The sequence below is a fragment of the Mesoplodon mirus genome (assembly GCF_964341445.2).
Source record: "Mesoplodon mirus genome assembly, chromosome: 7".
Classification (NCBI taxonomy): Eukaryota; Metazoa; Chordata; class Mammalia; order Artiodactyla; family Ziphiidae; genus Mesoplodon; species Mesoplodon mirus.
Genome location: NC_138983.1, coordinates 67,094,572 through 67,166,660, shown reverse-complemented (window position 1 = coordinate 67,166,660; position 72,089 = coordinate 67,094,572). Strand labels below are relative to the sequence as shown.

At 38.1% G+C, this 72,089-nt stretch overlaps 2 protein-coding genes across 3 annotated transcripts in view; both read left to right on the top strand.

The window, feature by feature from the left end:
• The window catches only part of PSMA1 (proteasome 20S subunit alpha 1), a 12,643-nt gene extending 230 nt beyond the window's left edge, over positions 1–12,413 (top strand). Inside the window, exons 2-10 of the mRNA XM_082628687.1 lie at positions 1,191–1,235; positions 1,660–1,761; positions 1,882–1,985; positions 3,857–3,945; positions 4,800–4,870; positions 4,989–5,118; positions 6,977–7,056; positions 10,636–10,746; positions 12,047–12,413. Coding sequence (XP_082484813.1) covers positions 1,191–1,235; positions 1,660–1,761; positions 1,882–1,985; positions 3,857–3,945; positions 4,800–4,870; positions 4,989–5,118; positions 6,977–7,056; positions 10,636–10,746; positions 12,047–12,103 — 789 coding nt within the window. The 3' untranslated portion in view covers positions 12,104–12,413. The remainder of the gene's footprint in view (positions 1–1,190; positions 1,236–1,659; positions 1,762–1,881; positions 1,986–3,856; positions 3,946–4,799; positions 4,871–4,988; positions 5,119–6,976; positions 7,057–10,635; positions 10,747–12,046) is intronic.
• Positions 12,414–16,404: 3,991 nt separating this feature from the next.
• On the top strand, positions 16,405–49,028 carry COPB1 (COPI coat complex subunit beta 1). Of its 2 annotated transcripts, none has more exons than XM_082626818.1 (22): positions 16,405–16,655; positions 17,212–17,364; positions 20,627–20,856; positions 21,279–21,448; positions 22,987–23,101; positions 24,388–24,480; positions 26,479–26,616; positions 28,734–28,853; positions 30,262–30,369; positions 30,453–30,599; positions 31,323–31,468; positions 32,877–32,973; positions 34,086–34,246; positions 35,128–35,248; positions 39,020–39,247; positions 39,409–39,588; positions 42,204–42,348; positions 43,582–43,701; positions 46,259–46,404; positions 47,005–47,094; positions 48,053–48,208; positions 48,682–49,028. In XM_082626818.1, exons 2-22 carry the CDS (start codon positions 17,274–17,276, stop codon positions 48,739–48,741), a joined length of 2,862 nt encoding a protein of 953 aa, XP_082482944.1. In that variant the 5' UTR covers positions 16,405–16,655; positions 17,212–17,273; the 3' UTR covers positions 48,742–49,028. The 2 variants fall into 2 exon arrangements, with proteins under 2 accessions (XP_082482944.1, XP_082482943.1); XM_082626817.1 differs by having other exon boundaries at positions 16,418–16,521.
• The last annotated feature ends 23,061 nt before the right edge of the window (positions 49,029–72,089 follow it).

The window sequence follows — 72,089 nt, the reverse complement described above, 5'->3', positions numbered from 1 at the left end:
GGGAAGGGTTCAGGCAGTGATTCAGCATCTCCGGCCTGGCCGGGAGAGGGGAGGTCGGTAGTCGGTGCGGCCTTACCCGGGGTTTGTTTCGCTTTCCACCGGGCCTTGAACAGTACCTCCTCGGACTACTAGCCGAGTTCGCCCTTCAGTTTCCTTCAGTCGAGTAGATTCCGAGCGGTCCAGAGAGGCCCCTAGTGCTCTGTGTGGGAGAAAGGGAAAATGGGGACTTGAGATCTCCCTTTACTGCCAAGTGCGGACTTGACCCCAGGGTTTGGGTTCCTGGACCGCGTTCATTTTCCAGGTGGGTCCCCCTGTAATCTCTCCCTCAGAGCTCGATCAGAAAAGGCCCTTTTCAATCACTTTGTCCAGTCACCTAGTTTTACAAATGAGTGAACCGAAGCTGATAGAAGTGATGGAATCAGGGTTACAATATAGGGCTCAGGGCTTGCAGACCTATGTCTGCCATTCCAGCCTTCAGCCTGCTCACCCCCATGATTAGTTTCCCAAGTACTGTGCTGGTGGACTTGTTTTAATACCGTCCTTAAAGCAGTAATGGGTCTGTCGCTGTGGCTATTTGTGTCCACTTCTAACTTCCTGGGGACATTCTTGTGTTCATTCATTCAGTGTGAATGTTTCAAAGGCACTGTTTTAAGCACAGTGAAGGTTCAAAGATAAATCAGACATGTCCCTAATCGTAATATAAAGTAGAAAGGGACGTGTAGATAAAGAACTGGTGGGAGTATGTTTTGGGATTTGGGGAGAAAAGATGGAGAAGACTTTAGGAGGTAGACATTTGAGCTAGTTTAGGGAAAAGTAATGCTTTTGACCATTTATTAAGGTCTGGTATAAGGGAAGAGCATAAGCAAAGATAGGAAGGAAAGTGGACACATAGGAACTTTAGTAATTGACTGAACCTAAAGCGGGTGCTATAGACAGTGTTAGAATTGGAAGATAGGTTGGGAGGATAAGAACCATCTAGATTTTTTCTCCCCTACCCAACTAGCTCCTTGTAAATGTAAAACTGGTTTGCAGCTGAGTACAGTAGTAATCTTCCAATGAGGTTGCAATAACAGTCTTTTGTTAATGTTAGATGAAAACAGATGGAAGAACATTTTTTAATGGTAGAGCTTGTTAAGATTTGGGATTTGTAATGTTCTCGTATTAATAAGTCTTTTTTCATTTACTTTCAGTTTCGCAACCAATATGACAATGATGTCACTGTTTGGAGCCCTCAGGTAAAATGTTTTATACTATTTCTATGAAGTGGTTTTTGGTGGCTGCAAAGTGTTTAGAAACTTACGGGATTGTGGGCAGTGAGAAAATGGAATATAATCACTTTAGACTTTTCTGAAACCTAAATGTATCATTAAAGTAAGTTTCCTAGTTTTTTGTTTGTTTGTTTATTTATTTATTTATTTTGGCTGAGCTGGGTCCTAGTCACGGCATGCGGACTCTTAGTTGCAGCACGCATGAAGGATCTAGTTCCCCGACCAGGGATCGAACCCAGGCCCCCTGCATTGGAGTTTTACCCACTGGACCATCAGGGAAGTTTCCTAGTTTAACTATGTTCACCTGATTTTTGGGATCTCTAATTTTAAATATATAAGAGGGTCTTGTAAGATGACTCTAAGGTATGTTGGGGTTTTCTTGTTGTTTTAGGGCAGGATTCATCAAATTGAATATGCAATGGAAGCTGTCAAACAAGGTTCAGCCACAGTTGGTCTTAAATCGAAAACCCATGCAGTGTTGGTTGCGTTGAAGGTAAGTAAAGCAGTAAATATATCTTCTTCCTTTAGAAAACAACTGTCAAATATAAGTTTCACTATATAGATAATAAAATTGTAAACTTGTTTTTCTGTCTTAAATAATGTCTCTATTTAGAGAGCACAGTCAGAACTTGCAGCTCATCAGAAAAAAATTCTTCATGTTGATAACCATATTGGTATCTCAATTGCGGGACTTACTGCTGATGCTAGATTGTTATGGTGAGTATGATCATGGAAAACAAAAGAAACATCCCTTTGATTCCTAATTGATTACATTTCTAGAAACGATCCAGATATTTTAAGAAGTTGTCTGCCAGAGTGCTTATAAGTTAAGATCATGAATACCTTAATGGATTTGGAGTCAGTTACTAAGTATTCCATTTCTTGATCACTGCAGTATTAATTAATAGAATTAATCATATTAATATTAACACTTTTGAGAAGTCACTGAATAATGTGTTACTTGATAACTCAGTATATATTGTTTGATATCAGGTCTGAGAAGAGCTTGACACTTTTGTCAGGTTTCTAAGGATCAGCTGAACTACCCTTGCTTTCTTTAACACATCAGTATTCATTTGACATTTATTTTTTGCAAAGTTCGATACTGGGTACTGGAAGGTATACAAAAGTGAATCAGACATAGATCTCATCTTCTAGGAACTTAAAATCTAGTAGAATATCTATAATACAAGGTAGAAAGTGGAGAGTAACAGGTATATTTCTGTGAGAGACCAGAGGAGATAAAGATTATTTCTAGTTGAGGGGCATTGTGTAAACGAAGAGCTGGGGCTTTGGAATCACACAGTCTTTAGTCCCCACTTTTAGCACTTAGTCTGATACTGATCTAGTTACTTAAACTCTCAATTTTTTTAGTGTTTTTTTCTAAGGTTACTGATAAATAGCCTAACATGTAGAACACTTAACACAGTGACTTTTGGTGTGTGTGTTGGGAGGTGGGAGGTAGTTAGCCAAAAGTAATCTCTTAAGTCTGTGATTTAATTAGGAAAGAAGGAATATAAACACTAAGGGCAAATAATAATGCTAATGTTTAAAATTTTTAAGTTATCTGGCGAGCCACCCTGCTCTCATAGGTCAGCAGTATAGTGACGGCATTATTAGTGATGGTTTCTTTTAGCTGTTGAAAATGTAATATATGTTGTGCCGTCAAACATTTTATTTAACCCAATCTGTCCAAAATATTGTCCTGTCACATGTAATCAGTATAAAAACTTTATTAATGAGATGTTTTACATTGGTTTTTTGTACTAAGTCTTTGAAATTTCATGTATATTTTGTACTTATGGTACATCTCAATTCAGACTAGCCACTTTTTCAGTGCTCACTAGTCACATGTGATTAGTACCTGCCATATTGGGCAATGCAGTTTTAGAGAGCCCTGGGAAATGGACTTAAATGAAAATAGAGAACAAGTAGCTTGGTTCCTGCAGCCAACATTTGATCATCAGATGTGACATACACATAAACTAGACAAAGCAGCATGAAAGAAAAGTACATATCCATTTCTTGTTTGTTCTCTTGGCTTTAATAGTTAGGCATGCATTTCCTTTTCCCCTGTGTTATACTTGCTTGAGTGAGACTCAACAGTCTAGTGTCTGGTATCTCCTCTAGAGTACTGCTTATGGATAGAAGTAACGTTGGCAGGACATGTTAACAGTGCCGTACTATGGATTCTATTTCTTGTATTTGTTCTTTTGGGGAAATTTTCATCAGCTTTCAAGAAAAAAAGCACTGTCTTGTTGACAGTGGGAAGGGTAAGAGAAGAGACATTGCTCTTTTTCTCTTGCTCAGCCTTTTCTTCTCTATTCTCTGAGACAAAGGTTTTCTAGAACTAAGGAACATTTTAGTCATAAACATAGTAAGATTGTGAAAACTTTAAGGTTAGTCATTTAAAATTTAGAAGGAAGAGTTGGTATAAAAATGCATCCTTGTGGCCATGTCTTTATGGTTCCCTTGTATGGATGTAATTCATGTAAATGTCTGCAAGAAAGCAAAAAGAAATGAAATTATTTAGATTAGAATAACTCTCTGTGATTTGAAATTACTAATTTTTCTTGTTTCTTTTTTAGTAATTTTATGCGCCAGGAGTGTTTGGATTCCAGATTTGTATTTGACAGACCTCTTCCTGTGTCTCGTCTTGTATCTCTAATTGGAAGCAGTATCCTTTTTATTTATGCATTTATTTTAGCATTTATGGATGTGGACTTTAAAGGGTTTTGATACTTTATCCTTATGTTACTTATTAGGAATATGATAATATATATCATGGGTAAGATTGTGAAAACTTTAAGGTTAGTCACTTTTCAATAGCGGAATGTTTAAAATTTTTAGAAGGAGAGTTGTAGGAAGTTTTACCATGGAAGAATGGGTCTAAATAAGAAATTGGGCTGCTCTTTTATCAGCCCTTATAGATAAGCAATTAATATTTTCCAGATACAGATAAGCCAAATTTCAGAAAAACTAAGCATCATTTTTAGAGGAGATTTAAAAATTTTTATTGGTGTTTCTAGATGTTCCCCAAAAATCCTTGCCCCTTATATCCAAAATGAATGAGATTCTTTTTTTTTTTTTTTTTTTTTTTTTTTTCGGTACGCGGGCCTCTCACTGTTGTGGCCTCTCCCGTTGCGGAGCACAGGCTCCGGACGCGCAGGCTCAGCGGCCATGGCTCACGGGCCCAGCCGCTCCGCGGCATATGGGATCCTCCCAGACCGGGGCACGAACCCGTATCCCCTGCATCGGCAGGCGGACTCTCAACCACTGCGCCACCAGGGAGGCCCTGAATGAGATTCTTTACATCAGAGAAAGTCATTTTGGTAGCACTCACTTTGGATTTGGTGGATAGCCAAACGTTTTTTAATACTAAGCCAAATAAATATTTCTCTTTTATTTTCTTCTTCTTGTGGTGGATTATGCAGCAATTAAGAAACGAGAATTCTTTGTTAATAATATTTAATTTGAAAATAAAGATAGTACTTCATACCTTGTTAGAACAGGCTCTTTAACTAGTTTAAGAAACTCAGATACCAACACAACGATATGGCCGGAGACCATATGGTGTTGGGCTGCTTATTGCTGGTTATGACGTAAGTTCGTAGAGTATTGTTATATTTTAATGATTTTTAAAAAACTGACTAGAAGTTTTCTAATTTTTAGCTCAATCAAAGTCAAGAATTATGTAGTGTATTTTTTTTCTCTTTGTAGGATATGGGCCCTCACATTTTCCAAACTTGTCCATCGGCTAACTATTTTGACTGCAGAGCTATGTCCATTGGAGCCCGTTCTCAGTCAGCTCGTACTTACTTGGAGAGACATATGTCAGAATTTATGGAGTGTAAGTGATTTTATTTTTCTTATCCCCTCCAGTCTGTATGTAGTGAATAAATACAGTATTCTAAATGAAGAAAAATATCTGCTTTACAGAAAGAATTTTTAAAAAGATTAAGCCCATGAAGTGTATATTATTTCTGTCACACATACTAGCTTTTACTTTCTCTGGCTACCACAGTAATTTGAATCATCAGTAGAACTTTTTTAAAATATAAATATGTGTCCCTAACCTTGAAGATTCTTGATTCAGTTGGTCTGAAGTAAGTGTGCCTCAGCCAGAGTTGAGAGCTACTGTACTAGCTACCAGTTGTAAGTTCTGTTTACAACTTTTAGTTTTCTGAGATTCTTATTTTTAGCCACACAGACATTCTGCATTAAGTAGTCCATAAATAAGTCAGTGTGGCTGTGGGAAAGAAAGTTAAAAGATGTAAGGTGTTATGATAGGGCAGGTTTTTGAGTAGTTTGCTTATGCAAGGCTCTTGGATTTTAACTCATGCTTTTTATGCATCTATTGGGGTAATCATATGGGTATTTCCCCCCCTGTATTCTATTGTGGTGTATTGCGTTGCTTTTGAACATTAAACCAGCTTTGCATTCCTGGGTTAAATCCCTCTTGGTCATGGTGTATAATATAAATTATATATATATATGTGTGTGTGTGTATATATATATATATATATATATATAATGTTTATATAAATATAAATGTTGCTGGATTCAGTTTGCTGGTATTTTGTTGAGGTTTTTTGTGTATATGTTCTTAAGGGATATTAATCTGTAGTTTTACTTTCTTGTGGTATCCTTGTGTAGTTGTGGCATCAGGGCCAAAACTACACAAGGATAGTTGTACTGGCCACATACAAGGAGTTGGAGTCTCCTTTTATAAAGAGCAAATACAGTGGTGAGCATTCCACAGAATACATTATGTGAAACTTTGAGCTGTATCATTTGTGAATCAGGACTTTGATTTAACTTAGCATAAGAAAAGGGTAAATTCAGGGCTTCCGTGGTGGCGCAGTGGTTGACAGTCCGCCTGCCGATGCAGGGGACACTGGGTTTGTGCCCCAGTCTGGGAAGACCCCACATACCGCGGAGCAGCTGGGCCTGTGAGCCATGGCCACTGGGCCTGCGCGTCCGGAGCCTGTGCTCCACAAGGGGAGAGGCCGCAGCAGTGAGAGGCCCGCGTACCGCAAAAAAAAAAAAAAAAAAAGGGTAAATTCAGTAACAAAAATCATGTATCCGGGCTTCCCTGGTGGCGCAGTGGTTGAGAGTCCGCCTGCCGATGCAGGGGACATGGGTTCGTGCCCTGGTCTGGGAAGATCCCACATGCCGCGGAGTGGATGGGCCCGTGAGCCATGGCCGCTGAGCCTGTGCTCCGCAACGGGAGAGGCCACAGCAGTGAGAGGCCCACGTACCGCCAAAAAAAAAAAATCATGTATCCTCTCATTAAATAAAATAATAGCAATCTATGGGCTTCCCTGGTGGCACAGTGGTTGGGAGTCCACCTGCTGATGCAGGGGACACGGGTTTGTGCCCCGGTCCGGGAGGATCCCACATGCCGCGGAGCGGCTGGGCCCATGAGCCATGGCCGCTGAGCCTGTGCGTCCGGAGCCTGTGCTCCGCAACGGGAGAGACCACAACAGTGAGAGGCCCACGTACCGCAAAAAAAAAAAAAAAAAAAAGCAATCTAATAATAGATTATTAAAAGATTATATGGCCAAACTTTAGACTTTGGGGTTTTTGTATTATGATGTATTTAGTAAGTGACTAAAACCATGATTTCAGACTATAGGGCTGACAAATAAAAGAAGCCTAGCATGAAAATGGAATTAAGAAATAATAGTTACTCTATTATATTTTAGGCAATTTGAATGAACTGGTTAAGCATGGTCTGCGTGCCTTACGGGAGACACTTCCTGCAGAACAGGACCTAACTACAAAGGTAAATATCACATTTCCCAATTGTAGATACTAACATTATGGTTTAATCATTTATCACATAAATGTAAGTAATAGAGGTTTGTGTACTTACAGTTCTTCAATTTGTGAGTTGGTTGCCTTGGCTCATTCTCTCTCTTTAAGATGTTCACTAAAAGGGACTGATTTTGCAATGATTTTTAAACATTTCTTTTTGGTATAAAGCAATAAAAGCAGTATGTCTGAGGTAGAATATTCTTCATTTCTTCAAGAGGTAGGAATATCATCATATTTTTAATTCAGTTAGCAAATATGTACATTGAGCACTTACCACATGTAGGCAATAGGTGTTGAGAATATATAGTAAGCATAACAAACATCTTGGCATTTTTGGGACATCCATCCAAGTGGGGGAAGAGAGACAATATACCCACAAGTAAATTATATAGGATATTAGAAGGTGATAAATGCTATAGAAAAAATAAAGCAGGTTAAGAGGAGTAAGAGTGACCAATAGGGTGTAGGAAGGTGTGGTGGGTATAATTTAAAATAGAGTGGTCAGGGATGGCCTCACTGAGAAAGTGAAATTTGAGGGAAAGATCTAAAGGAGGTGAGTGAGTGAGCTATGCAGATGTCTAGATCAGTATTCTTCCAGGGAGTATAATTACAAAGACCTTGAGTCCAGAATGTCCTTAGTGTTCAAAGCAAGGAGGCCGGTAGTGTCAGAGTCCGTGATCAAGAGGAAGAGAAGGAATGAAGTCAGAGAGGTAATGGAGGCCAGATTGCATACGTCCTAAAAACCATTCTAGATGCTTTGGATTTTACTCCGAGTGGGCTGTTAGAATTCGAACAGAGGAATACCATGGCTTGATTTAGGTTTTAAAAGAGTCACTCTGGTTGCCGTTCTGAGAACAGATTGTAGTGGGGACATGGGTGGAAATATTTTCAAGGTTGTTATAGTAATTCAGGTGAGAGATTGTGGTGGATTAGAGCAGAGTTGGAGATGATGAGAAGTAGTTCAGTTTTGCTTATGTTTTGAAATTAGAACCAAAAAGGTTTGCTAACAAATTGGTTATGGGGTGTGAGCTTAAAAAAAAAATAAATCAGATTTTTGGCCCGTTGAGAGGAAGGAGAGATTTATGATTTACTGAGATGGATAAGACAAAGAACAGGTTTTGGGGTGGGTTGTGGAGGAAGATCAGGCGGTTAGTTTAGGACTTAACAGGATTTGAAATGCCTCTTGTTTGTCCATTTGGTGGTATAGAATAAACAGGTATCAGATGTTCACTCCCTAGAGTTTGGTGGAGAATGGTCTATCCTAGAGTTACAAATGTTGGAGTCTTTGTGTAGAAATGGCATTTAGAGACTGACCTGGATTAGATTTCTAAAAGAATTGAATAGTTAGACAAGAGGTTTGAAGACTTGGTTAAGGACACTACCCTTTAGAGGTTGGGAGGTGAGTAGGAATCAGCAAAAAGGACCGAGAAAGGTGACGAGGGAGGTGGGAGGAAAACTTGGAAAATGAGGCATCCTTAAAAGCAAATGAAGAAACTGCAGTCGTCCCTTGGAATCTGGGGAGGGATTTGTTCCAGGCGCCCCCCCCTTGGATACAAAATCTGCAGTTGCTCAAATCCCTTATATAAAATGGCATAGTATTTGCATCTTAACCTACGTACATCCTCCTGTATACTTGAAATCATCTCTAGATTACTTATAATACCTAATACAATGTAAATGCATGTAACTAGTTGTAATTGCAATGTAAATGCTATGTAAACAGTTGCCAGTGCACAGCAAATTCAAGTTTTGCTTTTCGGAACTTTCTGGAATTTTTTTTTTGATCCATGGTTGGTTGAATCTGAGGATGCAGAACCCACAGATAGAGGGACTGACTGTCTTTCAAAGAGAAGAGAATGAAAAATTGCCAATAGACCATGGAAGATGTGGACTGAGAATTAACCATTAGATTAGCAGTGATGTCTCTGGGACTTACTAGACCATCTTAATGGAACAGTGGGGTAAAAGCCTAATAGGAAAGGAGTCAGGAGAAAATGAGAGGAGAGAAATTGGAGACAGCTCTTTGGAAGAGATTTTCTGTTGTGGGTCCAGAGAAATGGGGTGGTGGCTGGAAGAGAATGTAGTGAAAAAAGGGTTTTTTGTTGTTTTGGTTTTTTAAGATGGGAGAGATTACAGCAGGTTTTGCTGCATGGGTATAAGAATAATCCAGTATCAAGAAAAACATTTATATAAGATAAAAATGAGAAAAACTGCTAGACCAATTACCTTGAACAGCACACAGGTGGAAAGGTAGGCCTTAGAGAGGAAATTGGGCTGTTCATTCCCAGTAACAGGAAGGGAGAGAATCTAGGGACATAGGTACAGGAAAGAGTGGATACTGTGGGAGCTTGTGAACATTCTCTTCTGATTGCTTCTATTTTCTCAGTGAAATAGGAGCAAGGTTTTAAGCTGGAAGGAGAATGGAGAATATTAGAAAGAGTTGTCCAGGGAAGGGGAGATTGAATGATCTAGGGACCTGTATAATACAACAACCACTAAAGGCCTCCTTGAGATTAATGATCATTAACTAAAGTGAGATCAGTCAGCATATTATAAAATCCATTTTGTTATAATGAACGGATAATTAATATTTAATATGTATATGAAGACTTTATAGCCTGCATAATCTTTTTAAATACTTTTTTCTATTATGAAAATAATATTCTTTCAAAAAAATTAGGAAAGTACATTAAATTTTTTAAATTTGTTTAAAATACCTATAATGCCATCACTCCAAGATGACTGTCTTAAAATTTGGGTATACAGTTGACTGTTGACATTTACAACTTGGAAAAGGTTGCTCAGGTATCTGGCTTCCTGATTGCACATTTTTACTGAATCATAGAGAATACCATATATATCCTTAATGCCTCAAGTTTTTGCTGAAATTTTAATCTTACGGGAGCTCTTTTGCACTGGTTAGCATTCACTGAACACTTTAAGAATTGCTTTTTAATTTTTCCATGTAGAACATAGTTCCAATCCCCTAAATTCAACACTTTAGAACCCAAAATTTATTTCCCTAAGAACTATCATGTCTTAACTTACACACGAAACAAATTTGATTATTTCTTAGAAGTTAGGGTTACTTCCTAGCAAAGTGGTTTGTTCCCTCACACTGGTCTTTGCATTCCCATTATGAACAAAGCTGCAAATTTCTAGCTGACATAGACCTTTGGAATTATTCATGATTATCAAAAGTGAATATTAGGGACTTCCCTGGTGGTTCAGCAGTTAAGACTCCGTGCTCCCGATGCAGGGGGCCTGCGTTCGATCCCTGGTCAGGGAACTAAATCCCACATGCTGCAAGTGAGACCTGGCGCAGCCAAATAAATAAATATATATTTTTTTAAAGTGAATATTAAATCTGCAAATTACAAAAGTTTACTAGTTTTCTTCTTCCTTTTTTCCCTAAGTATTTTTAAAGTCTCATTCAAGTGCTATATAAATTTTTACTCTGCTTTTTTCCATCCAACATTTTATCATAAGCATTTTTCCAACCTAAATTCTCTTGAGTTTTAATTTTTACCTTTTTTTTCCCCCTCAGAATGTTTCCATTGGAATTGTTGGTAAAGACTTGGAGTTTACGATTTATGATGATGATGATGTGTCTCCATTCCTGGAAGGTCTTGAAGAAAGACCACAGAGAAAGACACAGGTATATAACTAATTAGAAGCAAGAGACTTTAGTTCTATTGTTCTACCATGACTGTGTAAATCTACCACTTTTGTCTTTAATTATTGAGATAGGCTCATAATTCATGTGGCAGTGGGAAAACTAAGAACTGACTAAAGTAAAATACTGAGGGGTCAATGATCTCCATAAAACACAAAAAGGGTGATTTGGTTACCTATTGCAGTTTCTCACTTCTGTGGGTTGATGGGCTCAGCTAGGTGGTTCTTTTGCTCATCTCATTTGGGGTCTCTCAGATGTTCCAGTCAGTTGAGGGAGTGGGGCTGGAACATCCAAGATGGCTTTACTCACGTGTCTTCTTTACTCATACTTGCTAGGTATCTTAGAGGGACAGCTAGAAGGCTGGGACCTCTGCTAGGATCGCTGGGCCTCTGTCCACGTAGTCTCAAGGCCTCTCCTTCACCAGAGTATCTCTAGCAGGGTAGCAGCTCAGAGATTGCAAAAGTTCAAAAACTCAGAAGTGCAAGCTGCCAGGCATTCTTAAGGCTGAGGCCCAGGACTGGCACAGCATCACTTCTGTACATTCTGTTGGTTAAAACAAGTCATAGGGCCAGCCAAGATCCTACCAGAGTGGGGACTGAGAGAAAGTTCATTGGGGACCAGCTTGGGAAACTAAGCTGGCTCTTCACAAATATTGAGAAAAGGATCAAGAAGTATTGGTGAATCTCAGGTTAAATACTAGCCTTTTTTTGTTGAATGTTTAGCGTACACATTTGCTTTTGTAGATGCTTATTTGGTAGCTGTGTAATTGAAAAAAAAAACTGTCATGAATTTCTTCTACAGCATGAATTTTTTTTTAACTTGTTGGTATTTGGAGGAGCAAGATTTGCATTATTTAACTGCTGTTGGTAAGAACCAGCACTGTTGGGAAGAATGCAGTGGAGTACCACACAACTGCTTTGTTTGAAAATATTTTTGCTGTGTTCATTAGTGCTAAAGAGGAAAAGAATGTCTAAAATGTGCCAGTATTTTAAGGCTAGTAGTGATAATAAAAGGAAAGCCTTTATTCTTGATCAAGACAAAGTACAACGAAACGCTGGAATTGTTCAGTGATGCTTAGGTTTTCAGAACTGTAAAATTGTATCTATTTTTTTAAACCCTTTGTTCAGAAATTTTAATAGGACAATGAACCAAAATTGAGTATCCAAAATGTCTCCTAACTCCTTTTCTCATAAATTTTTTTTATAACGTAATGTTTATGATTAAAAGTATATATTGGTCAAGTGTTCTTTTTACATATTTTCTTTTTTCTTCCTCTCTTAAGCCTACTCAACCTGCTGATGAACCTGCAGAAAAGGCTGATGAACCAATGGAACATTAAATGATAAACCAGTCTATATATGTATTATCATACATGTAAGAATGCAGGAACACGTATTGATGACAGTAACCTATCCTTTGAACCAAAAGATGCAGAATGGTGGAATGGTATGTTTTAGGAATCAATCCAGATGTGAGTTTTTTCCAAGCAACTTCACCAAAACCATATAATGGGGTGCATTTTCTTTAAGAGCGTCTCTATAATCATTTTCTAGAAAGTATAGTTATCTGAACTAACGTTTTTATATGAAGAACATATTGTCTTTGTGGTTTTAAAGACAACTGTGAAATAAAATTGTTTCACCTGCTGATGTATTGGTGTTTTGCTTTTTAAGCAGCTTCAACTCTAAATAGTAGTCTGAGATTACAGCTGTGTCATCATCATGTGTGGTCACCATGTTTGCCAAATTAAATTGCCTTATTTTTAGTGACAGGAAAAATATTACCTCTTATCTATAACAGCCTTATACTAATTCCCCAGTGTATGGACTGGCTGCATGAGAATCCATGGAGATTTGGTCCAGAATACAAATTTTAGGGTTCAACCCTGGAGATTCTGATTAAAACCTAAGAAACTACCACTTTCTAACAATAGTAGTAGGAAGATTGTTAACATAGGAACGATTTTTCTTTCCAACCAGCAGGTGGCAGTAGTGATATCTCTAGTCTGGTCTCAGTGTAGGGAATTTTTGCAAAAATAGCAAAAGGGAAATTTAATCCCAAACCATCATTTCCTCTTATCCTGCCCAGCCCTACTTCAGCATAATCTTTAGGCTGCCTTCCATTATTCCTATGAACTGTGTATTTAAATATTGCAGTACAATTTTTATCTTAGATCATGCAAAATGAAATTAGAGGAAATCTGTTTTAAAAAACAAAGCCAGTAATCCAGAATTTTGCTGCTAAGAAGCCTAGAAGGATTATTTTATTTTCTGAGATTCATATCTTCCTAGAGAGGAGCAGTTTGTTTATAGATAGGGAACTTGGATTTTTGACCTAATTCTACTAATTAGCTGCTATTGGCTTTGAGCAATTTACTTAGCCTTCCCTTAGGGAAATCCTTTGGAGAATTATTGTGAAGGTTAGGTGGGAAAATTTATGTGAAACTTAGTAGGTTTAAATCTCTTTGTGACTTCTTGAAGGGAGAGTGGTAAGAGAAACTGGCAACCTTGTTGAAGGAATGACCTCTGACTAAATACAGGAATGTGGAGATGTTGGTCTCCACTCTGGAATCAGCCTCAAGAGTCTGCCATTTGAACTTGCCATGAGGCCACCAGTACCATTTGACCTACAATGCAGTCGCATCAAGGATATGTTACTCAGGGCTTCCCTGGTGGCGCAGTGGTTGACAGTCTGCCTGCCGATGCAGGGGACGTGGGTTCGTTCCCCAGTCCGGGAGGATCCCACATGCCGCGGAGCGGCTGGGCCCGTGAGCCATGGCCGCTGAGCCTGCGCGTCCAGAGCCTGTGCTCCGCAACGGGAGAGGCCACAACAGCGAGAGGCCCGCATACAGGAAAAAAAAAAAAAAAAAAAAAAAAAGGATATGTTACTCACTAACACAAAACAGTGAAAGAGGGAGTCCTCCTACCTTCCTTCAGACTCGGCGTACAGTCTGGGCAAGGGAGCATAAGTGAGAAATTTCATAATCTGCCCTTTCCTCAAGCAGGTCTCCCTTCCCATGTGCCTTTCACTGTGTGAGCCTCTGTCTTTATTGAGTAATTCTGTTTTTTAAATGTGTGTGTGTGTGAGAGAGAGAGAGAGAGATTTTTGTGCCTGTTCCCAAATGTAAACCAATTACTTTGCTGGCACTCAGCCGAAAAACAAAAACTGATCTGTATTGTACTTTGGGGGCAATTTTAGTAATTATTTTTTCAATATGTAATTTTAGTCTGACACACTGACTTTAGAACTTAAAATCCTCCCCACCCCTATAAGATTCAATTCCATTATCTGTAGAGAGTTCATTTTGATGTCTTTTCATGTTTTATCTAGTGTGTTATACTCAGGCATTCCATTTAATCTGTATTAAATAAACAGTAAAATTCCTAATAATGCCCTCATAAAACCTATCACTTTAATATAAAGATAACATGTAATTCACTTGGAATTATTAGGCATCTATATGTACATCTTTTAAGAACTGGTATAATGAAAAATAAGAGACAGTAAAGTAGGTGACAGGATTCAGGTTCTGATCCCAGTTTTTTCAGTGTTTAACCATTTTGTGATCTTGGGGGCAAGTCCCTTTCCTCTAGGCCTTGATTTCCTAGACATCTAAAATTTTCAATTCTTAGTATATGACAGGTCCTTGCTCTCAATTTATAATTTAAAAAGTGTTCAAACACAACATTGTAAAACTGTACCCCGATTAAAAAAATAAAAATAAAGTGTTCAAAATGATATAATTACATGCTAGAGTAAAAAGTCCCAAAACAAAGTTCATGTTATAACAAGTGAGGAAGAAGTAGGCTGTATAAGAGCCTGATACCTGTTCAACAAGCTCTGTATTTCAGAATATACAATAATATATATACACTGCCAGTGACAATTTTCAGCGCAGACCCAAACTGCCGAGCTTTCTTATCGCTAAGTCTAGTTTTTATGCCTTTTGGGTCCTCTTTTCATGCTGATAGATTGTCACTTCTTGATAAGTGGGCTTGGGAACCAGATAACTGCATTTCTGAAAATTCCATATTAAAAATGAAGATAGAAATGGAACAACTTCTGTACACATACCTTGGGTTGATCTCAAGGGAATTACACTGAGTGGAAAAAAAAAAAAGCCAAACTCAAAAGGGTTATATTCTATAATTCATTTATATTACATCCTTGAAGGGACAAAATTATAATGATGGGGAACAGCGTAGTAGTAGCCAGGGGTTAAAGAGGGAAGTGACTGACTATAAAAGGATAGCAGGGAAGGAAATCTAAAAAAAAGTAGATATGTGTATGACTGATTCACTTTGCTGTACAGCAAGAAACTAACACAACATTGTAAAGCAACTATACTCCAATAAAAATTTAAAAAAGAGCAGGAGGGAGCTTTGTAATGGAATTATTCTATATCTTGACCAGTGGTGATCATACAAATCTAAACATGGTAAAATTGCATGTGAAACTGGTAAAGTCTGAATGAGGAGGAGTGAATTGTATCAATGTCAGTTTCTTGGATTTGATATTGTACTATAATTATGGAAGATTTTTTTACCATTGGAAGAAACGAGGTGAAGATGGGATATCTGTATTAACGTCATTTTTACAATTATCTCACGAAAAATAGTTTTAATAAAATGAATGTACAGGATTTGAGGAGCACATGGCCTTTGCGATATATTTTGGGTTCTCAAAGAATTTATTTTTTGCTTGATGGTTCCAGAAAGAAGAAATCTCAAGATAACTGGATTCTAGATAGATGAAGCAATATTTGTGTTCTATCTCCCTAATTGAGATGAGCCTGTTAATAAGGTCAGGTTCTGTCAGACCTCTTTGTATTCACAGTATTTTGCTTAAGGTTTCTAAAAAAACTTTGTTAATAATTTGCCAGAAAACCCTCTTTGGGGGAGGGGGGTACGTGGAACCTTAAATGGACAAAACCGCAGGTACTATGACTGATTGTAGCTGTAACAATTAGGTCTTTGGAGACAGGTAAAATCCTTTTAAAACAGTGACTGTCAGTGTCCCTTTAAGGATTAAAAAAAATTAATCTAGGTGCTTGTAAAGGATCATGAAAGGGACCGTTACTAAATAAGGACCAGAAATCATACCAGTGCGACTGTGATGTTCAAGCAACTCCAGCCTAACTGCAGAGGCAGAGATTCAGACTACAGCGTTAAGAACTGAAATGGATCTTCATATAATCCAGTGTCTTTTATTAGAAGAACTGAAATTACTTTCTCAAATTGTATTTAGCTACTTTCCCAGTTTCTTAGTGGGTAAGCTAGAAAAGGGATTCCAGCTCCCAGTCTAGCGTTCTTTGCCAGTGGGCCACAGAGCCCTGTAAAATGCTTTTCCTTTCTGTCCAAGCACTTCTTCTCCTTGGTTGTTTCCGTTTCTGGAAGAAAATACAATTTCTAAGTAGCGCTTAAATAACCTCGACGCTTAACCCAAGCTTGCAGGGAAAACTTAAGTATGTGTTCCCAGTTCCCTCTTTGGCCTAAAGCGGCCGAGGGCTTGAGAAGAGGAGACTTGAAGTTCTTTTAGAATTAGAAATGCTTACGACGTACTCGCAGCGCGCAGACGCAGGACGGAGACGCGTGTCCTCTCTGAGTTGCCGTAGGGGCTAAGGCGGCTGTGGCCTGGGTCGGTTCCCCACCCCCTTCCACGTCAGCCTAGGACTTTGCTGGTCCGCCGTCGCTGCTGCGAGTTGGAGCCGGAGGACACGGTCCCGCGGTTTCCCCCGCCGCTGCTCCTTGGAGTCAGGTAGCGGGCCGCAAGCCCCTAATCTCGGAGAGTCGTTCTGGGCTTGGCAGAGGCGGAGGAACGCGCTCTAGCGGAAAGCTTCGGAAGGGGAGCGACTAGGCCGCTAGCGTCCGGGCCTGGCGAAGTGGAACGCGGTACTGGAAGGCTCTGGGCGGGACGCCCCATCTCGGCCTGCGTACTGGCCGGGGGTCTTCTCCGACCCAGGGCCCTGGGGCTCGCCATTTCGGGCCGGGGCTTGCTTTGCAGGAGGGAAGGGACGGGGAAGTGTCCCACGGATGAACGCATTAAAGCTCTTTAAGGTTTCAGCAGAGTATTCGTGCACGGGCTCTTTAACTTTAGAAGTTCAGATTGTGTATTATGTTTTATATCGCGATGGGCTGGGGGGCTGGGGGGCTGGGGGACTGTCACTGTATTGTGGGCTTTAGTTCTGCAGTACAGCATTCTGAACCCCGGGCGGGATCGTGCGGTGGGAGATAATATACCTTAGGCCAAGGCTGACAAGTGTGTGTTTTTTAATATATCAGGATTTATTTTTATAACGTAGATTGATCCTCCCCTTCTAATACTTTAAAATTCATAAGCCAAACTGAATGAACTAAAGACAAGAAAGATCACGATAGTTACTGGTTCTATTTTTGTTTTTGTTTTGTCTTTTCGCTTGTGATGATATCCTTGTATTTATTTTTCTAGGGCTTTTTTTGGCATCCGTTATCTTTAAATCTTGTATCGAGAGTTGGCTATAACTGGAAACCATGACGGCTGCTGAGAACGTATGCTATACGTTAATTAACGTGCCAATGGATTCAGAACCACCTTCTGAAATTAGCTTAAAAAATGATCTAGGTAAACTTTGATAATACTTTGAAAATGAAATGAAAATAAAAAGCTGATTTGCTTTTCAAGTTCCTTTATAATTAGAAATGCTTAATTTTTGTCTTAATTTTTTCTTAGGATCTCTTCAATAGAACTTTGTCTTATTAAAAATGAAAATGTGTTACCTTTACTCCTGCAATATTGGTTTTTACAAATAAAACATCTCAGTTTAGCTTATAACATGGTGGGGTGGGGCTAAAGAAATGTAAAGGTTTCGTTTTTAACTGTTCCTCAAGATAATGTAATGTCTTGTTTAAACGTAGCTGACAATTCTCTGTAGATAACAGGTTGAGAATGTGTATTTGAATGTTTTAATTCCTTTGTGCACTTAACTTCATATTACTTAGCTTGTAAAACCAAAAGAACTTTGTTCTTTGGGTTCACTACCTGTTGAACAAGTAAGTCAACACTGGGATATATGTATATTTTTCAGAAAGATTTAAGCTTTTCATTTTTAAAGCATTTATGCAAAGAAGAAAACAAAAACTATATTTCTGAATTTTAAAAGAGTATACTGTATCTCCTTTTTGTGAGTGATTTTGTCAAAAATTTTTTAAGTAATGCATATTCCAAGATAATGATTCTTGTTTGACTGAACTAGTAAAACTAAGTTTAACTTAAACTAATAACTACTGTTTAAAACAGATTAGAGGGAAAATTATGCTTCAAACCTTGAGAGTATCTTTTAAAAGATAGTTTGCAGTTTGAAAGGAGATGGTGTTTTACTTGCATATTCCCACCTCTTAATCAGCACTAATGGAATACCTCCTGATTTAGGTTACTCAAAACTAGGTTTCTATTGAGGTCTGTTTTTAGAGAAGGAAAAAGAAATGTTTTTTTATGGCATTTAAACTGATATCCTTAGTTTACAAAAGCCACCTGTACTGTATTTCCTTTTTTTTTCATGTTCATGTTAGATAGTAGAATGGAATGCAAATTAATGAATAAACTTTCAGTACTATTTTTTTCCTCATAATTTAAAAGTTTTAATTTTTAAACCCCCAGAATACTTAAGTTTACTTCTGGTGCAATAAACTTTATTGCTGTTTATTGCTGGAACAAAACTTGTCCTTAACTATAAAAATACTCTTAACTACCTGCCACCTACCAAATAAATAAATAAGTAGTCTTGAATTTTTTGTATATTTTTTACTTTATTGCAAAAGAGTTGAGATGAGAAAAAGTTTAGGAGTAGTTCCCAATTTGAGTAACAAATACTTTCGTTTGGTGAAATAGTGAGTTGCTTTAGCTACCCTTTACCTTTAATCACTGGATGTGAGCCCTGATGTCTATACATTCCCTGGAGTATATTTTGGTGAATTGAATTGATATTTGAAAATTTCTATGTTTTTAATAGTGTTCACACAAGAAAAGAAGTTCTGAAAATTTTGAATACATGGAAAGAAGCATTCTTCACCTCAATTTGAATTGTTAGAAGAAATTGGGGTTAGGGGAACTTGAAATAAATGGTGTTGATTTTTTACAAGTTTGCTTAATAAACTTACTTTTAAGACTTTTTAACCTTTAGTTACAAGTGGATTTTTATCCTGCTAAACTTTTTGGATTTCCTAATTCATGAAAAGTAGCCCAAAACTGGAACATAAGAAGCCATCAGCATTATAGTGATAGGGTATTGTCTTGTGGACTTTGTGTCCTTTACATGATCAAACAGATTAGGTAAAAAAAAAAAATTTTTTTTTTAATATTCACAAAGGAAGCTTTGGGACAAAGAGAGGAAAACCTGTTTAGACTTAGTGAATACAGCTTTAGCCACTTAGAACTTTGCCTAATCTGTCTTATTTTGTAGTTTTGTAGTACTATCCTCTCTCCTGATGCTTTGTTTTTGTCATCCTGATGACTTAAAAACTGAAGGTTTGCCCAGATTGATACTTATTCATCCTTTTACATTAGTTCATTTCTTGATTTGATATGGCACACAATTTTTTTTTTCATGTGTGGCAGGAGATGTAATACTCTGAAGCATGGAAAGATGCATGAGAAGTTAGTCTGTTTTAAACAAAAATACTGACCCTTATGGGATAAATTTGGCAGTAATCCTCACTGTGTCCTCAGTCCAAATACCTGAGGATATTCTCTATTCAACATGTTAAGATATCATACCAAGTTGGTAATAGATATATAGCTTTTGGGGGCTAGAAAGAACTTTTGATTTACCTAGTACGATTCTTCTGAACCTTAAATCCTTCCTATAACTCTACCAGTTAGTCATTCACAGTCTCTGTCCCTTTGGCAACAACAGGAACTATTCTAATAGCCACGTATGTTCTAACTGTTGAAAATTTACTTCTAGTTCTCTTCTTTTCCTCTTGATTATTAAAGACTTTTATCACCCCTCTTCATCCTTCCCTCTCCCAGATGTTTGTTTATTTTTATGATCTAAACAACTGTAGTAGAGTGTGCTTGTCTCATATTTCTGTCTTCGAATTTTGGATCCAAAAGATTTTTACCATAAATTCTTCAGTATTCAGTAATAACGTGAAATTATAGATTGTTTTGCATAACATATAGCAAATATTTTTAGGTTAAGTAACAGTAAACTAGCATTTTATCTTAAATGCATCATCCTTTATTGTAAATGAAGGTTACTAATCCAGTATATTTAAATTTTCCTCCAATTTTTTAGGTAATTTCTTAAGAAAGATTCTAAAGTTCTATAGCCTGTAGAAATACGATGGGATTTTGGAATTAATCTAGTCTATTAATTCCCAGCCTTTTTGGGTTTGAGGTTCTTCCTAATTTTGAAAACATGTCACTGATCCCCACCCCCACCCTTGTAATAGTGGTTGTAACTGTGGTTTAGAAAATACATACTGACTAAAAGCTACTTTGAATTCAAGAAGCACATAATAGCATCTGTTTAAATTTTGAAAAATAGCTACATGTGTGTTTGAGATATACATTATTTGGTGCACCTGTAGATTCACGGCTTCTGCATTAACTCCATTGGTTTGGGACCAAAGATCTAATCCAGTGCCTTTATATTACGTGTAAAGAATCATGAGGTTCAGAGATGAATGACTTGTATAAAGTCGTACAGCTTGTCTTTGTCAAAGCCAGGTGGAAAACCCTTGTCACTTGGGTTAGTACCTTTGTTACCATTGCCACTGATAATGTGAGAAAATGTTTTATTTTGTTAATTTCTTTTAAAATTATCTGAGAAATTTTCTTTTGAAATAATTGTGATTTTTTTTTTTTGGAATTTTTGAATCAGAAAAAGGAGATGTGAAGTCAAAGACTGAAGCTTTGAAGAAAGTAATCATTATGATTCTAAATGGTGAAAAGCTTCCTGGACTTCTGATGACTATCATTCGCTTTGTGCTACCTCTTCAGGATCACACCATCAAAAAATTACTTCTGGTATTTTGGGAGATTGTTCCTAAAACAACTCCAGATGGGAGACTTTTGCACGAAATGATCCTTGTATGTGATGCATATAGAAAGGTAAACCAAACCATGATTATTTCCAAATACTGCTTTGATTTTTAAATAATTGTAAACTTGGTGGAATGGGCTTTGTTTTAATTTTTAAAATTAAATCTTGGGTAAGATATAGGTTGTAGATATTTGGAACTGAAGTTGTAAAAAGTTACTGTGAAAAGTTTTATTGTTACTTTTTTTAGACACTTTCCATGCATTTTATATGTTATTAATAAAAAACAGTGACACATAGAATATAAGACATTGATGTGATAAGTAAAACTTGCTTTAATCAACAGGAATGTGATGGAAATTGTGTAATAATCTAGGTCTTTTTCCTCAAGCCTACTTTCTGACTTTTTTATTGGAAAATTTTGTACTTAAAAATTGTGGGTTTTTTGTAAAATGTTGGGACTCAACATTTCATATTTAAAATTTTATATCAGGACCTTCAACATCCTAATGAATTTATTCGAGGATCTACTCTTCGTTTTCTTTGCAAATTGAAAGAGGCAGAATTGCTGGAACCTTTAATGCCAGCTATCCGTGCTTGCTTGGAGCATCGACACAGCTATGTTAGAAGAAATGCTGTTTTGGCCATCTATACTATCTATAGGTAAATAAAGGTCTTCCTTTGGCTTAGTTCTGTGAGGACTGTTCAGTCTTTCAGACTGGAAGTTCCAAAGTGTTTCCTTGCAGGTTGTATGTAGCTTGCAAATATGTTTTGATTAGCCTGAACATTTTTTCTTTATTATCATTAAGTTGTTAACGTTGAAAAGTTGAAAGATCTGGCAACACTGGGTCCTGGTTTCTGCATAATGACAATCTGCTGGAAGTGAATATGGCCCCCTTTAAACAGGTTGTACACTTTCCAGTTTATGACACTACCTGTCATTCTCAATTTTAGTACTCCAGCCCAATTAATTAATTTATTAACTTGCTTAGCCCATAGCTTTGAGATTTTGACCTTATTTTAGAATTCTCTTTTTGTGGAATGTGGGTCTTTTTACACTTAGAAGCCTTAAGGAGGGAACTTTTTTTAATAGGAAGGGTTGCAATTCTCAGCTGATTCCTGTCCTTAGAAAGCTGAAGATTTTGGACTTTAAAAGCCATTCTAAAAAGGCAGTTTTAAAGTTTGGACTTTAAAAGAATGAGTTAGATGAGGCTGGAATGCTTGGTTTTTACAGTCACTGGTGTCAATTTATTTAGAATTAGAATGTAATTTATATAAATATCTTTGTACTTTAATAGTTGATTGTTAAGTAATTTCACAGTTCTTTTACTGTTACATTAGATTTTGTTGTCTGTTAGGAAAAGTGGTATTCTGGTTAATAATGTAGAGTTCTTTGAAAGTTACCATACAGACTACACAAATTTCAGAATTTAAACTACAATATACACACAAAAATTATGACATAAGTCAGTTGGAAATTTGAACACTTTCTATATGATGATAGTAAGGAATTGTTACAGTTTTTAAGATATGATAATGATATTAATTTAAAAAAGAAAGAGTCCTTAATTTTAGAGAAGCATACTGATATATTTACAGAAGGAGTGTTAACGTGGTGTGGGATTTGCTTAAGAATAATATGGGAGGAGAGGAAGTAAGTAGAGATGTAGGTGAAACAAAAATGACTATGAATTAATCATTGTTAAAGCTAGGTGACCGTTTTTATTAAGCTGGTGTTCATTGTTTTGTATACTGAAAACAGTTTAAATTTTCAAAATAAGGAGTAAGTAAATAAATAAATACAGTGCATAATTAATAAAATTCAAGGGACTTTTTTTCTCTAATAATTCTTAATGAAGGCTCTTTCAGTACTTTGAGGTTGTCATTATGAGCATCAGCATTATATCCCTAAAGTATATGAAAGAGAATTGTTAGAGCTATTCAGTTGATAGGTAGCATGTTGGATAAATCAGGTCTTTCTGTATTGACTTAGAAAACATATAATTTGATAACTTAATAGATGAAGATGTAAGCTTCTGATTCATACTCAAAATTTTCTAATTGATTTAAAGTTTTGAAAAGCAAAAAAATTGATAGTGTTATAAGATTTGATAAAGGTTAATTTTGGTAGTGTCCAGAGAGTTACTAAAATAACAAAGTAGATTTTTATTAAATATGGATATTACCTGTTTTATTTCAAGAAATTTTGAACATCTTATACCTGATGCTCCTGAACTGATACATGATTTTCTGGTGAATGAGAAGGATGCAAGTTGCAAAAGAAATGCATTTATGATGCTTATTCATGCAGATCAGGTGAAGTACTTTTTAAAAAATACTTTTATGACTGTATTTAAATGAGAATTAAAGATATTTCAGAGGCCTAATCAAGTTTTTAGTCAATAATTTTGTTTATAGTACATGTGATTTGTATATTTTGACTTTTTTAGATTTTTTAACTTAATATATATAAAAATAGAATTAAAAAAATTCCTTCTGTGGAATATTGCTTAAGTATATACTCTTTCTTTTAAAGTAAGCATCAGAGAAGCATTTAATAACAGCCACTTTACAGTTCTTCCAGACTGAAATTATTATGGCCATGTGCTGTGGCACTCTGCTTTGGGGCTTTATTTTTCCTTCTTTTAGTATAGATCTAAAATTGTTTAACGGAGAAAAATAGTAGCTTTTTATAGGGTCTATCCTGAGCCATAGCTTCAAAAGAGGGTGGACTTCAATGTAGATATGTCTTTATTAGGCTTTTCAAACTTCATAAGTAAATGTCAGCTGTACATCCAGCTCCGCTGGTGATTAAAGTTTATTCTTCTGTGGTTAGCAGTGACTCTGCATACCTTGGTGGCATCTAATCTCAGAATTTTTACCATCCAGTATTTATTATCAAAATAGGCATGAAGACTAGGAAGTATGGAATCTCTCCATTCCTCTGAAATCTAGATGCTATCATTTTATCTTTGTAAACAAGATTATAAGAAAGCTGCTTATTTGGGCCACAGTGTTTGTCGTTCTCTAGAGTTGGTTTTATTGACCTGTGTTATTGCTTTTATGCTGTTTACCTGCATGAAGGGACATAATCAGAAATAGTTCAATAAAATTTGTTGATACTTTTACTGTAGAGCTGTTGTTGAGGCCATAGTTCTCTATATCACAGTGTTCAGTGTGTGAGAATCAATGAGATTTTTCTTTTGGGTCTCAGAAATAGGAGTAACTGTGCTCATAAGCAGTTGGTTTGTTTTGATTGTGTGGATACCCTGAATCATGTAACACATAATGTCTTTCTACTTGGTTTAGCTGCTAGAAAATTCAGACCCTAGATTTGTGGCCCATTTCTAGAAAATATGTTTGACTTTTACATTATGTGTTATTATTACTTTTACATTATGTGTTATTAAAAGTAATGTGTACATTACTTTTACATTATGTGTTATTATTATGTGTTAACCTTCATTTTTTTCCTTCAATTAATTTTCCTTTGCCCTCATTTCCTCATTTGTTTTAGATTTAGTTGTATATATTTTTTAAAGTTCATTAAGTCCTTTTATTGAATGAGGTTGAGTTTGATAAATATATTGTTATTTTTTCAGGATCGAGCTTTGGATTACCTAAGTACTTGTATTGATCAAGTTCAGACATTTGGAGACATTCTTCAGTTGGTTATTGTTGAACTAATTTATAAGGTAAGACTAATTTATAATGGGCAAAATTAAGAGTTTGAGATGAGGTTAAGTAGTCTCTGGGATGCTGCTTAATTGCTAGGATAATATGTTTTAACAGTAGAAATATTTTATATCATGGCCTATTAAAGTCTTCCCCACCCCCTTTGTTTTATCATATTTTCCAAATACTTCCATTCTTTCTAAACCTCCATAAAGAATTCTATGAAAACTCATGGTTTGACCCAATACAGCTGTGAAGAAATTGTTGTGTACTGCTAAGTCACTGAATAGGCTTTGAAATGAATTAGGCTTTGAAATAAAAGTCAAGATCTTTTCTTGAATACACACCAGACTACTTTTTTTTTTTTGGCTGCACCAGATCTTAGTTGCAGCATGTGGGATCTTTAGTTGCGGCACATGGACTTCTTAGTTGCGGCACACGGACTTCTTAGTTGCAGCATGTGGACTCTCTAAGTTGCAGCATGTGGACTCTTAGTTGTGGCATGGGGACTTCTTAGTTGCTGCATGCGGACTCTTAGTTGTGGCATGTGAACTCTTATTTGCAGCATGCATGTGGGATCTAGTTCCCCGACCAGGGATCGAACCCAGACCCCCTGAACTGAGAACGTGGAGTCTTACCCACTGGACCACCAGGGCAATCCCCACACAAGACTACTTTGGAAATCTAAAAACAAACCAAAAAAAAGTCTTAAGTATTTTTTTGTTCCTGTTTGTAAAAGAGAATAGAAAGACTTTTTTAAATATGTTAATATGATATTGTAAGTCATTGACTCACAGAAAGTTTAAAACTAGATTAGAGATTTGGATTTTAAAATGAATTACTTTATTGGCAACATTTTAATTTGATATATCCTTCGAAAGAATTGATTGCATCTTAACGTTCTGAGAAAATAAAAGATGCAATAACATCCAGTTTTGCTATTGATACCATTGGAGGCCAACAAAAATATTTGTTAGGAATGACTTTTATTGAATAGGGTGGCGTGGACAGAATACCCCTAGCAGACACTCTCACTCATTACAGCCTCTTTGCTTCTGCAGGAAGGAGGCCCCTTTCAACACAGGGTACCCAGTCATTTGGAACTGGCATTTAAGATGAAACCAGAACTATAAATATATAAATATAATATGTGTAATATATGTAAATATAATTCACGTGTATGGTTTAGGGATGCCACTGAGGGTCTCAAAAATAGAAATCCTCTGCTATCCAGTGACTTCTTTGTCTGGTAGGGTCCAGGTTATAGTAAGAGGGAAGAAGTTTTGAGTCATGTTGGAATAATGGAGATTTGACTATATATTTTAGGAAAATCTAACATAAATACTGACTTCAAAAGAGAAAAAGTAAGGAATATTTGCTTCACAGGTAAAGGTACTGAGATGCATTTAGAACGGGATAGAAAATTATAGTTGTCTTCCCAACATTGAATATGGCCCCAAATAATAAGTAGCAGTACTTGAAAAAGAGGTTATCTTTCTTGCTTTATTTAAGAATTGGTATTTTTCTTTTATCAGCTGTTGAGATTTATATAATCCATCATGTTTCCCTTTTTGATGTGACATCCAGAATAAAAATGTAGGACCAAATTTAATACCTATTACAGTACCCATATTAGTGTACTTAATGTGTTGTCCTTTCTTTGTTACTTTACATTTTCTCTTTCTATTTCACTTGTGTATAGTATGCATATCTTTAATTATGAGCCATCTAAAAATCTTTATAGAAAGAGTGGAAATATAAAGTATTATTGAATGAATAAATGGATTGAGTAGCTGTAACAATTATTTGAAGTAAAACCTATTTCTTTCTGAAATTACCAGTGTTGTGTCACAGCGTCTCATCCGACATTGGCCGACATCTTCAGGTGTCCTTATAAGACTATTCTTAGCTTTCAGATTACTAAAACTAGCATCCCGTAAGCTGATATCCATTTAAAAAATCTGTTTGAAAGCAAGTGTTCCTGCAGTCAATTGAAACCTAAATGTTTTCTTCTCCAGGTCTGTCATGCTAATCCATCAGAAAGGGCTCGTTTCATTCGCTGCATCTATAACTTACTACAGTCATCTAGCCCTGCTGTAAAATATGAAGCCGCTGGAACATTAGTGACACTCTCTAGTGCACCTACTGCAATCAAGGTACTGCTTTTTTTTTGGTGGGGGGGTGCCAATTAGATGATAGATATGCTGTCTTATCACTTATGATTTAGTGACATTGCAGTTTACTGTGTTGTTATATGGCATTACATGGCATAGAAGTAACTACAAATATTAGAAAATTATTTGATTTCTTATGTAGTCTGACCTTCCTTCTTTTCTTTCTTTTTGCTTTCATATGTATATAGGGAGAGAGCAAGAGAGACAGAGAGAGAATAGCAGTAGTTCTAGTTTCTGGAGAATGACACTGGTATTTTAAGATCTCCACCCATACTTTAGTTACATTAAAAACTAGATCTAGGAAAATGGATACTGGATCCTAAAGGATGGACCCTAAGAAAGTTCCAGTGAATATTTTCAATAATGAAATATTTCTCTTTTTTAGTTTACTCTATCAAGACTATGTGAAGAACCCCTACTATATTCATAGAATGAACTGTTCTAGAAAGCCAGATTGTATAAATAGGAGAATTTACTGATTTTGCCACCAATACTTTAAAAATTCTTTTCACTTTTTATTTTGAAATAATTTTAGACTTAGAGAAAAGTTGCAAACCTAGGACAAAGTTCCCATTACCCTTCACCCAGCTTCCCTTAATGTTCATGTCTTGCATAACAATTGTATAGTTGTCAAAGCTAAGAAATTACCATTGGAACAATATTGTTAGCTGAACTATAGACTTTGTTCAGATTTCACCAGTTTCTCCACTAAAGATCATTTTCTGTCCCAGGATCCAGTTTAGGATCCCATGTAGCATCTGGTTATCATGTGTTAGCGTCCTCCACTCTGTGACAGTTCCTCAGCCCTTCCCTGTTTTTCATGACATTGACACTTTTGAAGAGTACTGGGTCAGTTTGTTTGTAAAATATCCCTTAATTTTGGTTTGTCTGGTGTTTTTTCCTAATTAGATTAAGGTTATGCATTTGGGCGAGGGGGAAATACCACAGAAGTGATGCACCATTCTCAGTGTATCATATCTAGGAATATATGATGCTGATACATCGTCTTACTGGTGATGTTAACCTTGATCATTTGGTTAAGGTGGCGTCTGCCAGATTTTTCCACTGTTGAGTTATGATTTTTCCTTTTGTAATCAATCAATATCTTGAGAAGATACTTTGAAACTGTACGAATATCCTATTTCTCCTCTGACTTACACCAACTAATTTTAGCACCTATCAGTGAATCTTTTCTACAACAGTTACTACTATGATATTCTAATGGTGATTTTCTATTACCCTTATTCTCCATGTATTATTTGGAGTTCTTCTGCAAGGAGGAGCTGTCCCTTCTCCTTCATCCTTTTTTCCTTCCCTCCCTCTCTCCTTTCCTTCTTTCTTTCTTTATATCAATATGGATATTTTATTCTGTGGATTATAATCCAATATTATTATTTATTTTATTGATCAAATTGTTCTAGCTTTGGTCATTGGGAGCTCTTTCAGGTTTGCTCCTTTGTCCTTTGCTTTTAATGACTCAGGGCCATCTTTATATACTTGATTTTTTGGTACCGTAATGCAGGTGTGTTAGAGTTTGCACCTAAACTAAAAGATGCTCAATAGCTAAACTATTTGGGATTCTCTGTCAGCTTTTTTTCCCCTTGTTCCTTAGGTTCAGTCCTTAATTTTGGGGGGGCTTCTCACTGCCGTGGCTTCTCCCATTGCGGAGCACAGGCTCCGGACGCGCAGGCTCAACGGCCATGGCCCACGGGCTCAGCCGCTCCGTGGCATGCGGGATCCTCCTGGACTGGGGCACGAACCCACGTCCCCTGCATCGGCAGGCGGGTTCCCAACCACTGCTCCACCAGGGAAGCCCAGCCCTTAATTTTTGCCTGTTAACAAGTGTTTCTGCCTGTAACAGCCCCTTTTCATCCTTTTAATTTGTGATGCTTCTGATTTTTTGTAACCTTGAAAAAAATAATGAAATTTGTTAGACCTTAGGAAATAGAGGGACACATTCCTCTGGGAAAAATGCATAAACTTTTAGTGCAGTAGTGGTAAATGTATTTTGGTTTCTTGGAGGCTTTGTTTCTTATTTTCAGATTCTGTGTTTAAGGTAGGTGAATGTGTTCTTAAAATATATTTCTTTTTTCATATAGGCTGCTGCTCAGTGTTACATTGATTTAATTATTAAGGAGAGTGACAACAATGTAAAGCTCATAGTTCTGGATCGATTGATAGAATTGAAAGAACATCCTGCTCATGAACGAGTACTACAGGTAAGTGTTTTCTAAAAGAGAGAAATCATCAATAAAATCTTTTTTCAAATTGAGATAATTCCTAAGACTTACTGTCTTGGTTAGCTTAAATGCTTGGAGATTGGGCAGTTTAAATTTTGGTCAACTAAGGTGTAACTCTTGAAGCACCATAGCCTTTTGAGATATTGTCCTTGTTATAAAAAAACATTTCTAACATGAATTAATATGTTACCTTTTATCTTTTCTATTTGTACTGCACTTGGTATTCTTAGCAGTAGAGATATATTTGTTTTAATTTTAATATAATTTACATTTCTTGTAAAATAATTATACCAACTGAGAATAAAGATGATTAGATTCTAGAAAATTATCAGCATACCTATTTAATCTGTGAGAATGATTGTTATAAAATAAAGCCCCATGGTACAAATAGAGCTAAATTCAATGCTGATCCTGGATCAGAGTAACAACAAAAAATTTTCTATAAAGGACATTATTGGGACAGTTGGAGAAATGTGAATATAGACTCTATTATTTAATAGTATTGTTATCAATGTTAAGTTCTCTGAATTTGAGAATTTTACAGTGGTTATGTAAGAAATTTTTCTTGAGTATATACTAAAACATTTAGGAGTAGAGAGAGTATGACAAAGCAAATGTAACAAGATATTAACAACTGGCAGATGTAAGTGAAGGTTATACAGTTCATTCATTCTTAAAATTTATAGAACATTTTTATCAGAGAAATTTTTAAAAATAGAAAGTTTTAAAGAAGTAAAATATTTTGTTTTGCTATATTTAAAAATACTTACTTGCTATAGATTTTTAAGTATGCTTCTTTAAAATATTACAGTTTCCTGCAGAGCCAAAATAACATTATCACACTTAACAAAATTGTTAATAATTTCTTAATATTATCCAGTTTTCCCAGATGTCCCTAAAACACCCTTTAGTTTTGTTTTTCCAGTTCATGACCAAACATCACAATCTGGTTGTGATGTATGTGGTTGTGATGTATGGTTCCTTAAGTCTCTTAATTTGAGCAGTATCATTTTTTCATGATACTGACTTGTTCAAGAGACCAGACCAAATGTCTGGTCTCCTTCTGGATGTGTCTGGTTACTTTCTTTGTGTCATTTAGCTTGTTCCTCTGACTTTTGTATTTTCTGTAAACTGTAAGTTTGAACTAAAGCTTGATAGAGTCACGAGTAAACATTTTCAATGTGAATGCATCATATGTGATATTATATACTTCATATTGCCTTATATCAGGCGACTCAAATTATCTGGTTTTTCCACCAGTAGTGATTTTATTATAGATCAAAGAATTAAGGTTATGAGGGACAGAATCCTTTATTCCACAGTTAGGATTTTCTTCTTGTGACTAGAAATACTGGTGTTAACTCTGGATTTTTTTATTCTTTTTCAGGATCTGGTTATGGACATCCTAAGAGTACTGAGCACACCAGACTTAGAAGTACGCAAGAAAACTCTGCAGTTAGCACTGGATCTTGTCTCCTCTAGGAATGTCGAAGAGGTAAAACAAAACTTTGACAGCACTTTGTAAGCTGTCAAGCCAAACATGATGTCATTCTCACTTATTTTTACTTTGTTCTATAGCTGGTTATTGTCCTTAAGAAGGAAGTGATTAAAACAAATAATGTGTCAGAGCATGAAGATACTGACAAATACAGACAACTCCTTGTGCGAACATTGCATTCCTGTTCTGTCCGATTTCCAGATATGGCTGCAAATGTTATTCCTGTGGTATGTAATTCCAATGATCTTAACTTTGAAATTCTCTAAAAATAAAAATTAAGAAATTCTAGTTATTTAACAGTTAAACTCTGGAAATCTCAACTGTCTGTACTCACTAAATCTCATGGTCAGAAGGGATCTTTATGTTTACTATTAAGCTCAAAAGGATAAGGACTGACTTCTTTCTCTTACATCTTCACCAAAAAAATAAACAACAAAAAAAATAGTGACAAAAATACTTCCACATATTACTGCAATTAATGTTTGTTACAGTTCCTAAAGTAAAATTATTCTGTGTGTATAGATTATTCAGTGGCATTTTACCTCTTAAAGTTGAAGGATTTAATTAGAGGAAAAATTAACGTGCCCAGAATATTTTGTTTTCTGTCATTGTCAGATAAATGAGGTATGTTATTGTAATTTGAAATTTTGACTTTGAGCTCTGAATTTTCTCTAAAATGATTTTACTTTTAGTTACAACTTAGATGTGTCCAGTTAATTTATTTTGACTTGTGGATTTCCAGCTTCTGTTTTATCATGTGTTTTGTAATAAACTGAAAAGCCCTCATGACTTTGTTTACATAATGATGCTTGTCTCTCAACTTACGTTTTGTTGTGTATTTGGAAAGTGTTATTTATATTCTCTGTAAATTTGTTTATTTACTTATTTATTAAACCTTAGATAATTTTCCTTCTGAAAATATGTAATCGTTATCCATTTTTTTCTTTTAGTTAATGGAATTTCTCAGTGACAGTAATGAAGCAGCAGCTGCTGATGTCTTGGAGTTTGTTCGTGAAGCCATTCAGCGCTTTGATAACCTGAGAATGCTTATTGTTGAGAAGATGCTTGAAGTCTTTCATGCTATCAAATCTGTCAAGTAGGTTTAAAATCTGTTTAAATGTAAAATCAAATAAGCATTTTACCAATTTCTGTTTTGTTTTGTTTTGTTTTGTTTTGCTGTACGCGGGCCTCTCACTGTTGTGGCCTCTCCCCTTGCGGAGCACAGGCTCCAGATGCGCAGGCCCAGCTCACGGGCCCAGCCGCTCCGCGGCATGTGGGATCTTCCCGGACTGGGGCACGAACCCGTGTCCCCTGCATCGGCAGGTGGACTCTCAACCACTGCGCCACCAGGGAAGCCCCCAATTTCTGTTTTTAAGGGTCAGTTGATAGACAGTATAGGGGAAGAGAGGTGTCTCAACACATTCAAGACAAAATAAGACAAATGTCAGAAACATGTCACCCCTACTCTCACCCTTAGTTAACCCATAATCTATGCGCAAAATAAAATTTTTGGTACATGTGATGTAGGTAGGTTTCTCTATTCTCATTTCCTCTAAAACATTGTAAATCCTGAAGTGACTAAGGAACGTATTCTTAAAAGGTATCATTTTGGGGATACCATTATTATTTATATCCCCCCTTGAGCATTTACTGAAGTGAGGATTGAAAATATAACCTAAATCTGAGTTGTTTCCTTTCAGATAGCCTTTGCTAATGAGAAAGGACGTTGCATCCAAGTTTTGCTTCATGTAAATATCTGATAGACTGTAGTAGACTTGCATTATATCTGCCTATATAGAAAAGAAGGGACTACAAAATTGGTTTTATGATATGAAAATGTATTGATATTTATGGAAGTGAGAAAGATTGCTTCCTTTCTGGGGAAAAAAAAACATATCAAAGTTTAGCTTTTGGCAGCCATAATCTCTTAGAGCTTCAGTTTCTAGAATTTTTTTGAATAAATTTAATGAAAATCTTAGGGAAAAGATGACTGAAGACTTTATTCAGTTTAACATTTTTTAACTAGAAAATGTTGCTTTCTTTATGTTTTTGGTCTTCTTGTTATGATCCTCTGCATTCCTTCCTTTTTCATTGTTCTTTTCAGCATCCTGCCTCTTCAGTGAATTACTTTTTATATTAAAATAATACATTTTTTGTAGTGGTAAGTTATAAAATCAAATTTACCTTAAATTTGGTCCTAAATGGAAGATAACACCTTTCTGGGAAACATCTTGGTATTTTATTTTTACTACTGGGTTTACCAGTTGTAGAATGTTCCTAACAATGATGGATAAGACACTTACTTTCCTTTTAATCCTTGTGATTTCAAGAGAGAATCAAAGAAACTTAGTGTCTTTGTTATATTCTTCCTTAATATTTCATCCATAGTCCCTTACAACTGCAGAATATTGTTTTCTTGCTTATGCTTAAATTCACAAAGAAAGATCACTGCTTCAAGATTTGTTGGCAGAATCAGTGTTTCAGAACTTGTATTCTTGCTATAGGATTTACCGAGGAGCATTATGGATCCTGGGAGAATACTGTAGTACCAAGGAAGACATTCAGAGTGTGATGACTGAGGTCCGCAGGTCCCTGGGGGAGGTGTGTTTTACTTTTAGTAAATTCTACTTTATATGGTGATTTTTTACTTTAGTAAACTGACTTTTATGTGGTGATTTGCTTTTGTGTTTTTACTTAGTAGTTCTTGGGCTAAAGAACACTGAAAAAATTTTAATTACACAGATAATTAAGCCTTTGGGCAATGGGAAATTAGGAGAGTTGCCCTCCCCTGCATTGAGCCGTAACACCTGTTCTTGTGTCTGTATTATTTACCCTTCTGGGTAAGATTTTATTTGAACAAAAGGTTCTGTGTTTTAAAAAAAGAAAAAGACTTGTAAAACTCTGCTTAATCCTCTGCGTTATGAAAAAAAGAATGCATATATTTAAGAACAAGGCTGACTTTAGAATATGTATTTATGTACTAAAACTGTCAGTATTTCCTCATCCAAACAACCATATGGTAGAATAGAAAGAACAGTGCTTGTTAGGAGCCTGGATTCCAGTCTTTCTTCTGCCAGTAATTAGCTCTGGGTCTTTGGATGTAAGTTCCTAAACCTGACTGGACATCAGGTTTTTCATCTATATAATAAAGGAGTGGATAGATAATGATTGAAGACTCTTAGAGCACTTAAGTTAGATGATAGACTGGTGTTGAGAAATAAATACAAAGTATTCAGTTGGTTTAAAAGAGGAAGTTGATGAAGTTATTATGTACAAATAAGTTAGATTTATTTCATTTTATGGAAGGATGGGTGCTGGTTTTGGTTAGTATTTCAAGGGAAGGGATGGAGAAGAAGAATAAGGCTTAGTTAGTATCTCCTTTGTCTTATAGTCAGTGTCCTAAGCATTTTCCTATTAAGTAACTTGTGTGGAAAGAATTAAGATTTCCATTTAACAGATTAGGAAACTAAGGCTCAAAGTGGTTTAATTAATTTGCCCAGAACCATACAACTAAAAGTGGCATCCAACTCCAAAGCCCCTGTTCTCACTACATTATCCTAGGAAGGAATGAAAATTGAAAGCAGAGTCCCAAGTTCCAAAAATCCCTTTGTGGGAATAGTTCTGTAGAGAACTATAGAAATGATTGAATATCTAAATATGTTTTGCTTGCTACTGATATTATTACTAAATTGATGTTTCCAATTGATTTTTAGATCCCAATTGTAGAGTCAGAAATTAAAAAAGAAGCTGGTGAATTAAAACCTGAAGAAGAAATAACTGTGGGGCCAGTTCAGAAGTTGGTAACTGAAATGGGCACCTATGCAACACAGAGTGCCCTTAGCAGTACCAGACCCACCAAGAAAGAGGAAGAAAGGTAATTTGTGGCACCTGTGCCCTGCCAGCTACACCTCTATGATTACTCCTGTGTCTAAAACAGTCAAAGGATTTCTTTTTCTTATTATTGATAGTTTGCTCTTTTGACCCAAATGGAAATTTTTGCCATATAAGATACTTGAAAGGAGAATGATGTTTTAAGTTCTTTCTCCCAGAAATTGTGTTAATAGTTTTAATCCTCTGCTCCTTATAACTGTTCTCATTGAAATAACTGTGTTCTGTTTAAACTAAAATTATTCTACTCATGTAGAAAATGCTAAGTGGAGGTAACTGGTGATATTTGAGTTTTGTTGCCTTTTTGCATTTGGAAAACATATTTTGAAGATTTTCCACTTCTAATTGATGGAATAAAATTTTGATGTTTTCCTCCTTATTTTGTTCTCAATATTATAGTGAAGTTGATGAAAATTTGCCTAAAATTTTAATGGTTACTATGTACTAGGCATTGGGCTAAATAAAGAGTTTGTCTCATATAGTCTTTGACAGTATCCTGTTGATTAACCACATTTTACAGAGGAATTTGAGGCCTGGAGAGGTTTGCAACTTACCCAGAGGGACACAATAAATAAATAGATAAGCTGGGGTTTGAATGTAGCTCATTGGTTTCAGTATATGCACCTTTAACCATTTTCTCTTTCCCTATTCATTTAGCTCTTTTATCATTTGAAGATAAGTGTTAAAGCCATGTGATTTTTTCTTTTTCCTTTTTTATTCTGAGAGCTAAAGAGGGAACCATAATTGAGATCCCTATCACTGAAGGGTGGCACTGAGAGTATTCAGTAGGCTTCCTTGAGTCCTTTATACACAAGCTGCCTGCGGCTGAGAAGTTGGTGGCTTTCACTTTCCCTGATTGCTTTGCAGACCTCCCCTGCGAGGATTCCTTCTGGATGGAGATTTCTTTGTGGCTGCCTCGCTTGCCACAACTCTGACCAAGGTTGCCTTGCGCTATGTAGCTTTGGTTCAGGAGAAGAAAAAGCAAAATGTAAGTTCATCTATCCTACATTTACCCAACAAATGAATCTTGAGAGCTTATGCTCTAGTTGGGGAAATGGACAAAGTGATATAGCATAACATATATACAACCTAATGATTGTAAAATTGACAAAGTAATGTAATAACAATAGCGCGTGATTAGTCCAGTGGAAGTGATACAAGGGTTTATGAGGTTATTTCTGCTTGCTGGGATTAGTCAGGGCCCAGTGAAGGAAATGTCTCTCCCTCCAGCGTCTTCATCCTGTCAGTTACTGTCTGTTTTATCCTAGAAGTGCCTCTTAAATGTATTCCCATTTCTACAGTTCATACCTTCATCGTAGCGTCTGACCATTCTGACTGTATGCCAATTTATAATAATGTACTTTGATTCCACCCAACCCCTACTACCATCCTTTGTGTTATTGTCCTATATTTTATTTCTACATGTCATGTTATCCACCCTATGATGTATTGTTATTATTTTTGTTTTAAATAGTCAGTTATCTTTTTAGTATATATGCACCATTTCTTTCCGATTTCTTATTTATCTAGTGTCCAGACTCAGGTAGGGAAGGGGAACATACTAAGCAAGTTGTAAGAAGTTGAGAGCTGAGAACAGGACAAAGTTCACGTACCTTCCTGGGTGGGTTTTTGTTTTTGTTTTTTCATATTTTTCTTCATGGTAAAATGTACATAACATAAAATTGACCAGTTTAACTGTTTTTAAATGTACAGTTCAATGTCATTAAGTACATTCAAATTGTTGTGCAGCCATTATCATTATCCCTCTCCAGAACTTTTTCATCATCCCAAACTGAAACTACCCAGCAAACAGTAACTCCCCGTACTTCCTCCCCTAGCCCCTGGCACCCACCATTCTACTCCTCTCCCTCTATAAATTTGCCTATTCTACATACCTAATATAAATGGAATCATAGAATATTTGTCCTTCTGTGACAGGCTTATTTCATTTAGCATGTCTTCAAGGTTCATTTGTATGGAAGCATTGTCAGAATTTCTTTCCTTTTTAAGGCTGTATAATATTCTGCTGTTTCTGTATATCCATTCATCCATTATAAATGGTCAATTTTCTTCCAAGTATTTTTTTTAATGAGAAAAAAGTTATATTTGCCCACATATTTACCACTTATGGTGCTTTTCATTCCTTTGTATAAATGCAGATTTCTATCGGATATTTTCTTTCTGCCTAAAGAACTTGATTATTTTTATAATGCAGGTCTCCCGCTGATGAATTCTCTCAGCTCACATTTGCCTGAAAAAAATCTTTACTTTCATTAAAAAAAAAATCTCTGTGGTAGAATTGTGAACATTTTTATTCATATCTTTTTTCACATTGCTGAAATAATGAGTGATGTAATAAAAACTAATGAGAAAAAAAATCACTCATGGTTAAAGCACTGAAGTACAAATCTTGTTAATACTGTGGTGGAGATAGATAGAAACATCAAAAGATGGAATTACATTACCAGATATAGTAACAAAAATCTTTCCTTCCTCAGAAAGAGTTTATTATGGCTTTTAATAATGATCACATTTTCCCCAGTAGTGATCATTTTGTGTTTTACAATACTGCAGTTTCACTTAACTTTATAACATTTTCCCATGTTATTCTAAACCCTTCCTAATCATAATAATATTTAATAGCTGCATAATAGTAGTCCACTAGATTCTTTCATTTACTCAAACCTCCATATAATTAGACATTTTCTTTTTAGATTAGGGACTTTCAAAGGATTTTTTTAAAAATTTCCATCATATAGATTTCCTTATAAATCCATAAATGAGATTTAGAGGGTTGGGTAAAATTACAAGGTGTATTATCTCTTTTTTATTGACTAATTTTATTTATGGGCAGTAATTTACTTTGTAACTCTCTGTGGGCCATTATTTATTTATTCAGGTCTTGTCTGTTCTTTAAATTATGCTTTTTAAAAATCTCCAGCATTTTACGTCTCAGTTCTGCAAGTTGGGAGACCATTTGCTGATACCTGCTTAAGAGAACCGGGTTTCTGCTAACATACCTGGTTCAGCAAGTTTGTGACCTTTGGTACGAGGCAGAAGGAAGTTTGGTTGTTTATCACCATACTGGCTCTCCTTCATTTATGCCTTTTCCGACACTCTTCATTTTTTCATGTAGATCTGACTTTCTCTCTGGTATATACCTTTTGCTTAAAGAATTTGCTTTAACTTTTCTTGTAGTGCAGGTCTGTTGGCAGTTAATTCTTTTGGTTTTTGTTTGTCTGAAAAAGTCCTCCTTCATTTTTGAAAGATATCTTTGCAGATATAGCATTCTAGGTTGACAGTTTTTTTCTTTTAGTACTATAAAGATGTTGCTTCATTGTCTTCCGGCTTTCGGTACTATCAAGATGAAGCTCCTGTGTCTCTGTGTGGAATGTGTCCCGTTTTCTTCTGGCATGTTTTGGATTTTCTCCTTATCACTATAATTTCAAGTTTCAGTAATTTGATTAGGATATGCTTTGGTGTGGTTTTCTTTTTTGCTTTTGGTTCATTGAGCTTCTTGGATATGTGGTTTTGTAGTTTTCATCAAATTCAGGAATTTTTTGGCCGTTATTTCTTTAGCTACTTTTTTCTGTCCCCCTCCTCTTTCCCCTCCTTCTGGAGACAATATCTAGGCTCAAAGGATTATTACACTTACTCTTCTGAGGTTCTTTCCCAGGCTTCTGGTAGTTTTTTCACGTATGTATGCTGATCAGTACTTAGCCAAAGACATTTTGACAAAGACATAAAGCATGTGTCAGGATAATGCTACATGAGACTAAAAATGTAAGTCGAATTCACTGGTGGAAGACCTTGAATAGCAGGCTGAGTGATACGGACTTCAACATGAAGGCTGTAGGAAATCATTGAAGGTATTTGCATGTGGAGTGAAATGATTGATGCCCAATAAAGATTAAGATAGTAGGTAATCACACTTAGCATCACTAGTAACAGGACAACCTGACATTATGTGCCTCCTAATTCAATACAAGAAGATATGCAAAACATCACCTATCTTGTACTGTAACTAAAAGTGGAGAACATTCTGTAGAACAGCTAGCCTGGGCTCTTTAAAAGAAATCATTGTGATGGAAAAGAACACAGAAAACCAGGGGACTGGTCTAGGTTAAAAGGGGCTAAGGAGAATAATAGTCAAATAAAATGCATGAAACTCGTCCTGGATTAAAAAAAAATCTTTGTGACAATTAGGAAGATTTAGTTCAATTTGGAGTGTAGTAGATATATTTTGGAACTGTTACATTTCTTAAGTGAGATGATGACATTGTGATTATAAAGGAAACTGTCCTGATTCTTAAGAGATGTATGCTAAAGCATTTATGAGGTAAAGATTCTTACTTTCATACGTTAAGCCAAAAAAATAAGTGTACCTATATAGGTAGAGTAAGAAAGCAATTACAGCAGAATATTAACAATCCGTGAAGTGTATCATTCTTTTAACTTTCCGTAGTTGGAAAGATAAAAGATAGCATTGGCCTGTGAGGGGTTAGGGTAAGAGAAAATAGTTTGAAAACCACTTCTGTCTATCACTTAAGGGTTAATGAAGATTTTAGAGGGTGACAGTTAGAATAGAAAGGAGGGAAAAGGGTGCAAAAAAACAGGGAGATAAAATCTAAAATATTTGCAGTCTTATTCAGGTGAAGTGAAAATTAGGTTTATTTCTTGGATTGTGAGTTATAATAAAGTGACATTATTGCATTTGGAGAAGCCTGACAATAAATAAGCCATTTCTCTCCTTATCTAGTCTTTTGTTGCTGAGGCAATGTTGCTCATGGCCACTATCCTGCATTTGGGAAAATCCTCTCTTCCTAAGAAGCCAATTACAGATGATGATGTAGATCGAATTTCCCTGTGCCTCAAGGTCTTATCTGAATGTTCACCTTTAATGAATGACATTTTCAATAAGGAATGCAGACAGTCCCTTTCTCACATGTTATCTGCTAAACTTGAAGAAGAGAAATTATCCCAAAAGGTAAGGTATATATGATAAAGCCATAATAGTGCTTTTTGGTTTTATTGTTGCTGTTGATTTTTCAGTCCTCATGTGTGAGGGCTTGTCCCTGTTGAAGGCCTACAAAAAGCTATCTTTTTTTCCATATTAAAGAGAGATGGTATATTGTATTTTCAACACAGAAAGAATCTGAAAAGAGGAATGTGACAGTACAGCCTGATGACCCCATTTCCTTCATGCAACTAACTGCTAAGAATGAAATGAACTGCAAGGAAGATCAGTTTCAGCTGAGTTTGCTGGCAGCAATGGGTAACACACAGAGGAAAGAGGCAGCAGATCCCCTAGCATCTAAACTTAACAAGGTAACAAAATGTCAGATACACTGGCGAGTTATTTAAATTGGCTACTTAAGAAAGTAGTAATCAGGAAGTTGTTGGTCTTGCTGTTTTTTAAAGGAAAAATAACTAGAACAGCATCAGTTTTTGTCAAGTTACTCTGATTGACAGGTTCATTAAACATGAATTGAAACTCGGTGGAGCCTGATACTTTACTATATGATGGCACTGTTAAGTCCCAGAGATGATTTTTAACTTGTTCCAGTTGTGTGTCAAATTACCATAAAGTGAAACATAGCGCTGAGGGATCCTTAGTGGTTGACTAAAACTTTTAAAAGGAAGGGCACTAGCCTCTTCCCCCACACCCTGCCCTCAAGTTTCTCCTGTCCCCTGCTACTTTAAGCAGGACAATTACACTTTTATAGTCTTAATGTATTGAGTTCCGAATAGGATTTCATTAGGAAAATTGTTCTAATCTCTCTCTAGTCAGATATTAAATTTACAAATCTGGTTTAATCCTTCCTCCATTAGATGAGTAAGTCTCAAATTGGTTTTGTTGCCCAAGATAAGATCAGTGGCAGAATAGGAACTACTGAAACAGTTTTCTCCCTTAGAATTGGGAATTGATATTGACGATATTACAGTTATAAAATTTTTCAATTTATTTTTTAAAATTGTTCTAAAGTTTACATAACATCAGATTTACCCTCTTAACTATATTTAAGTGTACAGTTCAGTGGCATTAAGTATATTCACATTATTGTGCAACCATCACCACCGTCTATATCCCCTGAACTTTTTTCATCTTACAGAGCTGAAACTCTATACCCATTAAACAATAAATCCCAATTCCCTTCTTCCCTCAGCCCTTGGCAACCACATTCTACTTTTTATCCCAATGAATTTGACTATTCTAGGTACCTTATGTGGAATCATACAGTATTATCCTTTTGTGACTGGTTTAGTTCACTTAGCCTAATGTCTTCAAGGTTCATCCATTTTGTAGCATGTGTCAGAATTTCTTTCCCTTTTAAGGCTGGGTAATACTTAACTGTGAATATATACCACGTTTTGTTTATCCATTCATCTGTTGATGGACATTTCGGTTGCTTCCACCTTTGGCTGTTGTGAATAATTCTGCCTTGAATGTGGACGTTCATATATCTCTTCGAGGTTCTGCTTTCATTTCTTTTGGGTTAAACCCAGAAGTGGAATTGGTGGATCATAGTGATTCTGCTTTAATTTTTTGAGGACCACTATACTGTTTTACATAGCAGCTGCACTGTTTTACATTCCAACCTTCAATGCAGAAGGATTCTGATTTCTCCATATCCTTGCCAACACTTCCTTTTTATTTCTTTTGTAGTAACCATCCTAGTGGATGTGAAGTGATACCTTATTGTGGTTTTGATTTGCATTTCCCTAATGATTAGTGATGTTAGGCATCTTTTTGTGTGCTTATTGGTCATTTATATATCTTCTTTGGAGAAACGTCTATTCAAATCCTTTGCATATTTTTTAATCTGGCTGGTTGTTTTGTGTTGAGTTGTAAGATTTCTTTATATATTCAGAATACAAGTCCCTCATCAGATATATGATTTGCAGATATTTTCTCCCATTCTGTGTGTTGTCTTTTCACTCTGCTAATAGTGTCCTTTGAAGTACAAAAGTTTGTAACTTTTTTTTTTTTTTTTTTTTTTTTTTTTTTTTTTTTTGCGGTATGCGGGCCTCTCACTGTTGTGGCCTCTCCCGTTGCGGAGCACAGGCTCCGGACGCACAGGCTCAGCGGCCATGGCTCACGGGTCCAGCCGCTCCGCGGCATGTGGGATCTTCCCGGACCGGGGCACGAACCCGTGTCCCCTGCATCGGCAGGCAGACTCTCAACCACTGCGCCACCAGGGAAGCCCCAAAAGTTTGTAACTTTGATGTAGTCCAATTTACCCATTTTTTTCTTTTGTTGCTTATGTCTTTGGTGACAATATTACATTTTTAAAGTGTTATATATACTCTGGATGTTTTTTAAAAAATATTTTTTTGGTGGGGGAACATCTAAAAATTTATCTTTGTGGAATTACAAGTGTTTCTTGCTTGTAATTATTTTTCCTGAGTTTGGGTAACAGCTAGTGAGTTTAGGTGCTTAGGGATTTAACTGAAAATGTATGCAAATCTATTCAGTTCCTAAGTTGGGATAATGTTTAATGTATTTGCTGAACATATTTAACATCTTTCTACTACTGAGCTGTAAAGTGTAGCACCTGTTATTTATTTATTTATTTATTTATTTGCGGTATGCGGGCCTCTCACTGTTGCGGCCTCTCCCGTTGCGGAGTACAGGCTCCGGACGCGCAGGCTCAGCGGCCATGGCTTACGGGCCCAGCTGCTCCGCGGCATGTGGGATCTTCCCGGACTGGGGCATGAACCCATGTCCCCTGCATCGGCAGGCGGACTCTCAACCACTGCGCCACCAGGGAAGCCCCAAGACCTGTTATTTTTAATGTCTATGTTTCAGTTACCACGTCTACATTACAAAACAATTTTATCTAAGCACATCTGTTAATTACCTAACAGACTTAGTCATTTGGCTAGGATATGTTTGGTTAAATTGTCTCAGTCATTTGATTATCTTTATTTTTGTTTGACAGGTCACCCAATTGACAGGTTTCTCAGACCCTGTATATGCAGAAGCTTATGTTCACGTCAACCAGTATGATATCGTCCTGGACGTACTTGTTGTGAACCAAACCAGTGATACCTTGCAGAACTGCACGTTAGAGTTAGCTACTCTGGGTGAGGAAATTTACCATAACAGAAAGATATCGTTACATAGTAAATCTTTATGACAGATTGTTAAGAGAAGTGCACAAGTTTTAGTATAAGAATTCTCTTGAGCCCTTTGTGACATTTTGAATCAACTCTTAGTTTTACATTTTATATTTAGTCTCCTTCTACTCCAATTTTCTGAACCTCTGTGATATTGACTTTCTTATGCTTATGCTCTTGGTATTCAGTGAGCTTGATCCAGTATATGTCAGTTTTTCTAGATTAAATAAGAGCTGTTTAAGTTACAGATTTACCAAGTAGTTTAAAGTTTTAATTGCCTTAGTACAGAACGAGGTATTTTCTGAGCCCATAACTAATACATACCATGTGTGGCCAAAGTAATACATCATTATCACATTTAGCAATGTGAGATTTTTTCTTCTTCTTCTTTTTTTTTTTTTTTTTTTTTTTTGTGGTACGCGGGCCTCTCACTGTTGTGGCCTCTCCCGTTGCGGAGCACAGGCTCCGGACGCGCAGGCTCAGCGGCCATGGCTCACAGGCCCAGCCGCTCCACGGCATATGGGATCCTCCCGGACCGGGGCACGAACCCGTATCCCCTGCATCGGCAGGCGGACTCTCAACCACTGCGCCACCAGGGAGGCCCTTCTTCTTCTTAATATAGACACATGAATCAGACTTTCTCTGGTCATTTATACATATGGTTTTGAAGTTGGAAAATATAAATTGTATACAGGAACAGTGCACTGCCCCTAGGAAATTCCATATGGCTTAAGCAAGAGTTAAGGGACTTTAAGAAATCAAGGGAGAACAGTTCTGCCCTGTCTTCCTCAGCATAGCTTGGGCCTATATAAAGAACTGTGTTTCTAAGAATTTGCAGTCCTTTTTTCAGATTGTTTTATCTTTGTAATGGAGTGTATAGTTTAAGACTTAAGCTTTTGAGACATCTGTATCCATTCACTGAAATAAAGCAGTATGCCCAGAGTAACCCCATACACACACACACACACACATGAATTAAATATAGAGTTATTCTGAGAAGCCTATTACCTTTTAAAAGAAAATGTGCATTTTGATGTGAATAATAGTGTTAAATGATTTATTTTGTCCTTATATTTGAATCATAACCCTTCTCTTGTTCCTTGTTTTGCTAGAAACTATTGAGCTATATACATTTTAAGGTTTTACGACTGGAGAGGTTAATATGTATGTCTTTTTAGCCATGTCTAAATTTTTTTTCAGGGGACCTGAAACTTGTGGAAAAGCCATCTCCTTTGACTCTTGCTCCACATGACTTTGCAAATATTAAAGCTAATGTCAAAGTAGCATCAACAGAAAATGGAATAATTTTTGGCAATATAGGTAAGGAATTGTTTTATAGTATGTGAAGTTTGGATATTTTACTAAAGAATTTCTGTAATGAGCTGTGTGACATTTCTTGAGGACAGGGCTTGAATCCATTCATTCATTCATTCATTTATGGGGCATCTTCTATGCTATTCAGTGTTGTACTGTGTTCTGGATATACAGAAATGAACCAGATAGAGTCACTGTCCTCAAACTGTCAAGCAAAAGGAGGAGATAGATAAATAATAGATTACAATACAATGTGATAACGGCTAGTTTATATACTATGTGCTTTGGGATCATAGAGGGAAAATGCTAACAGTATAGAAGGCTTTATAAAGGAGGAAGGTATGTTATCAAAGGATAACATTTGAACTGAGCCTCAAACTGTGTATAGGCATTTGTTGCCCGGCCACCTAGGGATTAGCTTGTACAGAGGTATTCAGTCAATAAGCTTTCTTTTTTAAAAAAGCAATTTCTGTGGTAGGAACAAAAAAATCTCTGTCCTCAGATAGCTTCTAGTTGAGTAAGGGAAAACAGATATGTGAAGTAGATATGTGCAGTACATAACGGTAAGTGCTATGAAAGAAGGCTGTGCTGGGTGAAGTGGAAGTCTATGAAGAGATTGGGTCAGTTCTCTCAGAGTGGTGGGGGGTTGGGAGGAAAGGTAAAGAAAAGGCTTTGTGGAGGAGCTGAAGCTCAAGTGGGGTTTTAAAAGATCAGTAAATGGTCTACAGATAGACAGAGATTCAGTTAGAACAAATGCAAGTCGTTTGATATACCTGGAGTTTAGAGTGCGCTAGAGGGTGGTGGTAGAAGAGAAGGAGGTTGGGAAGGTTAGTGGCAGCTATATTATACTTGTCATGCTAAGAATTTCGGACTTTATCCTGGATATAGAGGGCAGCCACTGAGGAATTATTAGTGAGTGAGTTACATGATTAAATATTTCTGTGGCAGCACTAAGGAAGACTGATTGGAAGAGGCAAGAAGATTAACTAGTAGACTTGCAGTAGCACAGGTGAGAGATGATGGAGAGTTTGAACCAACACAGTAGTGGCTGGGATGGAGAGAAGGGCTGAATATAATAGATATTAAGGAGATAGAATGGTTACTGATTGAAGAGGAAGTGGCTAGAGCAATGCTCAGATTTCCTGCTTGGGTATGTTGGGTTGGTGTTTATGTTAATCACCAAAACAGAACAGAGGAGAGAAGGACAAATTTGAGAGAGATGATAAGTTAAACTTGAGGTTAAGTAATGAAGTGTCTTAAGTTATTGAAGGGCAGTTTGAGATGAGTCTGGAACTTGAACGAGAGGTCTAAAGTAGAGATGAATATTTGTTTTAAAACCATAGAGATGGAAGAAATCACCCAGAGAGGGCATAAAGAGTGAGAAGAGGGGAGATTTGAAAACTGAATCCGAGAGAACAGCAATATTAAGAGCTGTTTGGAGTTTTTATTCAGGGTAGTATTAAAGCTGGTCAGAGAAGGAGAAGCCTACAAAAGAGGTGCAGTTAGAGAAGCAAGGAAAAATTCTGAAGAAGTATCGGCAGCTACAGAAGATCCCTAAGAGAAGGGCCCTTTGGATTTGACAATCAGTGATACTAAAACGTTTCTTATGACCTGTCTTGGGCAGTGGTGGTGGGTTGAAGACTGCATAGGACGTGGAGAAATAAAGATAGTGAGTGCAGGCCACTCTGAGTGTGCGACCTTGGTTTTGATAAGAATGAGAGAGAGCAGTAGCCAGAAGAGAAAGAAAGGATGAGGGAAGATTTTTTTTTGACGATGAGAGGACCTTGACTATGTTTATAAACTATAAGGGAAGAAAGTCAGTAAAGAATATGAAGGTAAAGACAAAAGAGGTAATGATTGATGGAGTGAGGTCCTGAACCAAAGCAGGCATCACAGATGGCAGCAAGTATGATCCTTGAAGAGCAGAGGCCATACTTGTCTGATAGGAAAGGTAAGTAGGTGAAAGTTGATTCAGAGAAAGATACATTTATTTTTAGAGGTGGGGCTGAAAATTAAAGGAACTTATTCTTGGTAACCTTAGTTTTCTCCAAAAGTAGGGTGGGGGAATGTCAAGAAAACAGGCTAAAAAAAGGTAGGCTCCAGTCAGATTATGACTTTCTACCATGGAAGAAACAGTTACAGACGGAAAGGTCTTGTATCATGACATACTATGGCTCAGCAATATTCATCCAGAAATATTAGTTAAGCATCTGCATGAGAACACTACTACCTGTGTATCCTTCTACAGTGTCTAACACTGCAACTGCTATGTAAGCACTCACTGAGTTTGAATCCTGGCCTCCACCACTTAACCAGTTCTGTGACCTTGAGCCACTTAATTAAGTTCTCTTTGTTTTTACTTGTCAATAAGATGGAAAATAATAATACTATAACATAGGATTGATGGTCATATTAAATAGGTAATAACTTGTAAAACATAGAGCCCACTGTATAATAAGCAAAACTATTTGCTAATGTCATAGTTGTTATTTGGAAATATTAAAATTTTTAATTAAAATATGCCTTTGGTGATTGGGGGTCTTTTTATATGTGTATATTGCAGTTTACGATGTCTCTGGAGCAGCAAGTGACAGAAATTGTGTGGTCCTCAGTGATATTCACATTGACATCATGGACTATATCCAGCCTGCAACTTGCACTGATGCTGAGTTCCGTCAGATGTGGGCCGAATTTGAATGGGAGAACAAAGTTAGTCCTTGGGAGATTTCCTTGAACTCCTTATGTTTCTTTTTGGCTAGTGTTGAGGGATTCTCTGATAAAATTAATCCCTCTAATAAGTGTCAGATGTGAAAAGCAAAGTCTTTCAATATCTGTGCTTACAAATTAGCTTTAACTGGAAAGCATGCAAGTGGTTTGGTTAAGTTACGGTTTTAAATTGGTGAGAGTAACAGTTCTATAATTAATCTGATTGTTCAAGACATTATAAATAATGTTCCATCTCTTGTATGTATGAATAGTAACTTGCCATTGAATCCAGTGTCCAGTAGAAGCTTTGCAAAGTCAGTGCCTGCTAGGGAACTTTGTTCCTGTAAGCCTTGATTTTTATTAGAAATATTTTATATACAGCATGTTGATTGTCTGTGAAGTTATCTGTATCTGAAAGTTCTGATACCAACTTACAGTTTGTTGGATTTTGTAGATGTCATTTACTTTTTGTTGCCCACCCTTTCCACCTAAATACTTGGAAGGAGATTCTAATATGACATATGAACGATTGTCTGATAAGAAATTCACAACTTTCTTAAAGTAAGAGCTATAACCTCAACTTCTTTCTCTCCCTCTGTACAGGTGACGGTTAACACAAATATAGTTGATTTAAATGACTATTTACAGCACATATTAAAGTCAACCAACATGAAATGCCTCACTCCGGAGAAGGTACAATTTGCCTGTGTACTTCTTAAATCTGATAGAGAGTAAGATGGTACATTCTTGGCTTTCTTGTATTTCCTCTAGTGTATTTTGATATTATTTAGCCTGAGAAAAGCAGTGTCATTCTAGACTAGCTAAAAGAAGTTATCCCATAGAATGTATGAATCTGCTGACTGCTTTCTACTGGAATAGGAACAATATCTGCTTGTTCCTAGTGCAGTGACCCAACTGAATAGTCACATTGGTTTTTCTTTTCAGTCTTCTCCCTCTTGGCTAAAGGCTTATTCCATAATAGTTCACGATACTGGATTAGAAAATGTCCATGATCTCTTCTGTTGGCTCTGATTGTGGGTCATAATATATCTGCTCAAGTATGGAATTGTTAATGTACTTTGATTTTCTGCTATGTTTGTGTATGTATGAAAAAAGACTAGAAAGACCAAAAAGTGAAGACTGCCAGGGAATTCCCAGGGATTTGTTTTTCTTTATACAATTTCTGCTAACTTTGTAATATTGATTTAATCATAAAAGAATGCTGCCAGACAAGTAGGTTTTAATTCATATATTAGTCTATTGAACAAATACTCCAACAAACATTATATGCCCAATACTCTGTGAGCTGCTGGATGTACAATAAAGAACAAAATAAAAACAGTCTCTTCCTTCATGGAGCTTAGGGTCTGGTATGGGAGGTAGGCAGACAGCTCTAAACAAAGAACATATAAATACAAATAAGGATAGGTGCTATTTCTTTAAAATCAGGTTTTTTTGAGGTATAATATAGATGCAGCAAAGCTCACACTCTTTACATTTATAGTTCTATGAGTGTCAACAAATTCACACAGTCATGTAACTACTACCACATGATAAGTCCTGTTTTAAGTGGTAATTTTCCTATGCTATTTGGTCTTGCTTATGTGTAGTTCTCTAGTAGAGTGTTGAATTCATCACAAATTTCTTCCAGGCACTTTCTGGTTACTGTGGCTTTATGGCAGCTAACCTCTATGCTCGTTCCATATTTGGAGAAGATGCACTTGCAAATGTCAGCATTGAGAAGCCGATTCAACAGGGACCAGAGGCCCCTGTTACTGGCCACATAAGAATTCGTGCAAAGAGTCAGGTAACAGTTGCTTTTTTTTGAGATGGTCTCTGAACTAAATAAAAAGAGAAATAACTTATGTCTCTTTATTTCTATATGTAGCATCCTCTGTCGTACCAGTGTTTCATGCATTAGATGCATGTATATTCATAATAGTAGTATCCTTGAATAGAAGTATGACTTTACTACATTAAAATAGCCCACCTTTTGGGCCACTCATTCTGTTTGTTTGCTTAAAATCAGATTAATTTCCATGGGGTGTTTGTGAAATGGGTTCTTCAGAGTTTTTTGAAATCCAAGCTACAAATCTGGTGACTATTTGTAAATCTAGCACTAAAAGTACTTAACCAAGTAAAGTTTTGGTGAGTCTCTTTTGTACATCTTTGGTTTTATTGTTGATATGGTATCATTGCATGGAGGCTTGGTTAAGATAGAATAACCTACTGATTGTACATAGTTTCAATAATTATAAACATCTTCATTCTTTCTTACAGGGAATGGCCTTAAGTCTTGGAGATAAAATCAACTTGTCTCAGAAGAAAACTAGTATATAAGAGTAAACAAAAAAGTCCTTGCAGCTTTACAGTTAAAATTTAGTTATGGGCTTACTGGACTCCAACATATTTTGTACTCTTTTGTGCTTTATGTTATATAGAATCTGAGTTCATGCTGAATGCATTCCAGCCAATAATTTATAGCCTTTCCCTTAAATCAAGATTGATTTTAAAATTATAGTTTGTCTTTTGTCTTAACAGTTCTGAATGTTGTCCTCAAAGTATATAATGTTTCTCACATGTATCAAGACCATTTTCACAGTACAATAAACAGATCTATTCCTAAATCTTTTGTTATTTTATAAATAAATGTATAATTACATAATTTTAGTTATGAGAAATGGATTTCTTTTAGTTGGGTTATAGATTTCTATTATAAATTTAAATTGCTGTTTGAGTCGTGAATATATGAACTTTATTAAGAGAATTTACAAATGCAGTGATATGAAATGAGATAGGCCTTGATTTACTTGACTGATTTTTACTAATTTAATATTCTAACATCAGTATCTGTAAGAATGCCTTACCATGTTCTAAAGGGCTTTTCTCTGAAATTTAGGTCCAGGAAGATGGTATCAAATACCTTGAGAAAACAGGTCAATCTTCATTTTAAAAGAGTACTATGAACTCTGACTAAAATAAACAAACTATTAATTATCCTGAATCATAACGAAAAGTAGATAATCCAAAATAGATTTTTTAATCATTCACCTTTAGCTTTGGGTATTCTTTTATGTTTGTTAGGAATTAAATTGATTCCAACCAGTTACTTCAGGTGCACTGGGAGGATTCAACTCCAGAGGATTCAAAAAGCTGTCCTGTTGCCATGTTGCCTCTATGCCTCACTCCCTCCTCCCCTTTTCCTCACTTTACACTAGGGCTGGGCACCATCACCTCCCAATATGATTCCAAATGCCTTTCTGAGCTGAGTTCCCTAGGGTCAGATTGTGCTGTTCTTTTGGCCCTTGCTTTCCTTGGGGATGACTGAGGTAGTCTGCTCTTTTAGCTAAGTCTGAACACTAAACTATTATACTTTGTCTTCCAGCTAGGATTCAGGCTGCATTCAGGATGAGTCCATAGATAAGGTCTGTGAAGGAGTGAAAGCAGCATCTCCTATTTCAGCACTTAAGTGAGAATGGAATGATTTGTTTGGTGTGTGAAGGAGATTGATACCTTGTATGATGTCAGAAACTTTGAAGCCACTTGCTTTTTTAATCAGAGAGAACCAGAGGACTATAGGGCATTTGAGATTCCAGAGCCCTGAGATCTGAAAGGAAAGTCAGTGGTACCAAATGGGAAAGATACTAGGAATGCTGGAAGGGGATCAGTCTGATGCAAAGTCAAGGGTTGGAGATTTGTGATGAGAGCAGAGGAACTGATGCAACTTGGGATTAGATCATTTCCCAGGTTCTGTTCCACTGAGCATAGCTTCCTTGATGTCATTAGATATTATGAGAGAAAAGGGATTCCACAGTTAAGTAAGTTTGGGAAAAGCTTTATACTGTCCTGTACTGGAGATTCACCGTGCACATTAGCATAGTAAAAATTTTGAGAGGCACTGCAGTAAAGAGAGCAGATTAGTTTGGTTTAACCCAGCATATCTTAATCTTACATGACCGGGGAATTCTTTTTCCATAGAACACCTGTTGACAATACGTAAGGCAGGAAAAGCAGCTTAGCACCTTAAACATTTTGGTTTTGTATTCACAATCAACCATTACTGCATTTTAAATCTCAAGGATGTATGCCTCTGTATGTCCTAGAATATATCTCTGTTTATACTCTCAGAAAATTCCCTGCTTAACATTCTGGCCATTTTTGTTAGGATCAGATTGGCTCACATTGCCATTTTCTTAAATTCATAAATAAGGAGAACAAAGAGGAAAAGTTAAAACAGTTGTTTCATTAGCATTTTATTAGCTTCGTACACTTGCTAAATGTAAACTGAGTGAGACAGCAGCACTGTTTAGAAAAGCTGTTTACACTGCTCTCTTAATAGGGATCTAAAATACATTTTATATGCTCACATCACAAAATATCATGTAATTAGGACTATGATGTCTAGTAAGAGAATAAACACAGTATCTGGCACCAAGTAAGGGCTTAATATGTAAATGTATTGAATGAAAAACTGTAAATCTTACAAGAAAATTAAATGGCCCTTATATTTTGCTGTCTTGACACTAGAGGGAGCCGTATGCAGTTACTTTCATTTGGGGATTAGAAGTGATTGGAGTTTATAGAGGTATTTTTATAAGGAGAAAAAACAATATAATTTTTTATTAGCAAGGAGATTGATATTAGTGATATTTTGCTAGCTGTGAGAAACTTTTCCACATGATTTATAAATAATACAGGAGACAGAGGAATTCACTTCAGGATATCTAAAAAGACAAGAAAACCAAAATATTTTTTAAAATTCAAATATTATCAAGTGTGAAATATCTGTGCTATATGTATTGGATAAAGTAAGTGGTTCTACTGGTGACCTTTTCCTTCCACATTGGTAAATGTCCTTAGTCAGCTAATTATTTATAGCCTTTCCCTTAAACCAAGATTGGGTTTAAAATTATAGTTTGTTCTTTTGCCCTAACAGTTCTGAATGCTGTCCTCAAAGTAGGGTCAGGTATATCAGCTCCCTGCCTTACTGCCCTCTCAATGTTATCTGTTCCCACCCCCCACCCTGCCCCGAGCTCTACTCTCCACCCCCAGGAATCACAGGAGCCTGAAGAGGTAGCCAGGTATAGTGCAGAAGTTCAGTTTAGAATCAGAAAAGTGTACGGTCCTGTCTGAACTTACTTGCTGTGTGGCCTAAGACAATGGTAAGTAGCTGATTTATTGAGTGCTTACATGTGCCAGGCATAACACTGAGTGCTTTTTCCATGGCATATATAATCCTCCCAATGACTCTTACCAGGCAAATACTATTAATATCATCATTTACAGATGAGGACTACAGTCATAAGAGAGGGTGTTACTTCTTATCAATTAAGGCTTAATATTAAGAGTTGAACTCAGATATAAAGCCAGGGTTTTTTATCCGACATGAAAGCCTTGCAATTAGTAATTCATTGACACTACTGCCTCATCTCTTTGTGCCTCAGTGTCTTTGTGCCTCAGTGTCCTCATTTGTGAGGTGCTTATAATGTCTACTTCATAGAATTGATGTGAGAGATGAAATGATATAATGTATTTATGATGAAATGTTTGGCACATGGTAGATGCTAATCAATAAGTATTCATTCTATTTCTTTGCCCATTCTCCTTCCTTACACTGCAGAGAAGATGGAAACCTATTCTCCACATGATCTTCATGCCTCCCTCAGAATTTAGGTCCTAATTTTACACTACTTGAATGCTTTGTTTTTGTTTTTAACACCAGAAACTTATTTAAAAGAAGCTTTTATGTCTCAAGAATTCTTTATAACAGTATTTATCATGTCAGGTTTTAACTAACTTCAGCACTTTTGCCTATAAACTGTTGTTGTCACGGCTAAATGTAACTGTCACAACCCATATACCTCGTATCATGGGTGGTCTGTGATGAACATAGTTTTTATTTGCTTTCAGGATGACAATCGAATGACTGATTCTTTAACAACTGAGTATAGAAATATGTGCAGCCAGATTACAGTAACAATCTAATATTTAAGAGTTGCTCACTTAGATCAAAAGTCACTTCTAGGGCTTCCCTGGTGGTGCAGTGGTTGAGAGTCTGCCTGCCGATGCAGGGGACACGGGTTCGTGCCCCGGTCCGGGAAGATCCCACATACTGCGGAGCGGCTGGGCCCGTGAGCCATGGCTGCTGAGCCTGCGCGTCCAGAGCCTGTGCTCCACAACGGCAGAGGCCACAACAGTGAGAGGCCCGCGTACCGCAAAAAAAAAAAAAAGGTCACTTCTAGTAATTGACCACTTTCTCTTTATTTTCTCTATCTCTGGCATGGCAGAATCTCTTTGATTAAGAAGTTAGTTACGCAGTGACAGAAGAAGGCAAGTGGGATTTGTGCCTTTTATCTGGGTTCTGTGTATAATTGTGGGATTCTGAGAAAACTATGTATTTTTTTATTGATTGTAAAACCAACAAGACAGACAAACGAAATGCAGCATGGTGGGCTGAAACAGCCCTGAATGAGATTCTCCTAAATTGAATCTCAGTTCTCTGAGTAGCTTTCTGAGAATAGATGTATCTGTCTAGGTCTATCTCCTTACAAAATAATACAGTTAACTGACCTCCAGGGTTTCTAGTTCAAAAAATTCATACTAAAAAGCCTTGTGGGGCTTCCCTGGTGGCGCAGTCGTTAAGAATCCGCCTTCGGGGCTTCTCTGGTGGCGCAATGGTTGAGAGTCCGCCTGCCGATGCAGGGGACACGGGTCCGTGCCCCGGTCCAGGAAGATCCCACATACCGCGGAGCGGCTGGGCCCGTGAGCCATGGCTGCTGAGCCTGCGCGTCCGGAGCCTGTGCTCCGCAACGGGAGAGGCCACAACAGTGAGGGGCCCGCGTACCGCAAAAAAAAAAAAAAAGAATCCGCCCGCCAATGCAGGGGACATGGGTTCAAGCCCTGGTCCGGGAAGATCCCACATGCCGCGGAGCAACTAAGCCTGTGCACCACAACTACTGAGCCTGGGCTCTAGAGCCCACGAGCCACAGCTCCTGAAGCCCACGTGCCTAGAGCCTGTGCTCCACAACAAGAGAAGCCACTGCAATGAGAAGCCCATGCACCACAACGAAGAGAGCACCTGCTTGCCAAAACTAGAGGAAGCCTGCACGCAGCAATGAAGACCCAACACAGCCAAAAATAAATTTAAAAACAATAATAAAAAATAAAAACAGGGGCCTCCCTGGCGGCGCAGTGGTTGAGAGTCCGCCTGCCGATGCAGGGGATACGGGTTCGTGCCCCAGTCCGGGAAGATCCCATATGCCGCGGAGCGGCTGGGCCCGTGAGCCATGGCCGCTGAGCCTGCGCGTCTGGAGCCTGTGCTCTGCAACGGGAGAGGCCACAACAGTGAGAGGCCCGCGTACCGCAAAAAAAATAAATAAATAAAAATAAATAAATAAATAAAAACAAACAAAAAAAAAGCCTTGTGTTTTTACATATACCTCTTCAATGAACTTTATAAATCAACCGGAAGATCTCCACCTGGCTATTACCCACAGACACCTCAAAATCAACGTTATGAAATGGAACTTATCTCACTTCTCTCACTCCTTGTTCCACTGCTGTGTTCCCTGTCTGGTTAGTTATGCTAGAAACCCACTAGTCACCCTTAACTCTACAGTCACCCCCTATATCTTATCAGATACCAAGCCCAATGTTCTCCCTTCCTCAGTATTTTTCTAATCTTCTTTTCCCACTCCTACTGCCATTGCTGTGGTTTAGACTTTTGGCATCTTTATTGTAGTCTATTACAGTGGCCTAACCATAAACTTTACATATGATTCTAAATTTAAAGCCTACACTTTAATCCTGACCACACACAGGAGTAGCTATACGATTCCTTGACCTGGTCAGACCTTTCCCTGGTAATACCATTTTGAGAAGCATAACTAAAAAAAGAAAAAAAGTCCAAAAATTTTAATATTATAAGACAATTAAAAATGAGACACCCCAAAATGGGTATTGATAACCAAATGCTGTTAAGTATATATGATATATACCAGAGTACTCAGTAGATAAATATTTATTGAGTGACCAAATGAAGAATGTAGCTATAGAGATAACAGGGTATGGACACATGCCTATGAAATGTTAGGTGAAGGGGGGAGGGATAAATTAGGAGGTTGGGATTAACATATACACACTACTATGTGGTATAAAAAATATATATATATATAAAATATATAAAATAGATAACCAACGGGGACCTACCATACAGCACAGGGAACTACACTCAATATTCTCTAATAACCTATAAGGGAAGAGAATCTGAAAAAGAATTCTCATATATTCATGTAGATATGTATAACTGAATCACTGCTGTACACCTGAAACTAACTAAATATTGTAAATAAACTATATTTCAATTTAAAAAAATGTTAGATGAGAAGACACCACTCTGTAAGAATGTCTCCTACATTAAGATGAATCAGGATACGTTATAGATATACTGCCTGTCTGTCTCTTCAGGTGAATAAAAAAATATCACATCAGTCATATCACTAGAACATCTTGAAAATAAAAGTTGTTTACCACCTCAGGTCACTGGGTGTGGCTAAGATATTTCATTAGCTAGGGTCCCTGATTCTAGCTCTTGTGATTTTTAGATCTGTAATTTTTTTTTACATCTTTATTGGAGTATAATTGCTTAACAATGGTGTGTTAGTTTTTGTTTTATAACAAAGTGAATCAGTTATACATATACATATGTTCCCATATCCCCTCCCTCTTGGGTCTCCCTCCCACCCTCCCTATCCCACCTCTCCAGGCGGTCACAAAGCACCGAGCTGATCTCCCTGTGCTATGCGGCTGTTTCCCACTAGCTATCTACCTTACATTTGGTAGTGTATATATGTGCATGCCTCTCTTTCGCTTTGTCACAGCTTACCCTTCCCCCTCCCCATATCCTCAAGTCCATTCTCTAGTAGGTCTGTGTCTTTATTCCTGTCTTACCCCTAGGTTCTTCATGACATTTTTTTTCTTCTTAAATTCCATATATATGTGTTAGCATACGGTATTTGTCTTTCTGACTTACTTCACTCTGTATGACAGACTCTAGGTCTATCCACCTCATTACAAACAGCTCAATTTCGTTTCTTTTTATGGCTGAGTAATATTCCATTGTATATATGTGCCACATCTTCTTTATCCATTCATCCGATGATGGACACTTAGGTTGTTTCCAGCTCCGGGCTATTGTAAATAGGGCTGCTATGAACATTTTGGTACATGTCTCTTTTTGAATTATGGTTTTCTCAGGGTATATGCCCAGTAGTGGGATTGCTGGGTCATATGGTAGTTCTATTTGTAGTTTTTTAAGGAACCTCCATACTGTTCTCCATAGTGGCTGTACCAATTCACATTCCCACCAGCAGTGCAAGAGTGTTCCCTTTTTTCCACACCCTCTCCAGCATTTATTGTGTCTAGATTTTTTGATGATGGCCATTCTGACTGGTGTGAGATGATATCTCATTGTAGTTTTGATTTGCATTTCTCTAATGATTAAAGATGTTGAGCATTCTTTCATGTGTTTGTTGGCAGTCTGTATATCTTCTGTGGAGAAATGTCTATTTAGGTCTTCTGCCCATTTTTGGATTGGGTTGTTTGTTTTTTTGTTATTGAGCTGCATGAGCTGCTTATAAATTTTGGAGATTAATCCTTTGTCAGTTGCTTCATTTGCAAATATTTTCTCCCATTCTGAGGGTTGTCTCTTGGTCTTGTTTATGGTTTCCTTTGCTGTGCAAAAGCTTTGAAGTTTCATTAGGTCCCATGTGTTTGTCTTTATTTCCATTTCTCTAGGAGGTGGATCAAAAAGGATCTTGTGATTTATGTCATAGAGTGTTCTGCCTATGTTTTCCTCTAAGAGTTTGATAGTTTCTGGCCTTACATTTAGGTCTTTAATCCAGTTTGAGCTTATTTTTGTGTATGGTGTTAGGGAGTGATCTAACCTCATACTTTTACATGTCCCTGTCCAGTTTTCCCAGCACCACTTATTGAAGAGGCTGTCCTTTCTCCACTGTACATTCCTGCCTCCTTTATCAAAGATAAGGTGACCATATATGCGTGGGTTTATCTCTGGGCTTTCTATCCTGTTCCATTGATCTATCTTTCTGTTTTTGTGCCAGTACCATACTGTCTTGATTACTGTAGTTTTGTAATATAGTCTGAAGTCAGGGAGCCTGACTCCTCCAGCTCCATTTTTCGTTCTCAAGATTGCTTTGGCTATTCGAGATCTTTTGTGTTTCCATACAAATTGTGAAATTTTTTGTTCTAGTTCTGTGAAAAATGCCAGTGGTAGTTTGATAGGGATTGCATTGAATCTGTAGATTGCTTTGGGTAGTAGAGTCACTTTCACAATGTTGATTCTTCCAATCCAAGAACATGGTATATCTCTCCATCTATTTGTATCATCTTTCTTTCATCAGTGTCTTATAATTTTCTGCAAACAGGTCTTTTGTCTCCTTAGGTAGGTTTATTCCTAGATATTTTATTCTTTTTGTTGCAGTGGTAAATGGGAGTGTTTTCTTGATTTCACTTTCAGATTTTTCATCATTAGTATATAGGAATGCCAGAGATTTCTGTGCATTAATTTTGTATCCTGCTACTTTACCTAATTCATTGATTAACTCTAGTAGTTTTCTGGTAGCATCTTTAGGATTCTCTATGCATAGTATCATGTCATCTGCAAACAGTGACAGCTTTACTTCTTTTCTGATTTGGATCCCTTTTATTTCCTTTTCTTCTCTGATTGCTGTGGCTAAAACTTTGAAAACTATGTTGAATAAGAGTGGTGAGAGTGGGCAACCTTGTCTTGTTCTTGATCTTAGTGGAAATGGTTTGTTTTCACCATTGAGGACGATGTTGGCTGTGGGTTTGTCATATATGGCCTTTATTATGTTGAGGAAAGTTCCCTCTATGCCTACTTTCTGCAGGGTTTTTATCATAAATGGGTGTTGAATTTTGTCGAAAGCTTTCTCTGCATCTATTGAGATGATCATATGGTTTTTCTCCTTCAATTTGTTAATATGGTGTATCACGTTGATTGATTTGTGTGTATTGAAGAATCCTTGCCTTCCTGGGATAAACCCCACTTGATCATGGTGTATGATCCTTTTAATGTGCTGTTGGATTCTGTTTGCTACTATTTTGTTGAGGATTTTTGCATCTATGTTCATCAGTGATATTGGCCTGTAGTTTTCTTTCTTTGTGACATCCTTGTCTGGTTTTGGTATCAAGGTGATGGTGGCCTCGAAGAATGAGTTTGGGAGTGTTCCTCCCTCTGCTATATCTTGGAAGAATTTGAGAAGGACAGGTGTTAGCTCTTCTCTAAATGTTTGATAGAATTCGCCTGTGAAGCCATCTGGTCCTGGGCTTTTGTTTGTTGGAAGATTTCTTATCACAGTTTCAATTTCAGTGCTTGTGATTGGTCTGTTCATATTTTCTATTTCTTCCTGATTCAGTCCCGGCAGGTTGTGCATTTCTAAGAATTTGTCCATTTCTTCCAGGTTGTCCATTTTATTGGCATAGAGTTGCTTGTAGTAATCTCTCATGATCTTTTGTATTTCTGCAGTGTCAGTTGTTACTTCTCCTTTTTCATTTCTAATTCTATTGATTTGAGTCTTCTCCCTTTTTTTCTTGATGAGTCTGGCTAATGGTTTATCCATTTTGTTTATCTTCTCAAAGAACCAGCTTTTAGTTTTATTGATCTTTGCTATCATTTCCTTCATTTCTTTTTCATTTATTTCTGATCTGATTTTTATGATCTCTTTCCTTCTGCTAACTTTGGGGTGTTTTTGTTCTTCTCTAATTGCTTTAGGTGCAAGGTTAGGTTGTTTATTCGAGATGTTTCCTGTTTCTTAAGGTGGGATTGTATTGCTATAAACTTCCCTCTTAGAATTGCTTTTGCTGCATCCCATAGGTTTTGGGTCATCATGTCTCCATTGTCATTTGTTTCTAGGTATTTTTTTATTTCCTCAGTGATCACTTCGTTATTAAGTAGCGTATTGTTTAGCCTCCATGTGTTTGTAATTTTTTACAGATCTTTTCCTGTAATTGATGTCTAGTCTCATAGCATTGTGGTCGCGAAAGATACTTGATACAATTTCAATTTTCTTAAATTTACCAAGGCTTGATTTGTGACCCAAGATATGATCTATCCTGGAGAATGTTCCATGAGCACTTGAGAAAAATGTGTATTCTGTTGTTTTTGGATGGAATGTCCTATAAATATCAATTAAGTCCATCTTGTTTAATGTATCATTTAAAACTTGTGTTTCCTTATTTATTTTCATTTTGGATGATCTGTCCATTGGTGAAAGTGGGGTGTTAAAGTCCCCTACTATGAATGTGTTACTGTCGATTTCCCCTTTTATGGCTGTTACTATTTGGCTTATGTATTGAGGTGCTCCTATGTTGGGTGCATAAATATTTACAATTGTTATATCTTCTTCTTGGATCGATCCCTTGATCATTATGTAGTGTCCTTGTCTCTTCTAGTAGTCTTTATTTTAAAGTCTATTTTGTCTGATATGAGAATTGCTACTCCAGCTTTCTTTTGGTTTCCATTTGCATGGAATATCATCTTCCATCCCCTTACTTTCAGTCTGTATGTGTCTCTAGGTCTGAAGTGGGTCTCTTGTAGACAGCATATATATGGGTCTTGTTTTTGTATCCATTCAGCCAATCTGTGTCTTTTGGTGGGAGCATTTAGTCCATTTACATTTAAGGTAATTATTGATATATATGTTCCTATTCCCATTTCCTTAATTGTTTTGGGTTCGTTATTGTAGGTCTTTTCCTTCTGTTGTGTTTCTTGCTTAGAGAAGTTCCTTTGGCATTTGTTGTAAAGCTGGTTTGGTGGTGCTGAACTCTCTCAGCTTTCGCTTGTCTGTAAAGATTTTAATTTCTCCATCAAATCTGAATGAGACCCTTGCTGGGTAGAGTAATCTTGGTTGCAGGTTTTTCTCCTTCATCACTTTAAATATGTCCTGCCAGTCCCTTCTGGCTTGCAGAGTTTCTGCTGAAAGATCAGCTGTTAGCCTTATGGGGATTCCCTTGTGTGTTATTTGTTGTTTTTCCCTTGCTGCTTTTATTTATTTATTTATTTATTTTTTTTATTAGTTTCTGCTTTATAACAAAGTGAATCAGTCATACATATACATCTGTTCCCACATCCCTTCCCTCATTCATCTCCCTCCCTCCCACCCTCCCCATCCCACCCCTCCAGGCGGTCACAAAGCACCGAGCTGATCTCCCTGTGCTCTGCGGCTGCTTCCCACTATCTATCTACCTTACGTTTGGTAGTGTATATATGTCCATGCCTCTCTTTCGCTTTGTCACACCTTGCTGCTTTTAATATGTTTTCTTTGTATTTAATTTTTGACAGTTTGATTAATGTGTCTTGGCGTATTTCTCCTTGGATTTATCCTGTATGGGACTCTCTGTGCCTCCTGGACTTGATTAACTATTTCCTTTCCCATATTAGGGAAGTTTTCAACTATAATCTCTTCAAATATTTTCTCAGTCCCTTTCTTTTTCTCTTCTTCTTCTGGAACCCCTATAATTCGAATGTTGGTGTGTTTAATGTTGTCCCAGAGGTCTCTGAGACTGTCCTCAGTTCTTTTCATTCTTTTTTCTTTATTCTGCTCTGCAGTAATTTCCACTCTTCTATCTTCCACGTCACTTATCCGTTCTTCTGCCTCAGTTATTCTGCTATTGATCCCATCTAGAGTATTTTTAATTTCATTTATTGTGTTGTTCATCATTGCTTGTTTCATCTTTAGTTCTTCTAGGTCCTTGTTAAATGTTTCTTGCATTTTGTCTATTCTATTTCCAAGATTTTGGATCATCTTTACTATCATTATTCTGAATTCTTTTTCAGGTAGACTGCCTATTTCCTCTTCATTTGTTAGGTCTGGGGGGTTTTTATCTTGCTCCTTCACCTGCTGTGTGTTTTTCTGTCTTCTCATTTTTCTTATCTTACTGTGTTTGGGGTCTCCTTTTTGCAGGCTGCAGGTTCGTAGTTCCCGTTGTTTTTGGTGTCTGTCCCCAGTGGCTAAGGTTGGTTCAGTGGGTTGTGTAGGCTTCCTGGTGGAGGGGACTAGTGCCTGTGTTCTGGTGGATGAGGCTGGATCTTGTCTTTCTGGTGGGCAGGTCCACGTCTGGCGGTGTGTTTTGGGGTGTCTGCGGACTTATTATGATTTTAGGCAGCCTCTCTGCTAATGGGTGGCGTTGTGTTCCTGTCTTGCTAGTTGTTTGGCATAGGGTGTCCAGCACTGTAGCTTACTGGTCGTTGAGTGAAGCTGGGTGCTGGTGTTGAGATGGAGATCTCTGGAAGATTGTCGCCGTTTGATATTATGTGGAGTTGGGAGGTCTCTTGTGGACCAGTGTCCTGAAGTTGGCTCTCCCACCTCAGAGGCACAGCACTGCCTCCTGGCTTCTCAATTTGGGATGATTCGTTGTCTATTCATGTATTCCACAGATGCAGGGTACATCAAGTTGTTTGTGGAGCTTTAATCCGCTGCTTCTGAGGCTGCTGGGAGAGATTTCCCTTTCTCTTCTTTGTTCTCACAGCTTCCGGATCTCAGCTTTGGATTTGGCCCCGCTTCTGCGTGTAGGTCACCAGAGGGCGTCTGTTCTTCGCTTAGACAGGAGAGGGTTAAAGGAGCAGCCGCTTCGGGGACTCTGGCTCACTCAGGCCGGGAGGGAGGGAGGGAGGGGCACGGAGTGCGGGGTGAGCCTGCGGCGGCAGAGGCTGGCGTGATGTTGCACCAGCCCGAGGCGCACCTTGCGCTCTCCCGGGGAAGCCGTCTCTGGATCCCGGGATCCCGGCAGTGGCGGGCTGCACAGGCTCCCCGGAAGTGGGGCGTGGACAGTGACCTGCGCTCACACACAGGCCTCTTGGCGGCGGCAGCAGCAGCCCCAGCGTCCCACGGCCGTCTCTGGGGTCCGCACTTTTAGCCGCGGCTCACGCCCGTCTCTGGAGCTCCTTTAAGCAGCGCTCTTAATCCCCTCTCCTCGCGCAGCAGGAAACAAAGAGGGAAGAAAAAGTCTCTTGCCTCTTCGGCAGGTCCAGACTTTTTCCCGGACTCCCTCCCGGCCAGCCGTGGCGCATTTTCCCCTTCAGGCTGTGTTCACACCGCCAGCCCCAGTCCTCTCCCTGTGCTCCGACCGAAGCCCGAGCCCCAGCTCCCAGCTCCCAGCCCCGCCCGCCTCTCAGACAAGCCTCTCGGGCTGGTGAGTGCCAGTCGGCACCGATCCTCTGTGTGGGAATCTCTCCGCTTTGCTCTCCACTTTGCCCTCCGCACCCCTGTTGCTGAGCTCTCCCTCCGCTACTCTGAAGCTCCCCCCCTCCGCAACCCGCAGTCTCCGCCCGCGAAGGGGCTTCCTAGTGTGTGGAAACCTTTTCTCCTTCACAGTTCCCTCCCACTGGTGCAGCTCCCGTCCCTATCCTTTTGTCTCTGTTTATTCTTTTTTCTTTTGCCCTACCCAGGTACGTGGGGAGTTTCTTGCCTTTTGGGAGGTCTGAGGTCTTCTGCCAGCGTTCAGTAGGTGTTCTGTAGGAGTTGTTCCACGTGTAGATGTATTTCTGGTGTATCTGTGGGGAGGAAGGTGATCTCCGCGTCTTACTCTTCCGCCATCTTCCCCGGAAGTCTTTTTTTTTTTTTTTTTTTTTGCTGTACGCGGGCCTCTCACTGCGGTGGCCTCTCCCGTTGCGGAGCACAGGCTCCGGATGCGCATGCTCAGCGGCCATGGCTCACGGGCCCAGCCGCTCTGCGGCATGTGGGATCTTCCCGGACCGGACCACGAACCCGCGTCCCCTGCATCGGCAGGCGGACTCTCAACCTCTGCGCCACCAGGGAAGCCCTAGATCTGTAATCTTGATGTCTTGGACCACCCAGAGAGCTAGCATCTCCTTGTAAGTAAGCACTGCCTTCTCCTATAAAGAGGGTGGAGGCTGAATCTTAACCCATAGAATTGCATCAGCCAGAACGTGGGGAAAATGCTATGTGGCTCAAGGAGTCTGTCCAGGAAATTTTCTGAACTCTACTAAGCTATGCAAAGAGTTTCTTAAAGCCCAACAACATAAAAAAGTGAATTTAATTAGTCGTAATCAAAATGTTCTCTCTCTATGAAGTTGTTTAAGGTCACACTTTTTTTTTTTTTAATGACCCCCGTGCTTTCAGTAAATGTATGACTATCACTCATGCTTTGAGTAAAGGTATGACTGTTAAGAGTGTGGTTTTCAAACTTTCTCTGCTAGTACACTAGGATTCCACAAGCTGGACCAATGTGTTCCCACAGCTAAAATCAAATAATGGTGGTCTTTTTTCCCAGGTCCAAGAAAATTTGGTAGAAAGAATTTTGTCAATTTTATGTTTCTTGTCCATAAATGTTAACACATTAAAACCTGCTCCCAAATTTTAAAAGTAATAAAGAAGCATTATGGGAATATTTGGCTAGCTGAATGTTCTTGGTCTAATAGCTCGTCTTTGTGACCATATGTGCTCCTGGTGGTTTTATATTTTCTGTTAGTAACTTGTTCCTTGTTCATCAAATTGAATTAAATGTATCACTATCATGGTGGCAACAAAGGACAACTTGATTCCTAGGTGCTCCATCACTGGCCTAGGTGTCTGTGTGAAATGTAACATAAAATCCAGATGTTCTTATGTAATTCATACAGATTGTATACTCACAGACACTATTTAATGAAAATAAGCCTTGGTAATGGAAGTATAAATCCAAGTTCAGGTAGTCCCTCGCTTATGCCTTCACTGTAGAGAACTCTGGAAAAGCCATGGAAGAGTGTGCCCTGGTTTGGGGCACTCACCCTGTAAGTAAGATTTTCCCTGTATTCCGCAACCTAAGGCACAAGGCAGGGACTTTCTAGGACCCCTGGGTTCTGACTGATAATACCAGCTATATGTCTAGTGCTGTGCGTTGTCCTGAAGTTACTGAGGGTAAGATACAATTTGTTGCGTATTTTAAGGACACATAAACACCCGATCAGAGGACTGTTTAATAAGTCTTATAACATAAAAATATACCAGCTGCTATAAGAGCACAGAAAACTGGTGACTGTCAGAAGAAAGTCAAGTAGTTTTCACAAAGAGATGACATTTGAACTAAGCCTTGAAAAGCATAAATTTGCATGCTGAATGTCAGATAAGGGATGGAGAAGAAGGAAGGCCATTCCAGCCTCAGAACAATCGGATAAGTCACAGAAGTGCATAGCACAGAGAGGCGGATTCTTCTCAACATAGGGTGTGTTGGGAGCAGATGGTGAGACTGAAGATAGTAGACAAGGGTCAGATCATGAAGGCCAGGCTGAGGCATTTGAACGTCATCTTGTAGAGAGTGAAGTACTAAGGGTTTTAAGAAGGCAAGTGAAACTATCAGATTTGCATTTAGAAAAACCTCTGGCTACGATTTGGAGAAAAGATTGGGGTCATGGGAGACCAGTTAGGAGCCTGTCATAGAAGTCAAAAATTATTTTGACAGAATAAGATGTGGAGGGTGGGACAGCGTGGGGGCAGGTAGAAGCCTTAAAAAAAAAAAAGTTACAGGTTTGCCTAAGGGCAAATGCTGCTCCAGTAAGGCAGGCTGGGTTACCAAATCTGCTTTTCCTCATATATAAAATGGGAATGATTATCCTTACCCTACCCATCTGAAAGGGTTACTGAAATTGCAATAAAATGTAGTATGTAAAGTTCTGTACAAATGAGTGACAGAGTGGTTATAATAGTATTTTCATTGTGATCTTCATCCACAGCACATATACCATGGGGCTGAACCATGTGAAATTGCCTCTTTTATGAGCTTAAAAAAAAAACCCAAATAATAGCAATGTCATTTGATTCAGCCTAATAGTTTGTGGGTTACTTAGTTTTTCCTGTTACTTCCTGCCTCCTTTTAGGCTATATTACTGCCTTCTCTCTCTTTTTTTATTTTTAAAGATGAGCAATACATTTCATCAAGGGGATTTTCAGGAATGCTAGGGAGGCAAGTATGGGAGAAAATGTGCAGTCTTTGGAGTCAAATAAACCTGGAATCAGATTTTCCTCTGTAATTTATTAACTGTGATCTTGGGCAAGTCAACCTGCTTCAGCCTAATTTTTTTCATCTGAAAATGGAAATAAATAATGCCTGCCTTGCAGGGTTATTAAATGAGAAACTTCATGCCGTTAGTATGTGGCATGTAAAAGGTGTCAAATAAGTCTCAACTCTTCCCTACACACCCCCTCCTCATTTGTCCTACTTGTTCACAGAGGGTGTGGCATAGAACTCTAGCTACCTGCTTCTTTGCATCCCAGAAAAGCTGAGTTACAGCTATATACCAGGAATTTTGGTGTGTGTGAAAATTTTTCAGTTGTCATAACTTCAGGCCAAAACCTTTTAAATGAAGTGACCATTTAAACTATCAAACATCATTCCATGGAATTGCTTTAGTGCACAATTGGTGTCAAATTTTTCCAGAATGCCACAAGCCTCATCACTTTTCATATCATTCAGGAAGTTACTCATTTAGCCCAGACTTCCAATAAACTCATACATACAGACTGTGTCATATTCCCCTGGAAGTGTCATCACCCTTTTATTTTTTTCTTTTAATATGATAACTGCTTTTCTCAAAGGAAATAGTATTTATTTCCTTATATTCCTGACTCTGAATCCAGCCCCAATTGTGAACTCACAATTGCTGACCCTCCACATTCCTGGATCCCAGTAGCACAGTTGGATTTCTGCCTCAGTTTCCCTGCTTAATATTTTTGTTCCCTGATGAGTTTTGATTTTGATGAGCCCCTACTTTGTGCAAGTCTATTCTTGTCACAGCTTGTATATGGTGAACAAGCCAGACAAATCTTTGCATTCATGAGCTTACATTTTTGTGACAACAATCAAATAAGGTGTTTTCAGGGTGGATAAGTGCTATGAAGGAAATAAATAGGCTAATGGGATAGCCAGTGGCTGGTAGATGGAGCGTAACTTAGAAGGGTTTTCAGAGAAGTAAGGAGGTAAAAAGACCCTGAGGTGGAAATGAGTTTGGCATATCTGAGGAACCGAATGGCTATTTTTTTTTCTTTTTTTGCAACAGAGGGATAAAATGGTGGAGATGCAGTAGGAGAGATAGACAGGGGAGAGACAAAAATTGTTCTCTGAACTCAGGCCTCCAGCTCCCTTAGAGGGTTGGATTCTGCATCTAGGCACACCCAAGACATTCCTTTCAACCAGAAGTGTGTCATCCAGAAGTATGCTGTGACTGCCAATCTGACTCCATATCTATTTCATGAAAACTGGCTGCCTTGCCCTACCCCCTTGAATTTTCCCCTGGCTGAAATCAAGCCAGAGTCCTTGATTCTCCCCTAAGTGGTGGCCTTTTTTAACTTAAAAATTAATTACTGCTAAATAATGTCTTCTCACTGAAGGTAGAAAATGAAGAAAGGCAAAAATTTTTTTTAATTGTCCACAGTCTCACCATCCAGAGATAAATTCTGGTTAGCATTTTGTGATATAGCATTTCAGATATGTATTCATTTATATTTTTATTTTATTCAAAAAATGATCATAATGTGACCTTTTCATATAAATGATATAAATTTCTATATCAACAAGTCAATGTCTGCATCTACATTACTTTAGTTTCGGTCACGCTGATGATATACCACAATTGATTCAACTTATTCACGGTTTTGAGAACTAATAAAGTTATAATTATGACAATCATAGTAGGTAATACAGGTTAGGAATGCTGGTAAATTTTACACACATTATTCCTGAGGTAAAGATTGTTAAAGTGACTTGCCTGACACCACACAGATAATAAGTAACAGACAGCTGAAGAAGAAATGACATCTGCTGAGCAGGTACTGTTGGCTAGGTGTGGTGCTAGTCTCAGCAGGAAGATAACTTCTGCTGTTTCCCTTCAACCTCACAGGGTAGAACTCTGTAGCCCTTCAGTGACTGTAGTGGAGATAGGCATCTGGATGTCCACTCCCACCGAGACTGCATATAGTGTGTACAGAAATCAAGGTGCTGTTAGGAGGAAATGGATGCTGGACAGCCAAAATTTGGCTGTCATTATTCTCATGCCTTAGGCTGCAGTCCAGGTCCCATGTTCTGGTGTCCTTCCAACAGGGCTCCCCCACCCTAAAGCCCTCACCTCTTACCTTCTCTGAGGCTCAGTTTCGTCATCTATAAAATAGATAGGCCACGGTGTTTATTACTGTTGGCTATTAAGCATGACAAGGGCCCAAGTTTCCGGGAATGAGGTTGGTCCTCACCAATGCCCTTTGAAAAAGTGAGAAGGGCACCATCAGAGTTTGAGAACTAAGGGATTGAGGAGGAAGGGAACCACACAGGATCTGGTTTTTCCTCAACGTTATTGAAGGAAACAGTGAGGGGAGATGGGGTGTGTGACAAGTCATGATTCCTTTAAAGCCCTGCTGGTTTCCTGGGAGAACTGCTCACAAGTTGACCTGCTGGCCTCTCATTGGTTCCCGTATAAGGCAGGGCAGTCAGCCAGTAACAGGCATCATCAGACAATTGGGAGGAGGCTAGGAGGCGGAAACAAGCATGATGCCTCATATCTGGGGGATCTGAGCTGTGCCTTTGCACCCGGACAGTAAGTTGTTGACAGCAAACTGCAAAGGGACTAAGCAAAAATGGTGTTGTTCCCATGGCAGCCAGACCCTTAGCAAAGCAGAGAATAAGCTCCTCTGTGGGACCAAAGAGGCTTTTTTTTCCCTTTCCAAGAGCACTGGGGAGGTGGCATGTAACTACCTGTCTGTGGCCCTGGGTTCTATGTGGGTTTCCACCACTAACTTACTGGGCATGGCATATCCTCTTCTCTGGCTTAATCTTCAACGCCCAGCTCACATGCCACTTCTACTACAGAGCTGTCTCAGGCTCTCCCTAGGTGTTCTTTCTTCTGTGCTCACACAACACTCTCTGTTCCAATATTACACCACACAGCACAGCTCGGCATGTTACCGCTCTGTCTCCTGCATTAGTCTGTGAACTCCAGCGGTGTGGATTGTGTCTGATTCATCTTACTATCCCTTTCCAGCTCAGTAACTAACATGGGATTAGCACTCAGTGAGGTTTCCTGAATAGATGAACCTGTAAAATGGAGAGAGCCTTTGCCCCACCTTCCTCCCACACTGTTCTAAGGTGAGAGTCAAGAGTTAAAGAACTTTTGCCCACAGGCTACCATTAACTCACTGTACCATAATGAAAATAACAACTCACATGTGGGCAACACTTTACAGGTTGCAATGCAGTTTTGCATCCGATTCTGTATTCGATCCTCATAGTAAGCCGGTTATGACTTTTATCAGTTCGCAAATGTGAAAACTGAGCTCAAAGAGGTGAAGAAATTGGCCAAGGATGCTCAACAAGTAAGCGATGGGGCAAGAAGTGGAACTCTGATCTCTGACCCAGAGCCTGCCCTCTCTTTATTACATGTTGTTACTTTTACTTTCACTGCTGGAACAACCCTCGATCTGTTGGAAAACAAATAAACAGACGAAAGCCTCTCCTATAAACTGTAAGTTCATGGCAGATTACTCTCTTCATCTAAAGAAAACTTGCTAAGTGGTAACTTGGCTTTCCCTCAAGGTCACACCTCCTCTATGTTCTCTTCCAGTCTATCTCTCTCTCTTTTTTTAAAAAAATGTCACTGTAGTTTTTCACATATGCATTTATTTATTTATTTTATATAAATTATTTTATTTATTTACTTTTGGCTGCGTTGGGTCTTCGTTGCAGCGCATGGGCTTTCTCTAGTTGCGGCAAGCGGGGCTACTCTTCATTGCAGTGAGTGGGCTTCTCATTGCAGTGGCTTCTCTTGTTGTGGCGCACGGGCTCTAGGTGCGCGGGCTTCAGTAGTTGTGGCGCACGGGCTTAGTTGCTCCGCAGCATGTGGGATCTTCCCAGACCAGGGCTTGAACCTGTGTCCCCTGCATTGGCAGGAGGATTCTTAACCACTGCACCACCAGGGAAGCCCCGCTTCTAGTCTCTTGATTAGAAGCTACCTCACATATTCCACTGGAGTCTCCACTGGCAGCCTCATCATTCCCCATTGACACTAACCTACCACCACGTTTCTATCACATGCAAAATTCACTTCTCCTTTGAGGCTTATGCCATCCAACTCAGCCCATCAGACATTCTGTCCTGGGGTCTTGACTCTTGAATGAGTGATCCAAGGATGGAATGAACAAGGATCAGGCCTGTCTTTGAGGCTCATGCCATTTATGCTACCTTCTGACCACCTCTGTCCCTAAGTTCTCTACTTCAAGTCCTGCCATCACCCAGATGACTGTACCACGTGAAGACACTTAACATCCTAGCCTCTTTCTACCTTAGTGTTGGCAACAATAACCACCACTTCACACCACGGTTATACCCTGGGCCTTCTCTAGACCTGGAGCCACTCCACTTTAGGGATTTTAAGATCTAGTATACTAACCCTATGACTGTCATCTCCTGGCTCCCTAGCTGTCTCACTCTTACCCCACCACACCTGCCCCTTGGCATCCAGGATACCACCAGGCTTCTGTCCTCCCAAGTCCATCACTTCCCTTAATACTTCCCTTCCTTCCCTACTCTGCCTAGATTTTAGAGCACAGCCTGAAAGCCAGCATTATCCTCCTTCTTCCATCATACCTCTTTTGAAAACTCTAAACTTTATATCAGTGCAACCTTCTGCTTTCTCCACCTCTATACCTGTGGTGCTGAGTTCAATCACACAGATTGGGTCTAAAGCAATTCTGTGGTCTTCATCCTTTTTTTTTTTTTTTTGCTGTACGCGGGCCTCTCACTGTTGTGGCCTCTCCCGTTGCGGAGCACAGGCTCCGGACGCACAGGCTCAGCGGCCATGGCTCACGGGCCCAGCCGCTCCGCGGCATATGGGATCCTCCCAGACCGGGGCACGAACCCATATCCCCTGCATCGGCAGGCGGACTCTCAACCACTGCGCCACCAGGGAGGCCCTGGTCTTCATCCTTGACAAGACTCTCAGAGGTATTGCAACCTTGGTCATCTTGTCACAATAGATATGAATTCATTAATTAACAAAACTGATTTATTTATCATCTGTTATACACCAGGCAATGTGCTACATGTTAAACGTATAACAGTAGACAGAAACAGCAGATGCAGTGCCTGCCTTCATAGAATTATAGTCTAGAGGAAGAGAGAGACCTTGTCCACTATATACAAACATATAATTATGGTTGATGAGTGCTGCAAAGGAAAAAACTCCAAGTACAAGAGCATACTATAGAAAGAGGTACCTTAGTCTGAAGGGTCAGGGAAGGTCTCCCTGAGAAAGTGACATTTAATTTCCGGCCTAAAGGAAGAGTTCAAATTAGCTTACTGAAAGGAGCAGAAGCAGAATGGAAGGGCTTTCCAAGTAGTGGGAAGGGTATCTGTGAAGGGCCTGAGACAAGAGGACGAAGTGAATGAAAGGGGACCTTGTGAGAGTGTATGAAGGGGATTGAGGGCAAGGTTGGAAAAGTCAATGTGAGCCACATCTTTGGGCCATTTTAAGGATTTTTGAACCACTGTAGTGTTTTATGCAGAAGATGGCATCATCTGATTTGCCGTGTCTTTTAAAAAAGGTCAACCCACTAGTAGTATGTTAACAGGGTTGAGTGCAGGTAAGTAAACCAGATAAGAAGCTATTGTAATTGTCCACTCAAGGGCTGATGGAGATAGATTTAAGAGCCTCCAAACTCCAAAATGCTGATAACCTGCTTCTGATTCCTCCCACCAGTATCACCACTAGCACCACTTTTAGCAATTGACTTGCTTCCTACTTCTTAGGAAACTAAAAATATAAGGTGCGAACTTCCTCAGTTTCCTGCTCATGCACCCACATATAAGCTAATTATACTTCCTTCCTGTCAATCTCAAAGAAAGAGGACCAGGTCTTCTTTCTGTAGCCCACTGTTCCCCCTTCCACCTTCTCCAGGACCAGTAGCAGGCTCCATTGCTTATCAACTCCTGTCCTGTCAACAAACTCAATTCTCTTGCAATCAGAAAAACAAAAAACAAAATCTACTCACCTCCTGCCACCCTAGATACTACCTTATCTCTCTCCTTCCCTTTTATAACAAATTTTATATAGTCTACACTGCCTGTATCAGGGATAGTGGTGCTCACCCCATATTCCAGGTACTCCCCACATTCCCCAGCTCCTTTGACTGGGACTGGTATCTCATTCTGGACCAAAGCATAGAGTAGCTGGCATGTGACCTTCCAGTGAGCTCTTCAATGGCTGAGGCAATTGTGGAGGGGGTTCTGTCTTCCAAAAGTTACAACTTCAAGGTGATGGAGACTTCATCACTCTGAGCTCCTAAGTGACAGTGTAGAGCAGTCTGTCCAATACATAGGGTGTAAGAAAAAAACACCGTAAGGTGCTGAAATTTGAGGGTGGTTTGTCGCTACAGCATAGCCTAGCCTAACTAATACATTTACTGCCTCTACCTCCTCACCTCCTGTGTGCTTCTTTTTAAAAGAATTACTTTATTTCTGACACACTTTTAGCTCTCAGACTTCTTCTCTCTATCCACATTTTAAAAAAATATTTGTCTATTTATTTATTTATTTTGGCTGCGCCAGGTCTTAACTGCAGCATGCGGGATCTTTTAGTTGCGACATGTGGACTTCTTAGTGGCAGCACGTGGACTCAGTTGTGGCATGAGTACTTCCTAGTTGCGGCATGCATGCGGGATCTAGTTCCCTGACCAGGGATCGAACCCGGGCCCCCTGCATTGGGGGGGGGCAGAGTCTTACCCACTGGACCACCAGGGAAGTCCCTCCACTGACATTTTACTCAGGCAAATGGCACAATTCTTTTATTGCTAAATCATGTAATTTGATTTCTCTGTATCATATGACCTAGTTGGCTACTCCCTTCTTGAAGCTTCTTCTCTTCTGGCTGCTATGATACTAGCATCTCTTGGTTTTCCTCCAGTTTCTCTAGAACATAGATTTTGGAGGTCAGCTTTTTTCTCACACTATCAAAGTGAAATCGAATGGCTCTTATCAAGTCAAAACCCCACTTAAAAGGCTTCTATGGCTTTCCAAATCTAAGCTTATCAAACTGACATTTGAGACCACCAGCGATTTAGCTGCAATCTATCTTTCCAGATTTACCTTCAAGTTTTCTTCTTTACACAGCTTACACTTTATTCAATACAAGATTGATGAGCTCTCCTCCTCTTTGACCTTCATCACGCATCTGTCACATGCCTCAGTCCTGGTTTCACCCATCAAGTAATTTAGGCATGTATGCAAAGATGCTTGTACAAGGATTGCTTATAATAGCAAAATATTGGAAATGACCTAAATGTCTATCTCTAGGCAACCGCTTAAACAGACTCTGGTAAATTCATGCAATGTATACTATGAAGACAATAATGATGTACAGTCATGGAAATTGTTCACAATTTATTAAGTACATAAAGCAATGAAGTATACTTCGTCTCATATTTGTTCAAATACATAGAAAGTATCTGGAAGAGTATATGTTGAAATGTTAATTATCACAAGTAACAAAAAAATAGACAAATTAGGCTTCTTCAAAACTTAAGACTTTTATACCTCCAAGGTCACCATGAAGGAAGTGAAAGGCAACCCATGGAATGTGAGAAAATGTTTACAAATCATATATCTGATAGGGG

Coding starts and splice junctions, on each gene's coding strand:
- COPB1 (XM_082626818.1), top strand. CDS start 17,274: ATGACGGCTGCTGAGAACGTATGCTATACGTTAATTAACGTGCCAATG. Junction 28,854..30,261: donor CTCATGAACGAGTACTACAG/GTAAGTGTTTTC, acceptor ATTCTTTTTCAG/GATCTGGTTATGGACATCCT. Junction 35,249..39,019: donor AGGAGAAGAAAAAGCAAAAT/GTAAGTTCATCT, acceptor CTCCTTATCTAG/TCTTTTGTTGCTGAGGCAAT.